At 36.3% G+C, this 72,089-nt stretch overlaps 3 protein-coding genes and 1 long non-coding RNA gene across 4 annotated transcripts; 3 read left to right on the top strand and 1 right to left on the bottom strand.

Moving 5' to 3' along the window:
• Window positions 1-21,600: 21,600 nt before the first annotated feature.
• LOC113295679 lies at window positions 21,601-23,574 on the top strand. Its single transcript, XM_026544005.1, has 4 exons — window positions 21,601-22,399; window positions 22,513-23,134; window positions 23,240-23,439; window positions 23,543-23,574. Exons 1-4 carry the CDS (start codon window positions 21,601-21,603, stop codon window positions 23,572-23,574), a joined length of 1,653 nt encoding a protein of 550 aa, XP_026399790.1.
• An 86-nt stretch (window positions 23,575-23,660) lies between these two features.
• LOC113293348 lies at window positions 23,661-24,336 on the top strand. Its single transcript, XR_003332247.1, has 2 exons — window positions 23,661-23,867; window positions 24,054-24,336. It is a non-coding gene; the product is annotated as an uncharacterized LOC113293348 (long non-coding RNA).
• A 13,007-nt stretch (window positions 24,337-37,343) lies between these two features.
• On the top strand, window positions 37,344-39,792 carry LOC113299163. The gene is made up of 3 exons (XM_026548133.1): window positions 37,344-37,638; window positions 38,999-39,150; window positions 39,452-39,792. Exons 1-3 carry the CDS (start codon window positions 37,569-37,571, stop codon window positions 39,467-39,469), a joined length of 240 nt encoding a protein of 79 aa, XP_026403918.1. The 5' UTR covers window positions 37,344-37,568; the 3' UTR covers window positions 39,470-39,792.
• An 82-nt stretch (window positions 39,793-39,874) lies between these two features.
• LOC113295680 (probable F-box protein At5g36000) lies at window positions 39,875-45,005 on the bottom strand. The gene is made up of 6 exons (XM_026544006.1): window positions 44,977-45,005; window positions 44,812-44,831; window positions 44,091-44,140; window positions 40,895-41,015; window positions 40,144-40,251; window positions 39,875-39,963 (listed from the first exon to the last, which is right to left on the bottom strand). Exons 1-6 carry the CDS (start codon window positions 45,003-45,005, stop codon window positions 39,875-39,877), a joined length of 417 nt encoding a protein of 138 aa, XP_026399791.1.
• Window positions 45,006-72,089: the final 27,084 nt, after the last annotated feature.

Raw genomic sequence — 72,089 nt, forward strand, 5'->3', positions numbered from 1 at the left:
GGAAACAACCATGGACTGCGAGGAGGTGCATCTCTAGCCATTGATCCAGAGCAAGCTGAAGCGCATTCTCTCCTAGAAGCGGTACAATGGGCTCACAGTAAGGGGTGGCGAAAAATTCACTTGGAAGGAGATTGTCAGAATGTTATAGCAGCTGTGAATGGGAAGGCTACAGAAGTTAAATGGACAACATATAATTTAATCCATGATGCATTAGTTATATTAAGTTATTTTGATTCTTGGGTTTGCACTTATGCCCATAGGGATGCAACATATTGCAGACTCTATAGCAAGAACTCAAACAATTTGCTTTTGTTGGTTTAATAATCTGTCTGTATGGATCAATCTTCTGATTCAACAGGATATAAACAATATATAAGCTTGCTTATCAATATATTTATTCTTTCCTATCAAAAAAAAATATTGTATGATTAGAAGAATACGTTTCCTACATAGGTGCCACTAATAATTCATACGTTTCCTCCCTAAACCAAGAATAATACAGGATACAACCCAGGTTAAAAATTTTAAGGAAAATATTATTCGAAATAGGAAAGTAATTTTTTCTATGACCTTTTCTCGAGTTGGTTAGAGATAGGAAACTAAATTTCGAAAATTTTGGGAAACAATTTTATCATAATTGTCTACGATATATTCTCTCATAAAATAAAGGAAACAACCATATTAGTCACACATCAAAAATTTGGAAATAAAAAAAGAAAGACACCAAAAATCTTTTGTTTGGTGTGCGATGAAAATGAATTTTACTGGGCGGGATGATTTCAAAAGGAAAATCAATTCCCGCCTGATGGTTTGGTTAAACTCCAAAAAGAAAAAGAAAGATGAGTTCGATCAACTTTTTCAGTTTTATTACTCGATTCATTCTCTCTTTGAAATCATAATTTTGCTACTATCTCTAATCTTTACAAGGAACCTACCTCTTCAGAATCGATCTTTGTTGTTGGTATTATTTCTACAACCGAATATTAAATTGATGTTAGATTTTTTATTCGATCTCATGGAATCAGATGTTAGATCTTATAGGTTTACTAGTTAAAGCATGCTTAGGGTTTTTATTCTATTACTTCTTATATGTTTACTAGTTAAAGCATGATTAGGGTTTTTACTCTATTTTTACTATCTCTAATCTTTACAAGGAACCTTTTCAGACTCGATCTTTGTTGTTGGTATTATTTATACAACCCATTATCGAATGAATATTAAACTGATGTTAGATTTTTTGTTCGATCTCATGGAATCAGATGTTAGATCTTATATGTTTACTAGTTAAAGCGTGACTAGGGTTTTTATTCGGCTGTATCAAAGAACAAGTTAATGATGATGAGAGGTGATTTTATTTTGTTACAACAATACTGTTTTAGGCTTAAGTTACATGCATGAACTATTATAAGATTTAGGTAAGGATCTTTCTTTCATGCTACTTAGTTAGGCTTTACTAGTTAGTTAGGTTTTACAAAACTTAACGATGTTAATTGTTTTCTAGGGTTTTTGTTATTGTTTGGGTTTGATTTAGATATAACTCTACTTTGATGGACGATGTTGTGTCAATCATATATATATATAAGGCTTCTCAAGATTTAATCATTTGAGTCTCTGTTACTTGGCGAGCCTGTAACGTCTGCATTTTAAGTTGCCACTTTTAATGATACCATGTTGCTAGTTGGCCAATTTGACTATCATCTTCAAGCTAAAAATGGATAATCATTATGGGGTGCTTTAGTACTCTTGGCTTTTGTAACAAAAAGTTATATAAGACCGTTTAACCGGTACCTTTCGCTTTGTGATAACACAATATTCCTGAGGATATTTTGTGTGTTGCAGTGATGTTTTAGCCTCAAGTTACATGCATGAATGAGTTCATGTTTGTTTTCTTTTCATACAATAGAAAAGAGGTGTAACACATGTAGCCTATCCTGTTAGGTTTAGCTAATATTTTCCAAAATAAGCTCAAATTATTAACTGAGATGCACGTACCTACACAGCTTTTGTCATGGCAGAAGATGATTACAACGTGCCCCCAGAGGAGGACCAATGGGATGATGAAGTGGATTCTGATGGTGGCCATAGAATTGAATTCAGTAGTTACCTAGGCTATTTGGCCCGTGATATGGTTGGCATAAAACATTTATGTTGGAAGGAAGTCCCTGCAACAACAAAACAAAATATGTGGGAGGAAATTCTGGTATGCATATGCGGTTATCAATTCGTCGTTTTTGTTGTCGAACTGTGAGTCTGTGATGAACATAAATTAGTTGTTATTGCAGTTTCATTAGGAGGTGCCCCATGAATATAAGCAAGCGGTCATGAAGCGTCTAGTTGTTCAGCTGCGGGATTTCAGAAGGAAATTATACAATAATCATGTAAAACCCTTTCTGGAAAGACCGGACAAACTAAAAAATTTCCCCAGAAAGTACGAAACGGTAATGGACCAAGAAGACTGGGACGAATACCTTAAGTACGTACTAGAATCGCCTATATTTAAGGTATGGAATACACATTGCTTTTTCTAATTTGTGTTTCGTTCTTATTTTCTATCCCAGCATACTAATGAAATTATTTTCATTTCCTCTGCAAGAAAAATTTGGAGAAGGGAACAGAGGCAATATCACAATCCAAGTTCCCACATTACTCGGGATTAAAACTAAAATTAGTAAGTTTGTTGTCTTAAACCAGTTACATGATCTTAAACCATATGTCTAAAATATGATATCAACTATATGAATCACGGATGCTAGGGTATATTTTGGAGAACCTTGTATATTTGTTACCTATTCAATTCATCAGTGTCTTCGCATTCATGGTCTAAGAAGCAGTCTCCTAATCTTATGCAGAACTCTACTAGTAATTCCCAACCAAATCCTTCAATATCTCTAGAGAAGTCGTGCACATCTATGGCAGAACCTATGGCTAAGACATCTAACGGAGTATTTTTTTTATTATTATTTTTCTTCGTAAATCTATATTGCTAATCCTAGCATCTTCTTTTTATATGATGTTCATATGTCGTATCTCCGCAGAAAGCAAAATACGACTTTTGGAATGGATCTAGGGGAAACGTCGTTGATAGAGGCAGTATTTTTCCTAAGGTGCCTAACCAGAAAATACATCTACAAGAGCTTCCTGAACATTGTTATGCTGCCAATATTCTGGAGGTCATAGATCCATCATTCGTGTTAACGGAACCAAGTGGTGAGTTTAAGTTATTAGGGAAAGCAAAAGATGATATTGTGGCATGGCCGAAAGATAATTGTTCCATCTCTGATGACAAGGTTAGTTTCTTAGCTCTTTTGATTTGTTAATCAAGTATATAAATTGTTTTACGTAAATCAATCGTGTATTCAGTTTGATTAAAGAATAAGTACGAGATAGAAATATATTAACACCTAATGGAACATGAATGCCAGTGTAAATTATAAAACTGATATTTGGTTACGGATTTTATTATGGGCGTCAGCTGTGAAAAATTTTGCGGCCTTCAGTGAAGTTTGCTTTATCACATTGTTGGAAAAACAACTTTTGTCTGTCTCTTGTTGAGAATTCATATGACATACGAATAATTCATATGACAGACGAATTCACCTTGGATTTAGAATATATATATATATATATATAATACATTTAATCTCTTTCTACAGGAAACTCCACAACATGGAAAACCTCATAAGCAACCAGAACCAGTTTTAGATTTTGAGAAGAAATTGGACAGTGATAAACTGAATGAGGAGCACCTAGCAGTCAATCCACATTCGGGGAGTCATGCATGCAGCCTCTGAAAAGCTTTCTCAGAAGACTAAAAAGGCGCAAAGAAAGTTATATGCACCAACTGTGCAGAAGGCATACCAACTTTCAGATGGGCAACAGAGGAAGACAAGGTTTGGCGCGTCGAGAATGTCACAACCTGATCCATTTCATGCAGAGACACCACCATCAAAAAAGTTGAAGAAAAACTGATGATTTTTGGATAAATGCTCTTTAAATTTTTTTTTTGCAAACTGTTAAACCAAAGCTCAACATTTTTTATTGTGTTATTAATAATGATATGAATTTTTGGCATATATGAATTTCAGATTTAACCAAAATTTATAAAGTATATAAGAGAATTTGGATAGTGCCAGGTGGATGGTTTAGATGCGCGATATCTGAACGGCTTAGAGGCGTCACACGCGTAATATACACGCTTCGAGATTAATTGGCGTGGCTAAACATTACATAAAGACACATTAAGCAGATATAAATTGGCGTGGCTAAATATCATATAAAGACACGCTATATGGCGTGTCTATAGGTTCTCCGATGAAAATCTCCCAACGTTACATGTGTACGGTCAACGTTACATCTGAACGGTCAATATTGTATCATCTTAAACGAGATCCAATGGTACCTAATACAGCCACGTGGATGAAGGTAATTGTAAATTGGTGTGGAAAAATATCACATGCATTGCTATCTCAAGCATGTTTGTCAATATTAGTGATCAAAACTATATGTCTTGATTTCTAATATTCTTATGACTAAGTCTCGGTCTAGGATAGTTAGGAATAGTTGAGCTCCAGACTCCATGGAGATTATCTTGCAAAGACGAAGAACTACTCAAGGAACCAGTGGAACTTCATCCGACCAAAAGGTATATGGAGACGAAGAACTCATCTTGTCCCTCAAAAGTCTATCTACTGTATCTCCTACTCTTGAGACAAAAGTCGTATAAATATGATAGTTTTCATACATACACATTTGTTATTTCGAGCCGAGTTTACTCGCCTATCTTTTTCTCGAAATATGTGTTGGTAAGCTTTTGCTTTAACCATCTTCATCTTTACCCATGACGAAAGTCATGATGACGTTTCAATCTTGAAAATAGCTTTGATGACGATAATCGATTCTTTATGTCTAACGACTGTTATAACATTATAGAAGAATGTTTCAACGATTGAAATGTAGAGTTGAGAATATGTAACCACCTATGGATGTAAGCATATAGTGTGTTCGCAAATTAGTGTATAAATCCATGTGCCGGAAACCAAGTGTGTGCATATGTATGCATGCAGTATTGGTGAAGGAAACAGGTTGGGTACGAGTACCCGTACGCGTACTGGCGGAAATTCACGTCCGTGAAATTCTGCTGAGTTTGAAGTTTACGAACTCAAAAAACCAGTCACCATCAGTACGCGTACCCGTACGCATACTGGCAGAACTTTTTCACCCGAAAAAGTCTGCTGAGTTTGGAAACTAAAACCAACTCAAAATCCGGTAGCTAAGGTACGCATACCCCTACGCGTACCCAAGCTAGTTACTTCTCAAATCGGTAGTTCATGGACTTAAACAATAAATTATAAGGAATGCAATCTTTGCAAACCGTGGGTATATTGTTCATGAATTGATTCAAACGAATCAAATCGATTTTGTTTCAATTGTGTCTATGTATAAAGACCTAAGCAATTGAACAACTCTTGAACTAGTTCTTTTGAGTCATTTGAACTAGTTATGAGAAAGGTGACTGCGGTTAATATGAAAGCACTCATATGGCTAACCATTGGTCAACTATTTGTGAATCCACCAATGTACACGTTTAGGTACGATTACTCAAACCTAAATGAATACATTTCATTTGTGTGTGACAAGCTAAGTTTCGATCTAATGGTTGTAAGATAGCTTGGATAAACAGGTTTTTCATCTAACGCTAATTATTGAATGCTTTGTAACCAAGGTAACTTAGATTGCAAACCCTGATTTGAAAACTATATAAGGAGACGTCTAGCAACTGTGCAAAAATAATCCCCACACCTCCTGTGTGATACTAGTTGGTTTGCTAGAGTCGATTCTCCTTTAATCGTAGGTTTATTCTCGAGACCCTATCGATTAACGACTGAAAGACTTTATTGAGATTGTGAAGCCAGACGAAACTACTTATCTTGTAGTTGAGCGATCAAATCTTGCCATTTTCTATCGTACGAGTTCAATTGAATAATTGACTTGGGATTATATCTCCGATAGGGCAAGATAAAAAGAAATCACAAACATCTTCGTCTCATCGTTTGTGATTCTTCAATATCTAGTTTTGCTACCATACGATTTAGATTATTGTGAGGTGATTGATAATACTAGGTTGTTCATCGGGAATATAAGTCCGGTTTATCAATTGGTTCTTGTTCACTTTGATTTTTATCAAAAGACAGAACAAAACTTTTAGGTTTATCTGTGGGAGACAGATGTATCTATCCTTGTAGACATTTCTGTGTGATACAGATTTGTTTACTAAAGTCTTCGACTTTGGGTCGTAGCAACTCTTGGTTGTGGGTGAGATCAGCTAAGGGAATCAAGTACGTAGTATCCTGCTGGGATCAGAGACGTTAGGAGCGCAACTATACCTTGAATCAGTGTGAGATTGATTAGGGTTCAACTACAGTCCAGACCGAAGTTAGTTTGTAGTAGGATAGTGTCTGTAGCGGCTTAATACAGTGTGGTGTTCAATATGGACTAGGTCCCGGGGTTTTTCTGCATTTGTGGTTTCCTCGTTAACAAAATTTCTGGTGTCTGTGTTATTTCTATTCCGCATTATATTTTGTTATATAATTGAAATATCACAGGTTGTGCGTTTGTATCGATCAATTGTGAAATCCAACCTTTGGTTGTTGATTGGAAATTGATTGATCCTTGGATATTGGTCTTTGGTACCATCCAAGTTTATTATCCTTGTATTTGATAAAGACTCGCAGATTTCTATTTGCTTGAGTAAAATCAAATCAAGAGAGAGATATTAACTCCTCGATATACTTTTCTCTAGATTGAGTCTGACTGTCTAGTTGATTCTCTAGAAAGTATATTGGATTTAGTCCATACAGATTGTTAATCGAAATATTGGGTGAGTTTGTTAGACCCCCGCATTTTCAATTGGTATCAGAGCAGGCAAACACGTTCAAGACCTCAAAAGTCTGTGTTTGTAGCGATCTGACTCTATGGACAGAGGTGCTATCTCTATTAACGTACCACCAATCCTCGATGGATCTAATTAATTATGGTGGAAAATTTCTATGTGAGCGTTTCTTCAAGCGCGTGATTTTCAATTATGGGTATATGTTGTTAATGGCTATGATGCTCTCGTTGTTGCAGTAGGTAACGTTAATGTTCCAAAAAATATTGGCGAATACGATGCTGCTGAGATACTTGCTGCAAAGCAAAACTCCGACGGTTTGAATGCCATCATACACGCCATTACCCCAAATCTTCAGCATCATGTGTCAAATTGCACTAGGTCTAAATATGCGTGGGATATCGTAGAAACCGTATTCGAAGGAAATACCAGTGAAAAGGAAGCTAGGCTTCAAAACCTTAATTCCGTGTGGAAAAACCTTCGTATCACAAAGTGTCTGAAATTGTTAATGCATCTTTTGCATTGGGTAAGACTATTCCTGAAAAGGACATTGTGATGAAAATTCTCAGATCGCTGCCACCTAGATACGATTCTAACAAGCATGCCATTGTTGAGGGAAATAACCTTGATATACTTTCCAGAAACTCTCTGATAGGAAAGTTAAAAATTCTTGATCTCGACACTAGCAGAACAATTGCGTTCAATGTTGTGACCAAGACAAGTGTATCCTCTCACTTGTCTTGGGCTGATGAATGTTGATCCAATCATGTTGATCGTGATAAATCACTGATAATCAGAAAGGTCAAGGATTTGATAAAAAGGAAGGATAGATGTGATGAATATCCATCCTCAGTTTTTGCTTCAGATGATTCAATTGAAAAATATTTTTTCTCCTCTTCAACTTCTGATTCAGAACTTGAGTATGACACAAATTTTCTTGATCTCTTGAATAAAGAGATTCTTCAAGAGAACCTTCATTTAAAGGCTTCCTTGAAGCAAGTAGAATCATCGCTCCTGGCGAAAAATATTGAGATAGAGCGTCTTAATAATAAGTTCGTCAAAACCATGTCTTTAAAGGAAGAAGAGATTGATACTCTCAAATATGAACTGCAAAGGTTATCTGGAAGCTCTGACAAAATTGCAGCAATGTTATTTGGTCAGAGATCCTTTGGAAACACTAATGGTTTAGGATTCAAAAGCAAAACTCAAAGCTCAAAGTTTTCCTTTCCAACTAATCAAGGAACAACGATTATTGGTTGTTGTGCTAAACAGAAAAACTCACATAAAGACGAAAAATCCTCATTGATTTGTTCTTTTTGTGGACATTCAAAGCATGATCAGAACTCTTGTTGGAGATTCAGAAGGAGCAATAAGAAAATCACCATACTTCAAGAGAACATGAAGAAAATGAGTTTAGGTCCTGAAAACCAAGCTCTTTTAAAGAAATTGAGATCTAGACGAGGTAAGAAATCCGTTTACACAACAAACAGTGATAAGCCACGAAAAAATAAGAGGTGTGAGCATAAAGCTCACTCAGTCACCAACTAATGATGGTGACGTTTGCATCCTCATTTTTAGCTTGGGAAAGATGAGGATTGGACTAAAAATGGCTCAAGTCGTTGTGATTGCAAAACTTTTTATATTTGTTAAGAAAATATTCTTCTAAAAAGATGGAAAGGGAATAACAAATCTTAAAAGACTTATTCAATGTCTTTTTAGGGTTTTTGAGTTCATAAATCCGTGTATTATTTCTTTATCCTTCCATTCTCATTCTTTGTCATAAGATACAGTCTCATGGATCCTGTAACTAGAAGGATCACAAAAAGAGATGCAGTTAAAGCAGTTAATGTGCGTCTTTGTGAAGGAATCTCTTCTTCAAGGATAAAGAAACCAAATGGAGAAGGTTCTTCCTCTAACTGTCTCTTATCTGTTTGTCAGTATGATAATAATTTTAGAGGCATGGTGAAAGATTTCATCAACAAGAGAAATGATTTAAAATCTAAAATCGTTTCCTCTTTGGAAAAGATAACTCACTATGAACTAATTTTGTCTCTAACCAAGAACACCTTGTGTGAACTAAAAAGAGAACTTAGTGAGTTAACTGACATTTCTGAAGATCTAGAGGAATTGAATGATCCTATAATCAATAGTTTCTTCAATAATGAGAAGGAATTCTCAGTAGATGCTCTGAGAAATCTCTATAATGTCTAGAAAGTCTTCTTATGAGAATTTATTTCTTATATTTTAGGAAGAATAACTAGAGTTTGGAATAGCCATTACTGTGAGTACACATACCTATGTCCATTGTTTTTCATCTTTATTTTTTAGGTTTATTTATTTAAAATTCTAAAAAATTGTTTGGAAGATGATTTTTGCAGTATTAATCTTTATGGTTTTATATATTGCAATATGTTATGGGATATGTCTGTTTGCATCCGTGAATTATTATTGTCACATATGATGTCAAAAGTTATCTCTTTTATATGTCGATATGCGATTATTGATACAAGATCGATGAACTTTTGACAAACAAAAGTTAAGCCTATTATGTCAATTATTGATGGGAGATAGGTTAAAATCTTTTGTTTACAAGGATTATGTCTATTGTATGTCATTGTGCAAATAGTGATGGAAAATAGAATGAATCCTTATATATGCTGCAGTATTGATCATTCCCTGATCCATATTTTATGTGTATATTGCAATGCTTCATAAGTTTTTCTTGTGTTGAGTATAAGACGATTGAGTTAATCATTCTTTTATGGTAAACTTAGTCGTAGCTTTGTAAGCTCTCTTATGTCGAGCATTTTCAACTAGATTAATCATAGATTCGTTTGTGGTTATTTTGGTTGTGTATTACGATTAAATTAATCATGGGTTCTCTTGTGGTTAGTTTAATTGAGAATTTTGGATATAGAAAATCATTTCTTTATGGTTTTTGGTGTCCAATAAAATCCTTCTTTTCTTGTAAAAGAAATGTCGCTCTTGTTGTTCTCTTGGGAATGACATCAAATGGGGGAGAGTTCTTTTGAACTTGTGCTTAATTTCCATATCTTTGTGGGGAGTGCGGTTGTGGAATTATTTAGGGGTTATCTTGTATCTTTATAAACTAGAATGCATTTAGCCTCGGCTTTATGATTGCATCTAAAAAAGTTGATATGTACTTTTCTTTGGTCTTGAAGCGTCTTCGTGGAAATTTCATTAGGATCCCGTTTTCGTACCTTTGCCAATTTTATTGACAAAAAGGGGGAGAATTAATGTGTAGTTCACACTACAAATACATATGATTTACGTGCTTTACGGGTCATTATGTAAGGGGGAGTGGTTTTCATGCTGAGACGAAAGTATTGAATAAGGGGGAGTGATACATATCACCATAGTATTGTTGTCGAAGTTGTGATATGAGAACTTTGATGTTGTGTAATAATACTATGACACTGTATAACAATGATCGAGAGCTTTTGTTTTCTCATTGTTATGTCTACGGAACTTCAACAACTATGATGCTGAATTGAACATCTATGGAATCATGGGAGTACTTGGAAAAGACGAAGTTTTCAAGTAACGTTGAAGCACCAAGGAGATCAAGCATGTGGACGAGAAGCTACAAAGTTTTATTTATTTTGTAATCCATATGTATTGATAGTTTTGTCACTAAAATTAACAAAGAGGGAGATTATTAGAGCATTGCTCGGTCGAACTCGCATGCGTTGTTATCTCAAGCATGTTTGTCAATATTAGTGATGAAAACTATATGTCTTGATTTCTAGTATACTTATGACTAAGTCTCGGTCTAGGATAGTTAGGAATAGTTGAGCTCCAGACTCCATGGCGATTATCTTGCAAAGATGAAGAACTACTCAAGGAACCAGTGGAACTTCATCCGACCACAAGGTATGAGGATACTTGAACTCATCTTGTCACTCAAAAGTCTATCTACTCTATCTCCTACTCTTGAGACAAAAGTCATATAAGTATGATAGTTTTCATACATACACATTTGCTATTTCGAGCCGAGTTTACTCGCCTATCTTTTTCTCGAAATACATGTTGGTAAGCTTTTGCTTTAACCATCTTCATCTTTACCCCTGAAGAAAGTCATGATGACGTTTCAATCTTGAAAATAGCTTTAATGACGATAGTCGATTCTTTATGTCTAACGACTGTTATAACATTATAGAAGAATGTTTCAACGATTGAAATGTAGAGTTGAGAATATGTAACCACCTATGGATGTAAGCATATAGTGTGTTCGCACATTAGTGTATAAATCCATGTGCGGAAACCAAGTGCGTGCATATGTGCGCATGCGGTATTGGTGAAGGAGACAGGTTGGGTACGCGTACTGGCAGAAATTCACGTCCGTGAAATTCTGCTGAGTTTGAAGTTTACGAACTCAAAAAACCAGTCACCGTAGGTACGCGTACTGGCGGAATTTTTTCACCCGAAAAAGTCTGTTGAGTTTGGAAACTAAAGCCAACTCAAAATCCGGTAGCTAATCCCGTATGCGTACCCAGGCTAGTTATTTCTCAAATCGGTAGTTGATGGACTTAAAACAATAAATTATAAGGAATGCAATCTTTGCAAACCGTGGGTATATTGTTCATGAATTGATTCAAATGAATCAAACCGATTTTGTTTCAATTGTGTCTATGTATAAAGACCAAAGCAATTGAACAACTCTTGAACTAGTTCTTTTGAGTCATTTGAACTAGTTATGAGAAAGGTGAATACGGTTAATATGAAAGAACTCATATGGCTAACCATTGGTTAACTGTTTGTGAATCCACCAATGTACACGTTTAGGTACAGTTACTCAAACCTAAATGAATACATTTCATTTTTCATTTGTATGTGACAAGCTAAGTTTCGATCTAACGGTTGACATATATTAGCTTGGATAAATCAAGTTTTTCATTTAACGGTGATTATTTAATGCTTTGTTACCAAGGTAAAACTATATAAGGAGAGGTCTAGAAACTGTGCAAAACTAATCCCCACACCTCTTATGTGATACTAGTTGGTTTGTTAGAGTCGATTCTCCTTTAATCCTAGGTTTCTTCTCGAGACCCTGTCGATTAACGACTGAAAGACTTCATTGGGATTGTGAAGCCAGACGAAACTATTTCTCTTATAGTTGAGCGATCTGATCTTGCCATTTTCTATCGTATGAGTTCAATTGAATAATTGACTTGAGATTATATCTCCGATAGGGCAAGATAAAAAGAAATCACAAACATCTTCGTATCATCGTTTGTGATTCCAAAATATTTATTTTCGCTACCATACGATTTAGATTATTGTGAGGTGATTGATAATACTAGGCTGTTCTTCGGGAATATAAGTCCGGTTTATCAATTGGTTCTTGTTCACCTTGATATTTATCAAAAGACAGAACAAAACTTTTAGGTTTATCTGTGGGAGACAGATTTATCTATCCTTGTAGACTTTTCTGTGTGATACAAATTTGTTTACTAAAGTCTTTGACTTTGGGTCGTAGCAACTCTTGGTTGTGGGTGAGATCAGCTAAGGGAATCAAGTGCGTAGTATCCTGCTGGTATCAGAGACGTAAGGAGCGCAACTGTACCTTGAATAAGTGTGAGATTGATTAGGGTTCAACTACAGTCCAGACCGAAGTTAGTTTGTAGTAGGCTAGTGTCTATAGCGGCTTAATACAGCGTGGTGTTCAATCTGGACTAGGTCCCGGGGTTTTTTTGCATTTGCGGTTTCCTCGTTAACAAAATTTCTGGTGTCTGTGTTATTTCTATTCCGCATTATATTTTGTTATATAATTGAAATATCACAGGTTGTGCGTTTGTATCGATCAATTGTGAAATCCAACCTCTGGTTGTTGATTGGAAATTGATTGATCCTTGGATATTGGTCTTTGGTACCATCCAAGTTTATTATCCTTGTATTTGATAAAGACTCGCAGATTTCTATTTGCTTGAGTAAAATCAAATCAAGAGAGAGATATTAACTCCTCGATATAATTTTTTATAGATTGAGTCTGACTGTCTAGTTGATTCTATAGAAAGTATATTGGAGTTAGTCCATACAGATTCCTAACCGAAATATTGGGTGAGGTTGTTAGACCCCAGCATTTTCAATTACTGTTTCTATCAAAACCTCAAACATAGATAGAGAAAGTATGAGTATAGAAGAAAATAAATCTCCTAAAGATGTTAATTAGTCATATAAAAACCGAGATATCATGTGCTCAGTTTCATGTGCTTCCTCACCTTTAAAAAGATTGATCACCTAGGTGAGAATGCACATTATAACACAACTTGGTTGTGTTAAGTTGAGCCTTGTCTTGTTCGTCACAAGTCACTAAGACAGACTCATCATTCTTGACCTCTTTCTTGGTTTGTTTTCTCTTATTCCATCTCTAGTTTTTCTTATTTGACTTGTGATGAAGAGTGTCATTATCACAAAGTCCGCTAGTACAAGAGATTTCAGACATGATGTCTTTCTTTAGTCTTTCAAGAAAACTCTTGTAATTATTGTCACCAACAATTAACAGCTGAGAGTCATTCTTTTGACTAACTTTTGGTCCCTTCTTGGCTATGGAGGACTTCGGGACCCATTTAGAGTTCGATTTCGCAGGAGCAGCTTTCTCCTTCATACCATTAGGATCATTGTCCTTTTTAATATTTTGCGAAACACCCTTTCTCCAATTTGGAACATCAGATCTTGTTTTTGCATTTAAAAAGTCATCTCTCTTTCTATAACTGGGTCTTTTATGAAATGACCTTGTCGAGTGATATGCAAAATTTGAACTATCATTATAATAATTCTTTTTCCTAAACTTAGGACAATACCGATCTGAGTTCCTTTGGGGAGCAATCTTAGCCAATTCATTTGATACAAAAGAAAGAGTATCTTTTATCTTACGAATATTGCATCTCCATTCCACATGCCCTTTATTACCACAATAACGACAATGTTTAGTAACATACGAGGTGTGAGTTTTAATGTTACCTTTTTGTGGATCCTCTTGCATTCGAGCTCGGCGATTTTTCTTCCTCCTCTTCTTCTTCTTATCTTTATTCAACTTTGTTGCTTCCTTGACATCTTTGATTGTCGTACTTGAAGAGAATGATTGAACATGATTTTTAGGCTTGACTGGTTTTATTTCTTTACAAGAAATACGAACATTTTTTGCATCAGTGGAAGCCTCGGGTTTAGAAGAATTTTTAGCTTTAACAAATTTTACCTCTTTGCTAATATTTGAAGCATCTATTCCCTTATAGCCCAATCTCGTGTATCACGATGATTTCTACTTGCTTCTAACATTGAGGTTAAATTGTTTGAGCTAGCATTGAACTTTTTAAGGTCCAAATTTTCTTCTTCTAACATCTTGATTTTATCAAGAGCACTAGCTAGATCAGCCTCAAGGCGTTTTTCTCGGGAGAGATATTCACCTTCTTTCTCTTCAAAACTCTTTCGTTGAGAGTTAATCCTCGCATCATAATCAGCAAGTTTCTCTTCCAACAAATGTACTTTTTCAAGAGTAGCATCACGATCTTTCTCTAAAAGTTCCGCTCGAGAAAGACTAACACTTGTTTTTTCCTCAAGATTCTATATATATATATTTAGAATCAGTTTTCTTTGCTTCCTCAAGGTAATTGTTAAGCCTTTCTTTCATAGAATGAATCTCTAATGAAGCTTCTCTTTTTAGAGAATCAAATTTAGACTTTGAGGAGTCAAGACCAATGACAAGTTGATTAATCATAGCTTGCAGACAATTTATATCGTCTAGATGCTTCTTTTCTCTTTCTAAAGCAAGAATTAGTTCAGTTGAACATGAGAGAAATTTTTCGCTTAATTCATTTTGATGAAATGTTTCTATATTCGATGAATCAATATTTTTCTCGTCATCAAGAAGAGTTATTTCAGAGTCTGAATCATTGATTACGCATACAGGACTTAGCTTAATCTCGTCTTGAGAACATTCATAATTATTCTCAGAAGAGCAAGTAGAACTTGACGAAGAAGCCCCTTTTAAACATATCTTAAAATCAAAACTTTCAACGTTTCGCGATACGTTAACTGAGTCTTTCTTTAGTTTTCGCTCTCGCTTAACTTTACTTTGACTCATGTCTTATAGGTTGGATCGCATCAAACACAGATTGTTAGATCTTTTCGTGTTTGCCTGCTGTGAGACCAATTGAAAAGGCGAGGGTACCCAAATATACCTCAAGTTAAAACTTTTCCTTCCTATAAGTCCTTTCTCCGAAAGTGATTGTCTATGGACTGAGTCGAGATAATACAACTAATCGGTTCGCACTTCGTGTGATCGTCTACGGATACGAGATCGAGACAATACAACAATGAAGTATGTTTACTTGATACAAAGGTTTGGACTTAACCAAACACAATAGGATTGCTTATCAAGTAAATAGGAATTAACATTTGTGTAATTTACTTTAATTATAATAAAACAATTATAATGCGGAAAATAAAAGTAAATGACACAACAAGATTTTGTTAACGAGGAAAACCGCAAATGGAGAAAAACTCCGGGACCTTGTCCAGAATTGAATACTCTCAAGATTAAGCCGCTATACAAAATAAACCAACTTCGTATAGTTGAGGCAAATCAACTAAACCTATAGTTCACCTAGTTCCGTTTGTATTCCCACGCCTCCAACTTATGAATAAGTCACGTACTTGGAACAATTCCTTTGGTTCGTATTCCAAACAGTAAAGGAACAACAAATCTGTTTGGTATCAACTCTCTTCAACCAAGTGATATGAGTCAGACAAAGGCTCTTCTGTTTATCTTAACATAAACTCCTTCATCAGGTTCTTAGATCTATCTTATGTTCAATTACCCAAAGTAATCATAAGATTTTGCAATCAATACCTTTAATCCCAAGGAACCGTATTGTTGCCGATCTACTCAACTATTCTATCCAATCTACCACAAGGATAAACCGATTATAGTGAGATCCACTTTTTACCAAAACAAGTATTGTGCACACCAAAGATTTATATAACCAAGTCAGAAATCTTCTATATCTTCTTTGTCTTCAAATCTTCTTAGATCTTCAATAAACACCTGCACGCAACTACTTGAATCTCTTGTGATCAATCACACACAGAACGGAGTCTGTTAACAATGGATTATCACAATATCGTCTTTAGAACTAACAACAGTCTAAAGATCTCTGTCGAAACTTCGAACTAGTTTGAGTGAATCTTATATCAGAAGAGAAGATTCTCAAGCATAAACAAACTATAGGTGCAATAAAAGTTCAACCACCGTTAGTCAATCAAATCAATCGAAAGCAAAAGATAAAACGCAATTATCTAGTTTCCCACCTGATAAGCACGTAAGTGCTACATTTTATACCCATATTTATATTAGCTAGGACTCAATAGTTTGGCTAACAATAATATTTTAGTGCTTTTGTAGAAAGTACAGACGAATTTGATCATCTGGAGGAAAACGAAGCTAAATTACCAGCTAAACGGCGTTTGCGACTAAAATCATCCATGTCATTATTCGCTGCACCAAAAGAGCTGAATCAATTATGGGCTGGTCATGTATTCTCGTTTGGCACCACTTAACCATGACACTGCCGGAACAAGGACTCGGAGAACAAAGAATTCCCAACATCAATCACGTGAGCTGCACAAGGATAGTGGATGACGTGGTGTCATTTCCACCGCATTTCAATTTCATTATATCAATACTTCAGTGCACTTTCTTTTTGGTTTCGTTTCATCATCTTTCATCTGAGATGGTGAAGAATGAAGATGACGATCAATCAAGCTACAGAGCTAATGAAATTTCAGAGGGAAGTGGAGATGGATCTGTATACAATGGTTCAGTTACAATCAGTGGTGGTGTTGGTGAATGGTGGGTGCAGTGTATTGTTATTTCTCCAGACGTAACTGAAGATGGACCAGAGAGCAGTCAAGTTGGGGAACTGGATTTTGTGCCGGAATAGAGATGGCAGTGACCGTACTTGACATGGAAATGGGTTTGACATAGATCGATTAGACAAGAAGATGAAATTGAGTTCAGTTAGGCGTTAAATGAGTTGGTTTTAAGCAAGTCCGTGCAGGCAGCAGAGAAGGTGAATGTTCGATGGTGTTTGCAGTCAGTTGTGGCTGTACAGATCGTAGACGATATCGATTCAATAGAGGGGCAGAGATCATTAAGCCTTGGACAGAGTTTTGGGGAGTTTCTGGACTTGTTTCAAGCCGGAAGACCAGCTGACTTGTTGTTGCTGCTGCCGTTAATTGCGTGGATGAACGGACAGGATTATGATCTTGTTGCGAGTTGAATTGAACAAGGAAATGGTAGAATTACAGTGAGAAGCAATGGCGGTGATCAGAGACGAATTCAAAGTAGTGTTGTAGCTGGTGTTTGAATTGAGCAAGTGGTTGAATGGAGTTACAGCTGACGAGATGCATGCGAGTGAAGATGAAGACGCAGGAGAAGACGGAGGAGTTTTGTGTTAGCTGCATTCCTTTTCGTATTGTGTTATTTGGCCGAGATGAAGAGGAAGGTGCTGATACGATGAGGTGATGAGCTGAGCTTGTGCAACCGCGCATGGCAAGAGTAAACGAACAGAGATGGGGTACTTGGCCTGAATAGTCGCTGGAGTGGTTTACATGAGATGGACCAGTTGACCGGAGAATGGAAGAGTACGTAAGATGCTGTTGCCGGACGTGGATAGGAAATGGATTTAGGTGCTGTTGAATCGGCTAGAGAACTGATGCCATGGTCCAGGTGTTGGTTGGATATGAACTGAGTAGTGAGATGGTCAGACAAGTTGCATCTGGTCGGTTAACGAACTGAGTATGGAAAGTAGGTGTTGCAGTTGGAGTTTGGAAGGAGCTGAAGAATTAGTAAGTCGGAGCTGGTAATGGACCCGAATGGACTGGGCCTTGGCAGATACAATGTTTGCTAGGTTTTGGTCGCAGCAACACTGAGAGGGAGAGATATAAGACCAGGGACTGAAAACAGAAAAGGGGAGTCGGCCTCTGGAGCCGAAACTGGGAGAACTCAACAGAGACGGGAAAGAAGACGACGGCTAGGGGCGGCTACAGATCCGTGAAGGGAGAAGGGTTTCCGTTTGGGGTTTGGGTTCTTTGGTTTCCCCAACTCCATTTCGATTGATAGTGATTCTCTTTGATTTATTTATGACTTTTGAAAAAGCCATGTGTTGCTAGATTTTTGTACCTGGGGTCTATGGTAGAAACCACTTGGAGTTTTAGACTATTTTGAATTGAATAAAAATTGAGCAAAAGACTATTATGAATTGAATAGATTAATTCTTGAATATTGTTTATTGATTTATTTATGATATGTGTTGTTGCTTCACCGGTTCTGCATAATACAGTAAACCATGTGCTTAATTTTTATGATTGCAAATATATTCGTCTACTTATTTGATATTTCATACTGGGTTAAATCTTTTGATGGGATATGCTTAGAATAGCCGGGTATTATTTGTGAACCTATAATTAGTTTCTTATAACTTTCTCGCTAACGCAATTTGATGGTGCATGCTTTGGTTCAATTTTTTGATATGCCATGCTTAGGGTGTCCCACTGATATTTGCGATTCTAATACGCATAATAGGTGATGTCGATAGAACGAACGATAAATAATTCATGGATTATATTTCATTTCAGTAATTGAGTAGAAGTTGTGGTGGATACTATAAACCCTGGTTACCGACTTTTCCATTGGATTCGTTTAGTTTGTTTAATTTATTTTCTTTGTTTTTACAATTCTAAAAATATCAAAAACATCTTTTGTTGGTTAATCGATTAAGAACATTGGTTACAGTATTTCCACCGCTCCTTGTGGGAACGACCCGTACTTGCCTCTGTCTACTAGTTGGACATCGTGCGATTGCGGTTATTATAATAGGCATCTCCGGATCCTATCAATTTTTGGCGCCGCTGCCGGGGAGCGGTTGTGGAATATTGTAATTAGTATTTTTTTTATTTTGTAAATACTTAGGTGTTTATTAAAAAACAAATTGTACAATATTTTTATTTTTTAGGATTTTTTTTCCTTTTGACTTGTTTTGTGCTTCAGAATTTTATTTCAGGAGCGTTTTTGAGAACGATGAGTGTTTTGCGCGAGACGTCGTCTATGACGCTTGGGGAATACATGTATGGGTCACGGTATAAGGAAGTTCTTGCTTATAATCGTCTCAGGTATGGAACTTGGAATCCACGTAATTTCGGTATGAGTGGTTATTCAGATGAGTATCAACCCCAATACCATGAGGGTGAAAAGGAACTTGATACTAGAAGTGATTTTAGGAATTATGAGACCGATACAATATCTGAATCTATTGTATCTTACACAACTCATGATCTAACTGATTATTTGTCTATTCAAAAGGACGAGAGTTGTGTTAGAGATGCCATTTATTCAGATAATGATGATTTAGAAGAACTATTTATACAGAAGATACTATTGTTGAGTCTGATGACTTAGAGACAGTAGACGTGCATAATGAGATATTGTCTAATCATTCAAATAATGAGTTTCCTATAAGTCACTTAGTTGCAGATAGTGATGAGGCGATTATTCATGATAATGTTTCTCCATTACCCTCTTGTTTTTCTGACCCATCTTGTGATTTTCTGATTGTTGATGTGGAGGCAATTAGTACTGATCAGGTAACTACTGATTTTGAACCAATCTCAGTTTGTTTAGCCCACTTTGTAGATTCCGATGATCCTATGCTTATTGACATCGTCAATGCATTGCGGTCTCCAATGGATAATCAAGGTAACTCAACAACGGAAGTTATTTCCGCGGACTTAGAACCAAATTTAGGAGTTGCTGATTTTGATAAACTTGAACCATTAGATACAAGTTTAAACCATTGTGTTGAGTTTGATAAATCGGTACCTTTTTGCATTGTCAATACATTGCTTCCTATGATCTCTAGTGAAGATAATGTGTCGACCGGATGTATTTCAGCTGATTTAGAACCTGATTTAGAGTGTGCTTCTCTAATAGAAACTAATATGGATTATATGTCGGTTGTCCATGTGAGTGATTTACTTATCTCGACTAAGGATTGTTTTCTATTAGGAATGGACTTACACATCTTTTTGGAGATTTATAGTGTTTGCAGGTTCATATTCGTAGCTGAACTCATTTGTTGGATTGATCCCCAACTTTTCAGACTTTATATATATGCTTTGCAGGGATACAAAGATTATGCTTTATGGGAGTCAACCCATACGATTTGGATTCATGGGAGTCAACCCATCAGATTTGTTTTCTTTCCTATATCTTTTAATTGTTTGCTTAAATTTCCCATCTTAATTTCTACGTTGGATGACTCAATTACATTGAGAACAATGTAATGTTTAAGTGTGGGGGCGTGGCTCTTTCATTAGGAATTTTGATAAAAAAAAATTGAATGAATGACAAGAGTTTAGCGGGTCTACATAACAAAAAAAAAATCAGCTGTGTAGCGGGTCTTAAGAAAAAATTATTATATGACTTTTCGGGTTATGACCAACTGTTCAGTGGGTCTTTCTGTCTAGCTGTTTAGCAGACATCACTCGATCTTGGTGTTTAACAGATACGTCTCGCTGTTTAGCAGACAACACACTTCATATCCAGCTGTGTAGCGGACATATTCTTTGTTTTGCTCGAGGACTAGCAAAATATAAGTGTGGGGGTGTTGATAAGCACGTAAGTGCTACATTTTATACCCATATTTATATTAGTTAGGACTCAATAGTTTGGCTAACAACAATATTTTAGTGCTTATGTAGAAAGTACAGACGAATTTGATCATCCGGAGGAAAACGAAGCTAAATTACCAGCTAAACGGCGTTTGCGACTAAAATCATCCATGTCATTATTCGCTGCACCAAAAGAGCTGAATCAATTATGGGCTGGTCATGTATTCTCGTTTGGCACCACTTAACCATGACACTGCCGCTGGGAAGCACAGACACATCAGATTCGTTTCCGTGTCCGTGTCGGACGCACTATGGACACATGACGTGGCCACGACGCCCACACGACGCGTGTCGGACGCATCAAAATCCGTGTCCTCACTTGACGCACGTTGGACGCACATTGGACACACATCGGACACACTCGGACGCACGTCGGACGCATATGTTACCCTATATCTTAAATTCCAAAAAAAAAATTTTTTTTATCAAAACTCATCTCTCTCTCTCGTCTATCTTCTACTCTCAGAACTCAGAAGAATACCCCTTCCCACAGTCTCCCTCACCTTTACTCTTCTCTTCTCAGATCTAAGTTGATCATCCGAAAATCAACTTATTTAGTTTTTTACAATCATTTGCTAGTTGTTATGGCTTTATCTCTTAGTTGTTTACATTGAATTTGAAGGTATGTTCTCTTTCTTTTACTCTCCCTTCTTCCTTCTGATTTGCATGATTTTGTTGAGTTATTGATTTTTTGTTCTATTTTCAATCTATTGTGAATTTGGGTTGTTACTGTATTTGGTGAATTTGGGTTTTGTTTTGATTTTAGTGGTGGGGATCATGTGTATTGTCTACTGTGTAGGTTTTAGGGTTTTTTTTGGGGCCTTTGGGGGCATTTTTGGTCGTTCATTGAATTTGAGCTTTATATATAATACTTATAATTTATCTTTTAATTTTCTGCTTGTAATGATTTTATGCTTGTATTTTGATGGCTATCATCTCTTTAATTTTGATGCAGATAGCCAGATATGAACGAAGAGGTTTTAAGCACTACTCCGCTATGGAGATATGTGACTAAGAAGGATAAAGTTAAAGGTGGTGGTAATTGGAATTTTGTATGTAACCACTGTCAAGTTCCATATTCGGGTTCATATTCAAGAGTGAAAGCACATTTGTTAAAGATTCCAGGCTCTGGAATTAGAATATGTCCAAAGGTCAGAGAACATAAACTTCAGGAAATGAAACAATTGAGTGATGAAGCTGAGGCCAGAGCAAAAGCATCTAAGTTTAAAAGTGTGCCTCTGCTAACATGTGGATCAGGTAGTGGTTCTTCTTTTGCGTCAAATTCTTCATCACTTGTTGAAGATCCTAGGAAGAAGAAAAGAGGGGTTGAGAGCCCAATAGAGAAATTGTATAATGCTGCCAGACGTGAAGAAATGGATAGCATAATTGCACGGTTGTTTTATGCAGCTGGCTTGCCGTTCCATCTTGCTAGGTGTCCATATTATAAAGTTGCATTTAATTTGGCTACATCAGATAGTAAAAGCATTCAAGGTTATATTCCGCCGGGTTATAATAAACTAAGAACAACTCTTTTACGGAAGGAAAGAGAACATGTTGAGAAAGAGCTAGAACCAATTAAGAGCACTTGGAAAGAAAAAGGTGTGAGTATTGTGACCGATGGATGGACCGACGAACAACGAAGACCCCTCATGAAATTTATGGCTGTTTCAGAGGCTGGTGCAATGTTTATTAAAGCAGTCAACACTCAAGGGTCAGTGAAGGACAAAGAGTACATTTCTAAGTTGATCATGAGACAATACGGAAGTTGGGGCATCAGAATGTTGTGCAAGTAATCACGGACAATGCACCAGTTTGTAAGAGTGCAGGGCTACTTGTAGAAGGTCAGTTTAAACACATTTTTTGGACTCCATGTGTAGTCCACACACTAAACCTTGCTTTAAAGAATATATGTCATCCGAGAGATATTCGAACTAATGTTTTAGTATATGAAGGGTGTGCTTGGATTAGTGAAATTATTGCTGAGGTGGTACTGATCAGAAACTTCATCACTAAACATTCCATGAGATTAGCCATGTTTAATGAACATGTGGAGTTAAAATTATTCACACTTGCAGAGACACGTTTTGCCTCTAGTATTATAATGCTTCAAAGATTTAAAGATGTGAAGCAAGGACTCCGTAACTTGGTAATTTGCAATCAATGGTCATCATATAAAGATGATGATCCTAATCAAGCATTGTTTATAAAAGAGAAGTTGTTGGATGATGATTGGTGGAACACTTTGCAGTATGTTATTGATTTTACAAAACCTATCATAGAAATGCTTAGATTATGCGACACAGACGAGCCTTGTCTTCACTTGGTTTATGAAAGGTGGGATCGAATGATAGATGAGGTAAAGAGCATTATACATCGCCACGAGGGCTTACAAGAATATGATATTTCACCATTTCATATGGTGGTGGACGGGATTTTAACAGATCGTTGGAGTAAAAGTAGCACACCGCTTCACTCTTTGGCACATTCATTGAACCCAAGGTATGTATGACAGTGTAAAATATGCAATCGCTTATTTATATTTTCTGGTCAGTTGAGTTAAATGTTAAAAAAATTTATACTAAAATCATAATTGAAACAACATAGGTATTATAGTCGTCAGTGGCTTGATGAACGTCCAGGGCGTGTTCCACCACATAGAGATCTTTTGATTGCAGGTCAAAGATTGAAGTGTTTCGAGAGGTATTACGATGCGGATGAGTTAAGAGAAGTTAACATTGAGTATGCTAAGTTTTCATCTTGCCGTGAAGAATTTGCAAATGCAAATACCATAAATGATAGATGGAGTATGAATCCTTATGTGTGGTGGGTTACTTATGGGGTGTATGCTCCTTTACTTCAGCAAAAAGCACTCATGTTGCTTGGCCAACCTTGTTCATCTTCTTGTAGTGAGAGAAACTGGAGTACGTATAGTTTCATAAATTCTGTGAAGAGAAATAAAATTACTCCACAAAGAGGTGAAGATTTGGTATTTGTTCATACTAATCTTCGTCTCTTATCAAGAAGCCCAGAATACTTGCTAGGGGATACAAGAATGTGGGACATTGGAGGTGATTCTTTTGATACTATGGAGGGTACTGTTGGTGTACTTGAAGTTGCTGATCTTTCTCTTAATGAGCCAGAGATGGAACGCATGATATTGGATGATAATGAAGCTAATGTGGAGGAGCTATACCCCCTGGTTTGACTGTTGACGTTATTTTTTGGTGACCAGGTAACTGTCCATCTCCTTGATCTGTTTTATTCTAAAATTTTAGTTACTATCATGCCAATTCTTTGTTTTATGATGTGAATTCCCCCTGAAATTTGTGTTTAAACTGACCTTCTACAAGTAGCCCTGCACTCTTACAAACTCTGGCAACTTTCATTTATGCCAATTCTTTGTTTTAAATTTCTACAGCTGGATCCTGGATGTAGCGGCATTCACATCATACTTGGAGGATCCTTGTTTTTTGGGCTAGTATTTGGTTCATGAAGTTGCGCTGTTGCGGGAAGGACTTCACTCCCCTTTGCGAAGCCTTCTAATTTTTTGTTGATATGTATATATATAGACTAGTAAATGTCGCGGAAAGGACTTTACTCCCTTTTGCAAAGCCTTCTAATTTTTTGTTGATATGTATATATAGACTAGTAAATGTCTATATAACCTTTTGTTGATAATGGATATCTATGTTCTCCTGGAAGGCTGGAACATTTAGACAGGTAAATGCTTAATCTTTTATGTTAGGAATGGGGACAAACATATATAATTTAATGAAAATATTTATATATATACGTGTCCGTATCCTAGTATTTTGAGAAATTGCCGGTCCTCGTGTCCGTGTCGTGTCGTGTCCGTGTCCGTGTCGTGTGTCGGTGCTTCCCAGCACTGCCGGAACAAGAACTCGGAGAACGAAGAATTCCCAACCTCAATCACGTGAGCTGCACAAGGATAGTGGATGACGTGGTGTCATTTCCGCCACATTTCAATTTCATTATATCAATACTTCAGTGCACTTTCTTTTTGGTTTCGTTTCATCATCTTTCATCTGAGATGGTGAAGAACGAAGATGACGATCAATCAAGCTACAGAGCTAATGAAATTTCAGAGGGAAGTGGAGATGGATCTGTATACAAGGGTTCAGTTACAATCCGTGGTGGTGTTGGTGAATGGTGGGTGCAGTGTATTGTTATTTCTCCAGACGTAATTGAAGATGGACCAGAGAGCAGTCAAGTTGGGGAACTGGATTTTGTGCCGGAATAGAGATGGCAGTGACCGTACTTGACATGGAAATGGGTTTGACATAGATCGATTAAACAAGAAGATGAAATTGAGTTCAGTTAGGCGTTAAATGAGTTGGTTTTAAGCAAGTCCGTGCAGGCAGCAGAGAAGGTGAATTTTCGATGGTGTTTGCAGTCAGTTGTGGCTGTACAGATCGTAGACGATATCGATTCAATAGAGGGGTAGAGATGATTAAGCCTTGGACAGAGTTTTGGGGAGTTTCTGGACTTGTTTGAAGCCGGAAGACCAGCTGACTTGTTGTTGCTGCTGCCGTTAATTGCGTGGATGAACGGACAGGATTATGAGCTTGTTGCGAGTTGAATTGAACAAGGAAATGGTAGAATAACAGTGAGAAGCAATGGCGGTGATCAGAGACAAATTCAAAGTAGTGTTGTAGCTGGTGTTTGAATTGAGCAAGTGGTTGAATGAAGTTACAGCTGACGAGATGCCTGCTAGTGGAGATGAAGACGCAGGAGAAGACGGAGGAGTTTTTTGTTAGCTGCATTCCTTTTCGTATTGTGTTATTTGGCCGAGATGAAGAGGAAGGTGCTGATACGATGAGGTGATGAGTTGAGCTTGTGCAACCGCGCATGGAAAGAGTAAACGAACAGAGATGGGGTACTTGGCCTGAATAGTCGCTGGAGTGGTTTACATGAGATGGACCAGTTGACCGGAGAATGGAAGAGTACGTAAGATGCTGTTGCCGGACGTGGATAGGAAATGGATTTAGGTGTTGTTGAATCGGCTAGAGAACTGATGCCATGGTCCAGGTGTTGGTTGGATATGAACTGAGTAGTGAGATGGTCAGAGAAGTTGCATCTGGTCGGTTAACGGACTGAGTATGGAAAGTAGGTGTTGCAGTTGGAGTTTGGAAGGAGATGAAGAATTAGTAAGCCGGAGCTGGTAATGGACCCGAATGGACTGGGCCTTGGCAGATACAATGTTTGCTAGGTTTTGGTCGCGGCAACACTGAGAGGGAGAGATATAAGACCAGGGACTGAAAACAGAAAAGGGGAGTCGGCCTCTGAAGCCGAAACTGGGAGAACTCAACAGAGACGGGAAAGAAGACGACGGCCAGGGGCGGCTACAGATCGGTGAAGGGAGAAGGATTTCTGTTTGGGGTTTGGGTTCTTTCGTTTTCCCAACTTCATTTCGATTGATAGTGATTCTCTTTGATTTATTTATGGCTTTTGAGAAAGTCATGTGTTGCTAGATTTTTGTACCTAGGATTTATGGTAGAAACCACTTGGAGTTTTAGGCTATTTTGAATTGATTAAAAATTAAGCAAAAGACTTTTATGAATTGAATAGATTAATTCTTGTTTATTCATTTATTGATGATATGTGCTGTTGCTTCACCGGTTCTGCATAATACAGTAACCATGTGCTTAATTTTTATGATTGCAAATATATTCGTCTACTTATTTGATATTTCATGCTGGGTTAAATATTTTGATGGGATGTGCTTAGAATAGCCGTGTATTATTTGTGAACCTATAATTAGTTTCGTATAACTTTCTCGCTAATGCAATTTGATGGTGCATGCTTTGGTTCAATCTTTTGATGTGCCATGCTTAGGGTGTCCCAATGATATTTGCGATTCTAATACGCATAATAGGTGATGTCGATAGAACGAATGATAAATAATTCATGGATTATATTTCATTTCAGTAATTGAGTAGAAGTTGTGGTGGATATTATAAACCCTGGTTACCGACTTTTCCATTGGATTCGTTTAGTTTGTTTAATTTATTTTCTTTGTTTTTACAATTATAAAAATATCAAAAACATCTTTTGTTGGTTAATCGATTAAGAATATTGGTTACAGTATTTCCACCGCTCCTTGTGGGAACGACCCGTACTTGCCTCTGTCTACTAGTTGGACACCGTGCGATTGTGGTTATTATAATAGGCATCTCCGGATCCTATCAACGGTACTCGTAGAGCTTCTCAAACCCAAAGAAGTCTTTAAATTGAGCAGTCGTAAGAGATTTCGCCTAATTAGGTTACTCTCCTCTCCGAATAGGCGGCTTCACCAGTAACAGTATAACAGAGGAAGTTTACTGTCACAAAGGATTAGTTTGCTAGAAATGCAAACTTCAAGTATTTATAGGCAAGGAAGTTTGGACACCAAGGAATTTCCAAAACCGAAAATATTCTCAAGATATTCAATAATAATTTCCATATTCGGTTTTCATAATTCCTGAGAATGCTCTGTCCAAAAATATTGATCGAAAATCTCTTTGGAAAATCTTTAACTAGCAAATGCACATTACTAATTCTTATTTTCCATATATAATTAAAAACCTTAATTAAAAGATTCTTAACTTATTTAATTTCGATCCTGGAATTTACTTCCTTCTTAGCCGTTAAGGAATATCTTTGAACAATAAAAGATACGCATTACTGCATGTGTTCAAAGTGTGTCGACATCCTTACTTTGTAAGTCCTCTTTCATACTTACACACTTGAAGCCGATTTACCACGCTTCCAAACAAGTTTAGAATAGGTTCATCTGACTTTCAAGAGTTATGCGATTGATTAAGAACTCTCAATCACAAATCATGGGTTTAACGGTTCTACCAAAACAAGTTTCGGTTCTACCTCCATGTGAGTATTGTGCATAGTCACACTAGCTTCCAAAAATTCGTTTGACTAGGTACTAGGATCTGTTCCCCACATATATATGGTATCTAACTCATATGTGTTGCACATGTCCATAGGATCGGTTCCCCTTTCTGCTATAAACCTTGTTGCACCCCATACAAGGATCGATTCCCCTTTGTGATGTGTTTCACCTCTTACTAGGATCGGTTCCCCTTTACCCAGTGTTAGGTCTTACAAACTACACAAACTCGATCATACCATCATGTGATTACTTAAGATCGGTTTCACTAATAAAAGTCATACCAATACAAAAGTCAGGCCTCATGTGAATAGTTTTACCAAGAAAATAAACAAGTAATGAGTGGTTATACTAATCACACATATTGGTCGTTCATAAGATATGCAATGAAGAATAATCTCAATAACGCCTGGCGATTTCCTTTTCGATTCACAAACAAATTTCATGAACTTACTTCCTTAAAACACATGTAAAAACATTGTTTCCTAGGATGAAATCCTCACCTCATACCCATACATAATCACGATAGCATTCAAACGATTATGTCGATGTTTTATCTACAAAGTTTAATGGTTAAGCAATAAACCTCGTATTGTATTCCTTAATACTATGTCTATCTAGAGTGTTCATGCTTCACAGTTTTGTTTTCAATATGCACGACTTGAAAGATACGTTAGGGAATGAAACAGTTCAAGTCAAATATCACTAACCTCAAGTGGAAGGATGATGTTGTGGTTGTAGATCCTTACTTCTTCACTTCTTCAAGTCTTCGCAATACTTGTAATGTCTCAAATCCTAATACTTTCAAGCTAACCTATACGAAGTTGACTCTAGTACGTTTAATCAAGCGTCTCTTAAATGAGTTTTGGTTTACTAAAATATAACAACCAAACTTGACATACCAACGCTTGGTGGGTTCAACCGAGCTGCGCTCTAACATTATCATTCGAAAATAGTCTGGAACAGTGATTTGTGTCATTAATGTTATTGGGAATGTTTCGAATTGATTTATATAGAAATATAGAACTACTGTAAATCTGGGTACATGACAGTATGCATACCAGTTTCACATACTAGGAAAACTGTTATAGGTCCAGAGCCGCAGTACACGTACTATAGTTCGGCAACAACTTTTTGGTACGCATACCCGGTATCCATACCATAAAAAGTATGTTGCTCGTGAACTAGGAATGGTACGCATACCAAGTATGCATACTGTAAAGGAACTGTTAGTTTTGAAACCGGTGTGGTATCCATACCCGGTACGCAAACCAGAAAAGTTATGTGAGTTCCTGAACTCGTTTTTGTCTTAAGGGTACATGTTAGAGCACTGATCGGTCGAACTCGCAAGCGTTGCTATCTCAAGATTGTTTTCAAGTTTAGTTTCCAAAATTATTGAAAAAGTGGGGGTACAACAACCACACCCAATATTTCGCTTAGCAATCTATATGGACGAACTCTAATATACTTTCTAGAGAATCAACTAGATAGTCAGACTCAATCTAGATAAAAAGTATATCAAAGAGTTTATATCTCAATCTCTCGATTTGATATATACTCAAGCAAATAGAAATCTGTGAGTCTTTATCAAATACTAGAGAGATAACTCGGATGGTACCAAAGACCAATATCATAGTGTCAATCAATTTAAATCAACAACCAAAAGGTCGGATATTCTAATTGATTGAACAACGCACAACCTGTGATATTTCAATTATATAACAAAATATAATGCGGAAAAGAAATAACACAGACACCAGAATTTTGTTAACGAGGAAACTGCAAATGCAGAAAAACCCCGGGACCTAGTCTAGATTGAACACACACTGTATTAAGCCGCTACAAACACTAGCCCACTCCAAATTAACTTCGGTCTGGACTGTAGTTGAACCCCAATCAATCTCACACTGATCCAAGGTACAATTATGCTCCTACGTCTCTGATCCCAGCAGAATGCTACGTACTTGATTCCCTTAGTTAATCTCACCCACAACTAAGAGTTGCTACGACCCAAAGTCGAAGACTTTAATAAACAAATCTGTATCACACGGAAAAGTCTATATGAATAGATAAATACGTCTCCCAAGAATATACCTGCGAGTTTTGTTCCGTATTTTGATAAATCAAGGTGAACATGAACCAATTGATAAACCAGACTTATATTCCCGAAGAACAGACTAGTATTATCAATCACCTCACAATAATCTTAATCGACGAAGCGAAAAAAGATATTGCGGAATCACAAATGATGAGACGAAGTTTTTGTGATTTCTTTTATATCTTTCCTATCGGAGATATCAATCTCAAGCCAATTATTACAATTGTACTCGTACGATAGAAACAACAAGATCAGATCACACAACTACAAGAAAGTAGTATCGGCATGGCTTCACAATCCCAATGAAGTCTTTCAGTCGTTAACCTGGTTTATAAGAAGAAACCAAAGGTTAAAGGAGAATCGACTCTAGATTAGAACAACTAGTATCACACAGAAGGTGTGGGGATTAGGTTTCCCAGTTGCTAGAGTTCTCCCTTATATAGTCTTTCAAATCAGGGTTTGCAATCAATGTTAGCTTGGTAACAAAGCATTCAATATTCACCGTTAGATGAAAACCTGATTATATTCAAGCTAATATCTTTCAACCGTTAGATCGAAAACTAGCTTGTTGCACACAAATGAAATGCACGTTTCTAGGCTTGTGTAACCGTACCCAAACTTGTACATTTGTTGGTTCAACAATAGTCAACCAAATGGTTAGCCATATGATCACTTTCATATCAACCATATTCTTCTTCACCATAACTAGTTCAAGTGACTCAAATGAACTAGTTAGAGAGTTGTTCAATTGCAAGGAAATCTTATGTAACTACACAAGACACGATTGAAGCAAAAACGCTTTGACTCACTCGAATCGGTTTATGAACTATAAAGCCACGGTTTGCAATTTGCATTCCTTAGTTTATATAAGAATAAGTTCACAAACATCGTTTTTAGATATAACCTACTCAAATTCGCGGACTGGGTTCACAGACTTAAGTTCCCGGACGGAGTTCACAAACTCCAGCAGAATTTCTCGGGATGAGAACTTCCGCCAGTTCGCGGACTGAGTTCGCGGACTTGGCTCACGCCACCATTCCGGTTCTCTTGATCAACAAAGTTCGCAAACTTCGGTTCAAGGAATAAGGACTTATACATATATGTGTTTCCACAACAATGCTTATATCCTCCAATGGTTATATAATCTAAACTCTCATTTCAATCATCGAAACATTCTTAGAGGACGTTGATATTCTACAGTTGTTATTCACAAACTATTTTTCGTCAAAGTAAGCAATTTTCAAAGTGATTGAAACTTGTCATGATTTTCATCACTAATTAAAGATGAACTTGGCTAAAGCGAAAGCTTACCGACACATATTTCGAGAAATAGATAGGCGAGATAAACTCGGCTCGAAATAGCAAATGTGTATAATCTAAGTCTATATAGCAAAACGACTTTTGTCTCAAGTTAGGAGATAAATAGACTTTTGAGTGATAGATAAGTTCAAGTCTCCACATACCTTTTAGTCGATGAAGATCCACGGGTTCCTTGAGTAGTCCTTGATGATTGCCATGGAGTTCTTGAGCTCAACTATACTTTCTATCCTAGTCCGAGACCTTAGCTATAGTAGACTAGAAATCAAGACTTATAGTTTTGATCACTAACATTGACAAACATGCTTGAGATAGCAACACATGCGAGTTCGACCGAGCAATGCTCTAACAACTATAAGTATTGATTTCTAGTCTACTCATAGCTAAGTCTCGGACTAGGATAGAAAGTGTAGTTGAGCTCTAGACTCCATGGCGATCATCATACAAAGACGAAGAACTACTCAAGGAACTGGTGAAACTTCATTGACTAAAAGGTATGTGGAGACTTGAACTTATCTATCACTCAAAAGTCTATCTACTCTATCTCCTATCTTGAGACAAAAGTCGTATTGATATATAGACCATGATTATACGCATTTGCTATTTCGAGCCGAGTTTATCTCGCCTATCTATTTCTCGAAATATGTGTTGGTAAGCTTTCGCTTTGGCCAAGTTCATCTTTACTAGTGACGAAAGTCATATTAGTTTCAGTTACTTGAAAATCGCTTTGACGAAAAATAGATTGTGAACAACAACTATATAACGTCCTCTAAGAATGTTTCAATGATTGGAATCAGAGTTTAGAATATAACCTTGAAAGTATATAAACATTGTGTGATAACTCATACGTGTGTAAGTCCTTATTCCTTGAACCAAAGATGCGTACTTTGCTGCTCAGGAAAACCGGAACTGAATTCGGCGTACCAGTACGCGTACTTTCGGAAGTTCACATCCCGTGAATTTTTGCTGGAGTTTGTGAACTGAAAACAAACTTATTCCGGGTACTTAAGTCCGCGTACCAGTATGCGTACTTAAGTGGATTAGTTTCTAAAAACGATTATTCGTGAGCATAAACTTATATAAACTAAGAAATGCATACTTGCAAACCGTGGCTATAAAGTTCATGAATTGATTCGAGTGAATCAAATCGTTTTTGCTTTGATTGTGTCTTATATACTTCTATGAGATCTAAGCAATTGAACAACTCTCTAACTAGTTCTCTTGAGTCATTTGAACTAGTTATGGTTGATACGAAAGTGCTCATATAGCTAACCATTTGGTTGACTAATGTTGAACCAACTAAGTGTACATGTTTGGTTACGGTTACACAAACCTAAATAAACGTGTATTTCATTTTTGTGTAATAAGCTAAGTTCGATCTAACGGTCGAAAGATATTAGCTTGAATCTAATCGGGTTTTCATTTAACGATGAATATTGAATGCTTTGTTACCAAGGTAACTTAGATTGCAAACCCTGATTTGAAGACTATATAAAGGAGAACTCTAGCAACTTGGAAACCTAATCCCCGCACCTCCTGTATGATACTAGTTGTATAAGCTAGAGTCGATTCTCCTTTAACCTTAGGTTTCTACCGAGACCCTGTAGGTTAACGACTTGAAGACTTCATTGGGATTGTAAAGCCAGACCCAACTATTTTCTTTGTAGTTGCATGATCTGATCTTGCTGTTTCTATCGTGTTTGAGTACAATCGTAAGATTGGCTTGAGATTGATTTCTCCGATAGGCAAGATATAAAAGAAGTCAAAAACATATTCGTCTCATCATTTGTGATTCTGCAAAATCTTCTTACACTAGTCGATTAAGATTATTGTGAGGTGATTGATAATTCTAGGATGTTCTTCGGGAACATAAGTACGGGTTATCAATTGGTTCCAGTTCACCTTGATTTATCAAAAGACGGAAAAAAAACTTTTAGATATTTCCGTGGGAGACAGATTTATCTATTATCGTAGACTTTTCTGTGTGATACAGATTTGTTTATTAAAGTCTTCGACTTTGGGTCGTAGCAACTCTTAGTTGTGGGTGAGATCAGCTAAGGGAATCAAGTGCGTAGTATCCTGCTGGGATCAGAGACGTAAGGAGCGCAACTGTACCTTGGATCAGTGTGTGATTGATTAGGGTTCAACTACATTCCATACCGAAGTTAGTTTGTAGTAGGCTAGTGTTTGTAGCGGCTTAATACAGTGTGTGTTCAATCTGGACTAGGTCCCGGGGTTTTTCTGCATTTGCGGTTTCCTCGTTAACAAAATTTCTGATGTCTATGTTATTTCTTTTCCGCATTATATTTGGTTATATAATTGAAATATCCCAGGTTGTGCGTTGAATCGATCAATTGGGAAATCCAACCTTCGGTTGTTGATTGAAATTGATTGATCCTTGAACATTGGTCTTTGGTACCGTTCAAGTGATTTCTCTTGTATTCAATTAGACTCGCAGATTTCTATTTGCTTGAGTAAGTATTGAATCGAGAAAGTGAGATATAACTCTTTGATATACTTTTATTAAGATTGAGTTTGACTGTCTAGTTGATTCTCTTAAAAGTATATTGGAGTTTGTCCATAAAGATTTTAAGCGAAATATTGGGTGTGGTTGTTAGACCCCCGCTTTTTCAGTACACATATCCCATACATGTACCATGACAAAACTATTTCCTGAAAATATAATGTGACATGGGGGCGTCTGAATAAACAATGATTTATTACACTCCCCCTGAAGATATTGTGTCTAAGCTAATTGTCTCGTAAAACCTTGTCATGAAAACCTAAATGGGCAAAACCTAATCGAAGGAAAAAACGTACAATTGTGACTAAGAACCGAGCAAGACATGCATATGTTGCCTCATTAAAACCTTGACAAAGAAAACCCAGTAAGACAAAACTCGGCGAAGGAAAAGACTACAACTTGATAGTCCAGTAAAATACCTTTTATGATGATGTCCCCCCTACCAAGTATTTCAGTTAATTCTTGGCTTTATAATATTTGAGTCGAGACTTCCCAATTTTGATGAACGAATTCCTGGAGTGCAGAAGATCATTGTGCTTTCATGAAGATGTCTGCTAGTTGATGAAGTTTTCTTTTATGTTGCACAAACAATATTGTCCTCGATAAATACTTTTCCAGAGTCTATGTTCTTGTTCAACTCATTGAGAACTTGTGCGATGCATTAATGTTAACTTCTCATGATGATTTGATGAAGTCATTGATGGAGTTTCCTCGACAAAAGAGCTAAGATGCAAATATATTACTGTAAGTGAAGAAAACAATATTTTTGGTCATACCTTATGTGGTTTAAAAGAATACCCAAACTTCTAAGATATTGTTATGTTGATTTGGTCTAACAAAATGACCTAATTAATGGTGGGAATCCACCAAATAACCAAAATTCATGCAACTCCCCCTTGGATAACCACCATGTTGAATTGAATTGTCCCACTAAAACCTTGCCAGTAAAACCCAATGGGAAAAAATTTGGACGAAGGAAAAAGAGCAAAAATATCAACATTATGAATTTTTTTTTGAATGTCAACAAGATGTTGCCTCGTCAAAACCTTATCAAGAAACCACATGGGACAAAACATGAAACGAAGGGAAAAGAGTACAACATTTGACGTATTTATGGATGCTAACCAAACTATATGAGTTTTACACGAAATAAGCATTGAAATAATAACTTTAGTTTATCTCAAAGACGAGTTTATACTAGCATAATTCTATCTAAAGACAAAAAATAGAATTTATGCTGCAAAAGCGTGGCTTTTGATGTTTTTAAGGACTCCTAAAAAGGCTTATAAAGTTGATATCATTAACTAATTAATCCAGATTTTTGGTTTCGTACCACATTTCTGAATACACATAAAGTATTATTAAACCCGATATAATCGAGTCAGGTAGCTGCCTAAATATAATTTGAATCCTATAAGGATTACAAATTGAATATATGTTCTTCGACCACATACGAGTTGTTCAAGGAATACTACGCTGAATGCATAGTATAAGGAGAATGATTATTGAATCAATCTTAGGGTTTGAAATAAAATAAAACACTCAAATCGTTTGTACAACAAACATATTTCTGGTGTAACACATTTACGACTACACCAACCTGTAATTAATAGGCTTCGTAATTTTAAAGGTGTTAGTCTTGGATCCAAAATTACGTCAATCAAGAAATTAATCCAATCCAAATTGGATTGTGTTCCAACCAACCACGTATGTCGATATTCATTTGCAGAGGGGTTAACAGCCACCATCACTTATTATTTCAATAGCTTCTATAAATGAATATTCAACAATAATTGGCTTACCATGAGCCCAAACAGTTCTAAAGTTTCTGCATATCTTGCAAAATTTAATCAATTGCTGGTACCAGCTCCCGCGGACAATATAATCTCTTCATATTGAAGTGAGAAGATATTATATTTGAGAATGTGAATTTAGACTCAATTGGAGCACTACCTGTAGCCTCTTATAAAGCGCCACTTGTTTGCTAGATGTGATTCAATTTCGTGCTGATAACGTGTTCTGAAACTAGAAAACAGAAAAGAAGAGACACAAAGTAGAAGAAGAGAGAATTCTCATTTTGTGTGTAAGATACAAGAGATTAGGCCTCTATTTATATACTCCCTCCGTCCAAAATTAGATGAGCTAGTTGTAGTTTGCACAATTTTTAAGGCAAGGAGAAAAGGGGAGTATGTTTAAGTATTTTTTTTTTACAATTATACCCTTATGGATAATAACTAGTAAAATTTAGAAATGATTTATCTCTTAAACTATACCATGGTTTTTCGTAAACTTTATACCGTTGAAAAGCATTTTAAAACACTTATGTAACGAATATAAACATGACTATCAAATTATACATATTTCTTATACTAACAATAATCAATTAAAAGGGTAGTTTTAGAAATATCCCCTTGATTAGAGAGATAGCTCATCTATTTTTGGGACAAAATTTAAAACCAACTAGCTCATCTAATTTGGGACGGAAGCAGTAGATAGAAAAATCCCTAATGTTAGACACGGGGGAGTCTTAGTAAATAAGCAATGATTTATAACAAAAATCACAGTATTTAGGAAAAATTACCATATTTTTTTTTCAAAAATAAAATTTATATCATGTTTTACTATTGGATAACCACGTTTATTTGTTGCAACATTTTCGTCAAAAACAATACCGATATACTCCGTACGTCTAAGAATAAAAATTGCTCTTATTTATGTGGAATGACAGAAAAATAAAAAAGGACACTAATTCACTGTTCTTTTGTTTAAAAAAATAATAAAATTACATGCTTTTAAAAATAAAATACAACTCAATCAAAATCAGGTTCCTTCGAGAAGTTGATTGGAAGTGTCGCTACAGGCTGAGCTTTAACCCTTTTTTTGTTTCATATCATCACGATCTGTTAATTTTATATTTCAACTACTGTACATGATCAGCACTCGACTTTTATAAAGGAAACATGCTTCGAGTATGTATCTTTTTCTTTAAATTTTATCATTGGTCTAATTTTGATCAATGTTCTTTTAATTTCACTGTAATTATGATTGTAATTTTATATCTCAAATAACAACGGACACCTAGCTCAGCTGATCATCCTCGTTTCCCAAAGTTTTATGTGCTCCAGAAGATCCGAGGTTCGAGCCCCCACTGGTGTAATATTGCAGGAATTAACATGGAAGATAGAGTTAGCTTGCCCCCCTTGTGACACAATCTCAGCCCTCATCCTCTTCGGCTCCCTTGGCTAGGTTACCCATGAGGCTCGTTGGTAGGCTAGCATATCAACCTGTTCAATTAATGTAGTAGTGTGTTGTTAGAACTTAGCTTGTTAGGCTTCCAACTAGTTAATCTAATATTCTTTGTCCAATAATAAAAATTAAAATTCGTTGAATTATTAATTTTATGGAATTATAATCAAGATTAGTTTTATTTAATTATAAGATTTGTATTTGAACATTAGATATTAGAAATTTTTGTTTTAAATTTTATGATTGGTTTAATTTTTGTGATAAAATCGTGATAAAATTATATATTGATGTAATTTAATTTTAATTTATTTATACTTTTGATATATATTTTTGTTTATTTAATATTATTACATTAACTAATTGGAAACCTAATAAACTAAGTTCCAACGGCGTACCATATTACATAAGTTGAAACAAGTTAAAATATTATATTATACTAGTATTTTAGTCGATTTTGTCATATATTTTTGGTAATAATTTGTGATTTTACAAAATTTAGTTATTCTAGGTAAAAATAAATTCCTGATAAATATATTTTAAGGTTAACGATACTTTCTTCATTTTATTGCCAAAATTTTAGGTTCCTACCAAAAAAATAACGGAGGGGTTGCAATCAAAGAAACGAGAATTAACCACAAGTAAATGAGAGCCCTAAAAACTGTGTTATTATATAGAGATTAGATTATTATTTCATGATTTTTCTTTTCCCCTTATTCAGTCCTCGATTGTCCTCAAATGCAGCAGCCCAAGTAATAGGTTTCTGAAAAAACAACACAGATTGAGAGACAGACACAGACACTCGGTGAGACAAATCAGAACACAGAAAGAGAGATAAAAGAGAGAGATGGGTGGAGCACAGTTGCTTAAGAGGATTCCTCTTATCAAATTCCCTCAAAGACATCCAAAACTTTCTGGTTGGTTTCAATCGAATCTCACTCTTTTGATATCTTTGCGTTTAATTTTCTCTCTTTTATTTATTTATTATTTTATTCCTGTAATATGCAGTTGATATTGAAAATTAGGGAAGTCCATTCCTTTCTCTTGAACAAGTCCTGTGATGTTTTTAGTGTTGGAAAATTCTAAATATTTTGGCAAAAAAAAAAAGAAAGAAGAAGTTTGACTGAATGTGGTGTGAAGGGGTTATGTTGTGAATCGTGAATATGAATCAGTGTGTTTCTGGAGTCTTAATCCAGTTTCCAAATCTGGGTTTGATCTGGATTCTCTTCCCTTAGATGAATTTCTGCTTTAAAGTCGAGGGTTATAATGAGAGGTCACATAGTGTTGAAGAATCCAACAGCAAATAAATTGTGTAGGTACTGCTTGTATGATCTAGAATATGGACGTAGAAACAGACGGAGGTGGGATGGAGCACTAATGAAGGGAAACCATCTTAAGTGTTCTCCATTTGTATAGCCTTTGTGGAAGAGAGATAGAGATAGAGACTTGATAATCAAAAAAAATAAAATACTCTATCTAAATGCGTGTTTGTGTAGAGTACACGAGATTCTGACGCTAATGATCAACATGAGTTTACGATTGAGAGCTTTTTATTCTTTAGCTACTATGATGAAATAATTATTAATTTAAAGAAGGATTTGGGATTTGGTTTTATATATCGTCTTAGTGAGTAAACATGGATGCTTGTTTATAAATAACCTGTATAACTTAGTGACACAGACAGTCAAGTGCAATATCAGATAGGTTACATAGATTATCTTGGGGTTTCTCAATTGCAATTTCACATTGAGTAGTTGTTGTTCAGGCAACTCTGTAGTTGTCGATAACCTCAAAATAGGATTCATCCTATTGTCTGGATCACATATTACCTGATATGCTCATTGGATAGAATAGCCAGTATCACTAAACTCTGTACAATTTCGTTTATAAGTAATTTTATGAAGTCTATTATGGTAATTGCTTGAAGGTTAATATCCTAGAAACTTGGCATTTTATCTAATTTTGGTTCCTAAACTTTTTCCTGCCAAACATATTTGACGCATAAAGAGTGAAACGCATGGTGTTATTCACGCTAGTTTCATTTCTATCGATTATCAAACACTGTCTTTATGTTAAGTGCCACTTTCCTGTACAGCTTTTATTTTATGAAGCTTAATCACCATACTAAACAATGTTGAAGTACATTCTCATAGTGACAGGGTATAACCTGCTTTTGTTCTGCACTATATAGAGATATGAATGGATGCAGTACTTGCAATATGTTTATAAGACTATTGGAGTATTGAAATTTCTGAACCTGACATGTTTAATAAATAGGTTCTGCAACAGAGACTCAAGCAGTACCGAAACCTGTTGAAGCTCCTCAGACACTGTTTTCTATGTCTTCTACCAACTCCTCTGTTGGAGGGAAAGCTTCTGAGCAGCCAAAACGAACACCAATTACGGACAAAGAGATGGAAGCTATTTTGGTATGTGAACTATTACATGAGATGGCTATTTTTACATTACATGAACTATTATGATATCTATATTTCTGCTACACTAGATGGCTATTTTTAAATCATGTATAACCGTTGTTTTGTAAATCCGTTTTTAACCCTATTCTTAGATTTCTTTCCCGCACTAATATATTCAGAACTGCGACTCAATTCGAAAGCAATTTGTACTTGTCTTTGTACTTGTCTTGTCAAGTATGTTTTTTTGGTTGTTTATTGGAAGATCGATTATGGTTATTTATTTTTGTGTTTTGTGAATGTTGTTATTTGGCAGTTGGGTGGGATCTTCTGATCATTTTGTTCAGTTGGATAGGATCTTCTGATCATTTTGTTTGACGACAAGAGACATGAACTGTAGGTATGTTGGTCGTACAATTCTCTCTTTGCTTCCATAATGAAGTTTTTTGTATTACCAAAAATATTACTATAAAAGATGGAATATCTTGGAATTTTAACAATAAAATGAAGAACCGAGAACTGAAATGTTGATCTCTGATCTGAGTACATGATTTAACTACCTGCATATGGGTATTATTTTTGTAAGTTTATTTTATCATTTAACGAATACTTCTGTTATCCTCCAACAAATGGAATAGATGCTATCTGTGTGTGTGATGTGTGTGGATAGATCTAAAAATCTTAAGTTAAATATGAAATATTGTGCTCTTGCTTTTTGAGGGGATTAAAGGAGTATAATCTAAAGGAGTTGTTGAGAGATTCTAATGGAAACAACTTCACTATCATCTTCTTCTCCAGCTCTCATTGCATGGTATCTAACATGACGTCCTGCAATGAAACCCAGTACTTAAAGTTATAAAAAGTTAAACATTTAGATAAGATTCATAAGAAAAAACTAGACATTTAGGGGAACACATGGTTAAATTATGATGGTTATCTGTTTGGCAACTCATGCTGATAAATGTGGGGGATGGTAGTTAGAGCTATATTAAGGAGCTCCTTGTTTACCGTCATTTTGCTGAAGATTGGTGTTGACAGCTACTCGATGACAAGCAACTCGAGCCTTTGGTTGCCAATCACTAGGTTTTGCTGCCCATTTCTTCAAATTCGACACTTCTGCTTCATCAAATTCAAAAGATTGTGTCAAGCAATAAATGACTGAAAAAGTACTTCTTCACAATAATGCTTCCTTTTTTCTTTTGCATATCATATAGAAAAGTTGGACAGACTTGATGCCTGTATAACTCAAAATAGAATGCGATCCCTCAACAGTGAAGTGCTGATTTTAGCCTACTGCTGTCAATAGAGTACTCTAGGTTTGGTTAAGTTTTCTGGAGCTAGAAACTACTCCAGCACTAGTTTCAGTTCTCTATTGACAGCAGTAGGCTAAAGTCAGCACTAGTTTCAGTTCTGTTTCTCAGACGGAAGGATAACTGGTTCACATTCTGTTGTTCTTTATGGGATTTTGATGTTTATTTCTTAGATGATGGTTTAGTATATGCGTATAAATGTAAAATGGCTTATAATATAAATAGGTACACGTATTTTTAAGCTAGTCTATTCTGACTATGCTCAAGTATTAGTTTTCTTAGGTATTAAGGTTTGCAAACTGGAACTGGTTATAATAATTGTACCAGTTCGTACACAGGTGGAGTCAAATTTGGGACTGGTGGCACAAGTTTTGGTTCAGTTTGCATGCATGGTTGAAGAAGGCTAATATATAGTTTCAGTTAGTTGATAACAACATGTTTTGTGTTACCTGCAGTTGCCCGGTCCTCTAGGTGCATAATGTGGAAAATGGCCCCTGTTGCTCCATCAGAGTGTGTCCTGATTTGATAAGATCCAATCTCTTTGTAGTCCCAGCTACCACTTTTGTATCCCTCGGTTAAAAACTGTAGGATCGAGCAAGAGAGAGGAGAGCACAAACGCGGAAGCAAAAAAGACTACATTGATAATCAATTCGGGTGTACAATTCACAAACTTGACGATCACTCAAAGTAAACTTTCCTTACAAAGATAAAACTCTAAACAAAGACATTTTCCTAACATCAACCAAACTCTAAATGGAACTCTTCTAGAACTCTCTAGAACCAAACAACTTGCTTCACAAGTTTACTTCACGTCCAAACCAAACACGCCATGTCAACTTCATCTAGTTTCTTCCAGAATATGGTGTCAACTTCTACTAGTTTCTTTTCTCAGACAGCATCAACTCCTTCCATTAAAATCTTCACCAATATTTTGGTTTAACTTCCAACATCCTCAGTTAAACCAAGATATCATTCAACAAGAATTCCGTAACCCTCTTTTACTCCTCAACTTCTTCCGTTAATCGACGTCAATGCGTCCTTGTCTTTTCTCATTTTCTATTCCTCTTCTTTCATTGATAAACATTAACATACAACACTATTAAAAATTACTAATAGTGGCAATAACACGTTCTTATCTTTTCTCATCTTCAAAGATACCACCAACAAACCCTTACTCCTTGATACTCAATTATAGCATATCCCAATTTCATGATCCTACTGGAATTCCGTCATCATTATCCAATCAACAAACTCAATTCAAAAAACTGCAACACCAACTGCAACTCAGCTAACAAACCAATCTTCTTCTTTTGCTTTAACAACAATCATCAAACACTCACTTCGTACTGCTATCATACCATATCAACCATCACAAACTTCTTTTCACGTTCTTCTTCATCGCTATTGCCATGATCCATCTAACCTGATTTTCTGTTATTTTCCGGCATCATTGGCATCCTTTCTCCACAACTCATGGGATTTTAACCCACTATTGTTGTTCTTCTACAACTCATGAGATTTCCACCTAGTATTGTTGTCTTCTACAACTCATGGGATTTTCACCCACTATTGTTGTCTTCACTTCTCAAATTCCACATTGGAATCACACTAGGATTGCTTCACTTCTCTAAACCACAACTCATAAGTATTATAACCTCCTCTTGTTGTCTTCTCACACATCAACCTTGGCGATTCTTTCTCTTACCTCTCTTCTGTTTACTACCTTGTTGTTGTTTCTTCTTTTCTTCACACTTCTTTGTTTTTCAAGATTCTCTCACAATCTTTCTCTTGTTACGCTTCTGCCACAAGCTATAACCTTTCTTTACACTTTGTCAGGTATTCCAAGTTTCTGCCACAAACTCTTCAACCGCACTTTTGACACCAACATGTTTGAGCTTAAACTCCAACATGCTACCATCCTCCCTTAAGCTCAAACATATCCACCCAACATTCCTTTTCATTCCAAGTCTCTGAATTCAATCAACTTAATCAAACTGTACCAGTCCTTCCTGACTGCAATACCTTTGATCCTCCATCAAACTGTACCAGTCCTCATGACTGCAATACCAGCTTTGATCCTCCATACTCATCGATTTCAAATTCATGACTTAACCCTTTGATTCAACCTCTCACCCAAAGCTTCTTTACCGTCTAAAATCAACCAATGCTCTGCCACAACAACCCTTGCTTACTACCTCAACAATCATCAAATCTGCTTTCTGCAACGCCTCTGCCAGAAAATTATCACACTTCTCCATTGTGACACTTTCTTCTGTTACGCTTCTGTAACCATTCTCCTGTAACTATGATTGTTCTTTGTAACACCTACCACTTACTGTTACTATCTTTTAATAACACTTTTTTTTTCCTTGAGCTTCTCCAAAACCGACTGGAAACCAACAACAACATATCCTCCATTGTCGATAATCAATCAGCTCGAGAAAATCTTCTCAACCAGTACTCTTCGAAAAAATCATTAGTAGTAACCCAAATTCCTTGAGCCAAAAACATCATCACCAGCTTATGATTAACCCCATCACTAACAGTAGTGATCTCTGCTAATCAACGAGGAAAAATATCACCTCCTCCCTGGCAAACCATTCTTCTCCTTCAACTATCCATCAACCCATCTCCAACTTTCCATGATAATGGCAGCAACCTCCATCATGAGCTCCGGAATCTCTGCATCTTCATCGTCGTTCTTTCTACAGTCACCAATCATTATCATATCACAGCAGCATCATCGTTCAAAAAACACCGACAACACCTCTCTGAATCCCAGTTCTCGTTAAACCCATCTTTTCTTCAGAGACTTCTTATTCAGGCCCTAACCGATGATAAACAATACCCTTTTATCTCGTGTTTATAGTTCGCCTGAACCTTGCACACAACTTGGTTTCAGAAACCCTTATTAGTTATCACCAGTTTGCTCCAAACTTCAGAACCACATTCACCTTCTTTTCTTCGAACCCTAACCCATCTTTTGTTTTTCACGGGATCCGACTTTACCAAGTCCATCTAACCATTCCTTAGTACTGTCGAGAAACCCTCAACAACAAACATCATCTTCTCCTTGTAAACACAATCCACTAGACTACTTTTTTGTCTTGTAACTTCCTTGATAGGCACTAGGACTCGGAACATCAACAACTCTTGTTTATAATTCTACACAAGTCATTGATCAGCAAATCAACGACAATAACCATCAGAACCACATAACTTCTTCTTCCCTTCCTCCCCCCTTGGTCTGATACCATATGTAGGATCGAGCAAGAGAGAGGAGAGCACAAACACGGAAGCAAAAAAGACTACATTGATAATCAATTCGAGTGTACAATTCCCATGGCTCAATAGCCTACTTATAGTTTCACAAACTTGACGATCACTCAAAGTAAACTTTCCTAACAAAGATAAAACTCTAAACAAAGACACTTTCCTAACATAAACCAAACTCTAAATAGAACTCTTCTAGATACAAACAACTTGCTTCACAAGTTTACTTCACGTCCAAACCAAACACGCCATGTCAACTTCATCTAGTTGCTTCCAGAATATGGCGTCAACTTCTACTAGTTTCTTCTCTCAGACAACAACAACTTCAACTAGCTGCTTCCATTAATAACTTCACCAATATCTTGGTTTAACTTCCAACAAAAACAACTCTATGTGCTTGACATCTAGTGTCTGCATTGTCCCTGTAAAAACATCAAAAAAATGATGATTGAAGACCCATTACAAAATTTGATGAGACTCCTCTAGTCGTTAAATAGTTGATAGTTCAAAGTGATAAAACTAAAAGCGGCGATAAGTTTATGTCAACTTAATAAAGAGGCTAAATAGGCACTTGTGAAGTTCATTTTTTCTTCATTATTTCACACCTATCTGAAAATAGGAAAGAAGGATGAGGTACAACCATTGACAATGATATCCTTGATTACATGAAATGAAATTTCAAATATTCTCTGATCAAACGAGTAAATATATGAAAACCAAGAAGAAGAAAGGTTACCCTGCTATTCAGATACCAGTTTAATATTATTTTCTCTTGCAATTCTTGGAAGCAAGGTAGTTTCTCAGTCAGGAGTCCAGCCGATGAGACGAAGAAGAAAGCACCGATTCTCATCCAATCTAACCCATTCAACAATTTTAACTCAGCAATGGAAAAATGGATAAGTGTAATATCCCAAACTCTCTGTATGTTAAACCTTCTAGGTCACATTAAATATCCCAATGGCAAAATAACTTGATAATTGTCTCCTTACTGAAAGCTTTTCCAAAATATCCAAAATCCAAGTTGCTGAAATTGGTTAGTACTTCAAGTAAGCCCTTATTAAGGAAAATGGAAGAGTAAGGAATTTCTAGTTACCAATGTGCTTCTCTTGTTGCCTGAACATACAACAAAGATCATTATAATATTATTTTTCTCTCTTTCTAGGATTTTGATTAAACTACAGCTTTGAGATAGCGATATACACAGATAAAGGGAATTTCGATATGTTTTGAGAAATTATGTGAAGTTGAATCAATTTACCAAATGCTGAAGCGTAGATTTTGATCCATTTAAAAGAGACTTGTTGGCGAAACCAAGGAACTTGAAGATCATGTAGACAAGCGAATTTCCATACACTGTCTTCTCCCATAATTAGGTGAAACTAATGACAAGATGATCCAAGCATCCGTCTAAATACTTTGCTATCTCGGTCAAAATATCCTCTTCAAACCTGTTAAGAAAATTGAACAATAGAGTTAATCAGAAATTGAAACAGTGGTGACCAAAGAAGTTCAATAGGTCCGATAGAAGAGGGATGATTGTTGGAATTTTGAATAAAAATATGATTTAGTTAGTGTGAATGGATATGTCCACTCATTTAAATCTTTTCACCTTTTCAATATGTAGTGTCTTATCCCAAGGGATGTGACTCTCCACTAAGGGATGTGTGACTCTTCATGAAAGGATTTCTCTAAGAGTCACCTCTAAACCTTATAAACCCCACTCATTCTCCATTGCACTTATGCATTTTAGAGTAAAAAACTAGTACTAGAAAAATTGTAGTTTGCATGTTGTCTTCAAGAGTTAAAGAACAGTTTGTGCTATATCCATTCACGTTCGATGTTTGGTCCCTCGAGTGCTGCGAGAACAACCAAAGGTATTGTTGAATGCTGGAGACATAAGCGATACAGTGTAACAACATAAAGTACATGACATTAAATGTCTTAATTAAAGAGACTACTCATCTCGATACACCCAAGTAAGTTTTGTTTAATGTATTTTTGGATTGATCATTTCTTTATATTCTTCTTCTTTTCTTGTTTTGGTTTTCGTCAACCAAGTGTATTACAAGTTGTTACAAAGAGATGTAACGAATCGATGAATATAATACACGAGTCGTAGGTAACGGAGATATCTTTATCCAACAATCTTAAGACATTTAAGTGGTCATTAATCATCGTTATTGATTTAATTACGTTGGATAATGATTTTTGTTGGGTTTACTCCTTATGGACCTAGCATTCAGGTGTCTCCTTAACCAATGAGAGGAGCTAACTAGAAGTAGCCTAGTCAGGTTTGGTGTTTTGTTTACAAAACATCCAGGAGGTTCCTTCTCTCCTCAACTCCTTATGTCGTGAAAATAAGGAAGAAAGAGAGGCAGTGAGAGTGAGTGAAGAAAAAGGAGAAACCACCATTATTCTTGGTGAGATTTGAGTTGATCTTGAAGAGGAAGAAGAAGGGTTCTTATCTAAGGGTCTGTTTGGTTGTTGTGGTGAAGATTGAGCTATCAATTTCCACATCTCTGCAAAGAGGAGAAATCTAGGATTTGTTCAAACCCTAGTAGTAAGTATCTCAATCACCTGCTATTGTTTGTGAATCTTATCAATTGATAAATGAATTGTTTATCCATCCTTAGGGGAGAGTGTAATTTAGGAAAATAGTTATCCAAGTGCTATATGCACCTTGAAGTTGTTGTTATCCCCAATTTGGGAGGATTGTGCGTAACCCATTGTTTGATTATAGTGGAAGATATGCCCGTGGTTTTTACCCTTCACCTTGGAGGGTTTTGTCCATGTAACTTCCGATGTTGTGTGATTGCTTCTCATATTGTCGTAGTTGTGTTACATTTGTGTTTCATTACTTGTGTAGGTTTTGTATTGCTCATAGCGGCTCAGATTTGTAAGTCTCCCCCAACAAGTGGTATCCGAGCTTTTGGGTTGAGCTAATCTTGTGCAATTACGGAAGCTAGCACTATTAATAGAATGGTCAATTTGACCGATGATAACTATGTGATATGGAAGGCGAAGATGGAAGACTGATTATATTGTAAAGATCTATATGTTCCGATAGAGAGTAAAAGAGTGAAGCCTGAGAGGACATATGAAGAAGAATGGCGTGTTACTAACTCTAAAGTAGTTGGTTTTATTCGTCAATGGATTGATGATGATATTTTTCATCATGTGGCTAGTGAGAAACTAGCATATTCTTTGTGGACCAAGTTAGAGGCAATATATGATCAATAGTCTCCTTGTGTAAAAGCTCTTTTATTCAAAAGGCTAGGAAAGTTGTGCTACAAGGAAGTAAGTTCAATGGCGCAGCATTTAAATGAAATGAAGGGTATCATGAATCAGCTTACATCTATGGAGCTAACAATTCTTGAAGAGATTCAAGCTTATTTGTCGCTAAATACTTTAGCAGACAGTTGCGAGCCATTGAGGATATCTCTTAGTTATTCTGCTTCAGACAGGAAGTTGAACATGACTGTTGCAACAAATAGTTTTCTGAATGAAGAAGTTAGAAGAAGGTCAAAAGACTTGTCTCATTCAGAAGCTCTTGTTACAGAGAATCAGTGTAGAACGAAAGATAGAAGACAAGTTGGTTGTAGCAAGTCAATGAGTAAATCAAAGTCTAGAAAGGACGTTGAATGTTGGAACTGTCGTATGAGAGGTCATTATTCAAATGAATGCAGGAAGCCGAAGTAAGAACAGAAGAAAGGGAAAGGAATTGATAAACAAGACAATGATGTTGCAGCTGTTGCAACTGATGTCATTTTATTCTCAGATTGTAATGATGTTTGTGTGAGTTCTGCAGGTTCTGATTCAGAGTGGATAGCTGATTCAGGTGCATCTTATCATGCTACTCCTCATGAAGATGTATTTACCTCCTACAAGGTTGGTGACTTTGGGTCAGTCAGAATGGGAAAAATGGTGTTGCGAAGATTGTAGGAATGAGTGATGTGAAGGTTGAGATCAGTGTTGGAAGCACATTGGTTCTAAGAAATGTGCGACATGTACCATATCTTCGTTTGAATCTAATGTCACCTGGAGTGTTAGATGATGAAGGGTACAAAAATCACTTAGGTGATGGAAAATGTAAGCTAAGAAAGGGCTCCACGGTTATTGCAAGAGGCAAGAAGTGTGGCACATTGTAAAAAGCACAAGTGAAGGTGTTGAAAGGTGAGTTGAATGTCGTTGACAAAAATTCAACCTCCAAGCTGTGGCATAGAAGACTTGTTCATCTCAGTGAGAAGAGAATTCAAATCCTCACCAAAAGACAAGTTTTTCCAAATGCCAAAGGTATGCAATTGGGTAGGTACCCTCATTGTTTAGTTGGTAAACAAGCTAGAGTTTATTTTCATAAAGCTCTACCCAAGCGCAATTCTGGTATTATTGATCTTGTTCATTATGATGTGTGTGGACCTTTAAAGGTCAAAACACTTGGTGGTGCTGTTTAATTTGTTACTTTTGTAGATGATGCTTCAAGGAAGGTTTGGTCATATGCAATCAAGACCAAAGATGATGTTGTTCTTGTGTTCAAGATGTTTCACAACATGGTGGAAAGAGAAACATGTAGAAACTTGAAGTGTCTTCGTTCTGACAACGGGGGAGAGTACATTGGACCACTTTAAGTGTATTGCAAATGCATGGGTATACGTCATAAGCAATCAGTACCGAAGACTCTACAACATAATGGTATTGCATAGAGGATGAACCGCACTATTCTTGAGAGAATCAGGTGCATGTTATCTCATTCCAAGTTGCATAAGCATTTCCGGGTTGAAGCAATGAATACTGTTGTGTACTTGATCAATCGATCTCCTTCAAGACCGCTAGATGGAGAAGTAGCATAGAAGGTATGGAGAGATAAAGAACCTACTTATGATCACTTGAGAGTGTTTGGTTGCGGGGCATTTGTTGTTAGAGCACTGCTCGGTCGAACTCGCAGGCGTTGCTATCTCAAGCTTGTTGTCAAGTTTAGTTTCCAAAACTGTAAGTCTTGATTTCTAGTCTACTTATAGCTAAGTCTCAGATTAGGATAGAAAGTGTAGTTGAGCATTAGACTTCACGGCGTTCATCGATTGAAGACGAAAAACTACTAAGGGGAGCTTGTGGAACTTCATCAACAAAAGGTATGTGGATACTTGAACTCATCTATCACTCAAAAGTCTATCTACTTTATCTCCTATTTGAGACAAAAGTCGTATAGATATATAGACTTCAATTATACACATTTGATATTTCGAGCTGAGTTTAACTCGCTTACATATTTCTCGAAATATGTGTTGGTAAGCCTTCGCTTTAACCAAGTTCATCTTATATTCTTGACGAAAGTCAAAAGATGATCATGTGAAAATCGCCTGGTAACATCTTACATGATTTGTGTGAGACAGTCATTTGATGCAGAATCGAAATGTTTCGTATTGATCATTCGATCACTTGAAAATTGCTTTGAAGCTAATAGTTTGTGTGAGACAGCTACTGTCGTCTTCCCGAGAATGTTTCAATGATTGAAATGGAGTTTATAACACTTAACCATGATTGGGTAAAGCATAGTATGCGTACTTGCATATATGTAATCCAAGTCCGGGAACCATAGTATGCATATCCTTATGCGTACTGGTTGGTTTAGTGAAAGTCTGGAACCTTGTATGCATACCGGTATGCGTACTGGGGTGAGGTTCAGGTCCGAGAATTTCTGCTGAGTTTGGAAGGTATGCGTACTCGTTCGCATACTGGCGAACCCAAACTAAGTCCGATTACTTAGGTATGCGTACCCGTTTGCATGATTTGTGTGAGACAATCTGTTAGAGCATAGCTCGATCGACCTCGCATGCGTTGCTATGTCAAGCATGTTTGTCAATATTAGTGATCAAAACTATGAGTCTTTATTTCTAGTCTACATAGCTAAGTCTCGGACTAGGATAAAAAAGTGTAGTTGAGCTCAAGGACTTCATGGCGATTCATCATACAACGACGAAGATCTATTCAAGGAACCGTGGAACTTCATCAACAAAAAGGTACGTGGAGACTTGAACTTATCTATCACTCAAAAGTCTATCTCCTATTTCTTATGAGATAAAAAGTCGTATGCTATATAGACTGGATCATACACATTTGACATTTCGAGCTGAGTATTCACTACTTATATTTTTCTCGAAATCGTGTGTTGGTAAAGCGTTTCGCTTTGATCAATTTTATCTTCACCTAGTGACGAAAGTCATGAAAAGTTTCAATTACTTTGAGAATTGCTCTGACGTGAAATGGTCTGTGAATAATGGCTATATAACGTCTTCTGAGAATGTCTCAATGATTGGAATGAGAGTTTAGATTACGCAACCATGTATTCCTTAATCCGAAGTTTTTGAACTTTGCTGATTGAGAGAAACCGGAGGAATTGGCTTTGCCAAGTCCGCGAACCCAGTCTGCGAACTCAGTCCGCGAACTGACGGAAGTTCTCTTACCGAGAATTTCTGCTGGGATTTTCCAAAAACTCGTTTGCATGTTTAGTCCGTGAACTGGCGGAAGTCTCTTTGCCGAGATTTTCTGCTGAGTTTGGAAAACTCTGCCGGTCGCCTTAAGTCCGCGAACTTGTTTGTGAGTTTAAGTGGTTATGATCTAAAGATGTGCTCTGAACATGAAACTTAAATTTCTAAGGAATGCTTTATGCAAACCGTGGCTATAAAGTTCATGAGCCGATTCATCGAATCGAATCATCTTTGTTTCAATTGTGTCTTGTGTACATAAGATCTCATAGCAATTGAACAACTCTCTAACTAGTTCATTTGAGTCAATTGAACTAGTTATGGTGAAGAAGAACTAGGTTAATATGAAATGCTCATATGGTTAACCTTTTGGGTTTCTATGTTGAACCAACATACATGTACACGTTTGGGCATGGTTTTCACAAACCCAGTAAACGTCTACCTAAGTGTGTGTGACAAGCTAAGTTTTCGATCTAACGGTTGAGAAATATTAGCTTGAATCTAAATCAGGTTTTCATCTAACGGTGAATATGGATTGCTTTGTAACTAAGGCAAAACCCTGATTTGAAGACTATATATAGGAGTCATCTAGCATTGGGAAAAACTAATCCCCACACGTCTGTGTGATACTAGTGTGATCGCTAGAGTCAATTATCCTTTAACCTTTGGTTTTCTTCTCTAAAACCAGGTTAACGACTTAAAGACTTCATTGGGATTGTGAAGCCAGACCGATACTACTTTTATCGTAGTTGTGTGATCTGATCTTGCATCTTCTATCGTACGAGTACAATCTTTGATTGTCTTGAGATCGTGAGAGTTCTCCGATAGGTAAGATAAAGAAGTCACAAAAATCTTCGTCTCACTGTTTGTGATTCCTCGACAAACCGCTTGTGTAGTCAAGAAGGATTGTTGAGAGGTGATTGATTAATCTAGGCTGTTCTTCGGGAATATAATACCGGATTATCAATTGGTTCCTGTTCACCTTGATTTCATATCTTAAGACGGAACAAAAACCTAGGATTTTTCTGTGGGAGACAGATTTATCTTTTGATAGACTTTTCTGTGTGAGACAGATTCGTTTATTATCAAGTCTGCGATTTTGGGTTGCAGCAACTCTTGGTTGTGAGTGGGATCATCTAATGGAATCAAGTGCGCAGTATCCTGCTGGGATCAGAGGCGTAGGAGTACAACTGTACCTTGAATTAGTGGGAGACTGATTGGGGTTCAAATATAGTCCAGTCCGAAGTTAGCTTGGAGTAGGCTAGTGTCTGTATCGGCTTAATACAGTGTGTATTCAATCTGGACTAGGTACCGGGGTTTTTCTGCATTTGCGGTTTCCTTGTTAACAAAATTTCTGGTGTATGTGTTATTTCTTTTCCGCATTATATTTTTATATAATTGAAATAATACAGGTTGTGCGTTAAAGATCATCAATTGGAAATCCAACCTTTGGTTGTTGATTGATATTGATTGATCCTTGGACATTGGTCTTTGGTACCGTCCAAGGTATCTCTCTTTGATAAAGACTCGAAGATTTCCATTTGCTTGAGTAAAGATCAAATCGAGAGATTGAGATATAAACTCTTTGATATATCTTTTTATTGATTGATTCTAACTGTCTAGCTGATTCTCATAAAAAGTATATTGGAGTTTGTCCATACAGATTGCTAAGCGAAATATTGGGTGGTGTTGTTAGACCCCTGTTTTTTCAACTGGTATCAGAGCAGGCAAACACGTTAAAGACCTTATAAGTTTTGTTTGTAGCGATCTGATTATGGACGAGTCTATCTCTAATAACGTACCAGTTCAGAAATTACCAGATGATTCTAAAAGCTTGGATTCACCTGAGAGAACTGTCTCATCTAAGTCAATATCCAAACATTATCTTGATGTAAAAATTGTTGATTGGGAAACTCTCCTAGAAGAACAGTTGGATGAACTTTCTGATGAAGGTGATTCAGATATTGATAGAGATGTTGATGAGGAAGTCTTAGAGTATGTTAAGTTTTTGGATTCGTGGAATATGAAGAAGATTACAACTTCTCATGTCACACCTCTTCTGACTCCTCTCTGTCGAGAAAACAAGAAATTGAGAAGATGTTACGCAGGTGTTTATTTTTCGAATCGTTCTACCGAATAGATCCTCAAGGATTCTGAGGAAAACCTACGTATGAAGTTACTTGAATGTGATAATCTTTATCAAAAGTATTTTTTGTTGGAAGAGAAACTTGCAGAATCTGAAGCAAGGTTTAACTTCCATAAAACAAGTTTTGACGACAGAGAAAGCGCTTATCTCACTCGAGAAAAATGCCTTGAGGATGATTTAGATGTTGCTCTTGATAAAATCAAGATGTTGGAAGATGACTTGAAAAAGTTCAATACTAGTTCAAGCAAATTAAACACTATGCTAGGAGCAAGTAAAAATCATCGTGATACACAAGGATTGGGCTATAAGGGAATAGATGCTCCAAGTACTAGAAAAGAGGTAAAATTTGTCAACACTAGTGATTCTTCTCAAGAAAAGGTTTCCACTGATGGAAAAAGTGAAATACCTTCTCCGGCAGTTAAGGTTCAAAAGAGCAAAGTTTATCAACCTCCAAAGTTAACACACACGGATCGAGTTAAGAACATTCCTTATGTTTGCCACTATTGCGGAAATAAAGGTCACCTGGAAAGGAGATGTCGTTTCCGTATAAGGAATGAGAAACTTCATGATGTTCTTGTTTGGGCATCACAAGAAGTTGTGAAACCAAGATCATACGTTAAGACTGATCCTCTTAACGTTACAGGTTGTAATTGTCCAACCTTTAGGCAAAGGAATCAGTGCTATGATAGACCTAGATTTGCCTATAAACGTCGTACGAATCCTTTTCATAATCGTAATGGTTATCAAAAGGATAACTTCGTAAAGACGAAGACAAGATCCGATGCTCCCAATTGGAGAAAGACTAACTTGCAAAAGAATAGTCAATCCAATTCTCTTCCAAGAATTCTAGAAGAGAGTGATGGGAAGAAGGTTCCGACTGTTCCTAAACGCACTCAGAAGTGGATACCGAAGAAAGACAATGATGTTTTGAGTGTGAAAAGGAATGATCTTCCAGAAAACTCCATGACTATGGAAAAGGCAGTATCCATGATGTTGGAACTTAACAAGTTTTTTGGAAAAATGGAATTGGATGTGAAAGGTTCTAAAAGTGATCTCTTTCATGATAATCCAAAGGTCACTTGTGGTGAGCAAGACTTTGTTCACCCCAACGCAACTTGATTGTGTTGGAAGTGCATCCTCACCAAGGAATGCCCTGCTTTGTATACGGTGAGGGAAGCACAAGAATTGGGGCACACAGATTATGTTCGGTAAGGCGGTAGAATTCGATTGGATTCATCTAAAAAGGTATGTCTATAAACTTGAGCAAGATTTGTACTTTTATTTGCTTAGAATACTTATAATAATCTTGCTTATCGTTCATTTCTACCTAACTTGATCTGTGTTTAAGGTTCTTAAATGTTTAGGTTTGAAAATAATAGTTCGGGATGTTTGGACTACATGGTACACATACCAAGTATGCATAACAACATTCAAAATCAAAATCCAGGGGTTTAAGTTCGCAAACCCGTATGCATACTTGACGTCGATATTCGGTAAACTTGTTTTGGCCGTAACTTCTTCGTCCGAACTCGGATTTACCTCATTCTTTTTGCATTCTCTTCCTTATTGAATTCCTTCAAAATGGAGATGAGAATTGTTGAATTTGGATGAGTTAATATTGGTCTTTGTCCCGTCTCTTCTTTTTAGTGTTTACTCCGTTTCGTTGCACTTGTTCTATTCTCTTGGACTTGGGCACTGGAATTCTTGGATAAATCCTATTCTAAGCTATTTTGTGGCCGTTACAAGAGTGATGTTGGTGAATCACAAAGAAAGAAGTTCGAGAATGGGTAGTAGTTCACATTGCTATATATTCTTGAGTGTTCACAATCATCTCATGTGAATTATGGTGCATAGTCGTCAATGACTTTGTATGTTCTTCTTTGTTAAGGAAATCTTTTAATACGCTTTTGGTAACCACTCTTGGTATAAATACATGCGAAAAAGATTGATTCTACCTGCTAAGGGCAAAGATTGTTATTGCAGTATTAATCTTTATGATTTTGTGATGTTGCAATTGTTTATGGGATATGTATTGTTTGCATCCATGAACTTGAAGGTCCCATATATTGTCAAAAGTAAAGTCGTTCATAAATTGGTATTCGTATTGATGAAAGGACGAATGGACTTTTGACAAATACAAAAGTTATGCCTGCAGTCATTTATTTGACGAAAAATAGGGTAAAATCTTTTGTGTGACAAGGATAAAGTCTATTATGCCGTTATGCAAATAGTGATGGAAAAATAGAATAGATCCTTGTATGTATTCCACAGTAATGATCATCACTGATCCATATCTTATGTATTACTGTGAGGCTCTGTAATGTGTCTTATGTCGAGCACGATACAACTAAGTTGATTATTTTGTGATTAACTTTGTTGGTTGTTCCGTAAGGTACTTTATGTCGAGCATTTTTGAACTAAATTAATCATCTTGGTTGGTTATTTAGTTATTTGCTCCGAAAGTCTTCTTTTGTCGAGCAACACTTTTGACAATTAAATTGATTACTTATGTGATTAGTTTGGTTGTGTTTTCCAATTAGATTAATTATAGGTTCTCTTGTAATTAGTCTAGTTTAGTTTTCATATATTCCACAAGTCTTTGTGTTGAGTATATGAATGGATATACTAATCATGCTCTATTGGTTAATGTAGTCGTATATTCCGTAAGGTTTTCCTTATGTTGAGTATGTGAACGATTAAGTTAGTCATCTCCGTATGATTACCTTAGTCGTAGCTCCGTAAGTTTACTTATGTTGAGCACAATCAATTAAATTGATCACTTTTGTGGTTTGATTTAGTTGCATATTCCAATTAAATTAATCTGCGTTTTTTTGTAATTAATTTGATTGAGTTTTGGATATAGAAAATCATTCATATGGTTTTTGGTGTCCAATTAAAAATCCTTCTTTTCTTTCGAAATCAAGGTCGCTCTTGTTTTTCTTTCGGGAATGACATCAAATGGGGGAGAGTTCTTTTGAACTTGTGCTTAATGGTAATATCTTGCGGGGTGTGTGGTTGTGGAATTTTATAGGGGTTATCTTGTATCTTAAAACTCCTTGATGAATGCATTTAGTTTCGGCTTTATGATTGCATCTAAATTAAGTTGGTATGTATTTTTTTTCTTTTAGTCTATGAAATGTCTCTTGTGGAAATTTCATTATGATCCCGTTCATTTACCTTTGCCAATTTTATTGACAAAAAGGGGAAGAAATAATGTAGTTCACACTACAAATAATATGGTTTTCGGATCATTGTGTAAGGGGGAGTGGTTTCCATGATCAAGATGGAGTATTGACTAAGGGGTAGTGATACATATCACCATAATATTATTGTTAAAGTCGTGATGCAATTGGACTTTGATGTTACACAATGATACTATGTCACTGTATAATAATGATCGAGAATCTCGATTTCTCTCATTGTTATAGCTACGGATCTTCAACAACGGTGGTGCTAAACTTATAACCTTTGGGATCATTGGAGTACTTGGAAGGACGAAGATTTCAAGGAACGTTGAAGATTAGACTATGGAATAGGAGCCACTATGTATTAATAGTTTTGTCATTAAAATTGACAAAGGGGGAGATTGTTAGAGCATAGATCGGTCGACCTCGCATGCGTTGCTATATCAAGCATGTTTGTCAATGTTAATGATCAAAACTATGAGTCTTGATTTCTAGTCTACATAGCTAAGTCTCGGACAAGGATAGAAAAGTATAGTTGAGCTCAAGGACTTCATGGCGATTCATCATACAACGACGAAGATCTACTCAAGGAACCGTGGAACTTCATCAACAAAAAGGTATGTGGAGACTTGAACTTATCTATCACTCAAAAGTCTATCTATTGTATCTCCTACTTCTTATGAGACAAAAAGCCATATGCTATATAGAATGGATCATACACATTTGACATTTCGAGCTGAGTATTCACTACTTATCTTTTTATCGAAATCGTGTGTTGGTAAAGCGTTTCGCTTTGATCAAGTTTATCTTCACCTAGTGACGAAAGTCATGAAAAGTTTCAATTACTTTGAGAATTGCTCTGACGTGAAACGGTCTGTGAATAACGGCTATATAACGTCCTCTGAGAATGTCTCAATGATTGGAATGAGAGTTTAGATTACATAACCATGTATTCCTTAATCCGAAGTTTTTTTCGAACTTTGTTGATTGAGAGAAACCGGAGGAATTGGCTTTTCCAAGTCCGCGAACTCAGTTCGCGAAATGACGGAAGTTCTTTTACCGATAATTTCTGCTGGGATTTTCCAAAAACTCGTTTGCGTGTTTTTTCCGCGAACTGGCGAAAGTCTCTTTGCCGAGATTTTCTGCTGAGTTTGGAAAACTCTGCCGGTTGCCTTAAGTCCGCGAACTTGTTTGTGAGTTTAAGTGGTTATGATCTAAAGATGTGCTCTGAACATGAAACTTAAATTTCTAAGGAGTGCTTTATGCAAATCGTGGCTATAAAGTTCATGAGCCGATTCATCGAATCGAATCATCTTTTTCTCAATTGTGTCTTGTGTACATAAGATCTCATAGCAATTGAACAACTCTCTAACTAGTTCATTTGAGTCAATTGAACTAGTTATGGTGAAGAAGAACTAGAATATGAAATGCTCATATGGTTAACCTTTTGGGTTACTATGTTGAACCAACATACACGTACACGTTTGGGCATGTTTTCATAAACCCAGTAAACGTCTACCCAAGTGTGTGTTACAAGCTAAGTTTTCGATCTAACGTTTGAGAAATATTAGCTTGAATCTAAATCATGTTTTCATCTAACGGTGAATATGGATTGCTTTGTAACTAAGGTAAAACCCTGATTTGAAGACTATATATAGGAGACATCTAGCATTGGGAAAAACTAATCCCCACACGTCTGTGTGATACTAGTGCGCTCGCTAGAGTTGATTCTCCTTTAACCTTTGGTTTTCTTCTCTAAAACCAGGTTAACGACTTAAAGACTTCATTGGGATTATGAAGCCAGACCGATACTACTTTTATCGTAGTTGTGTGATATGATCTTGCATCTTCTATCGTACGAGTACAATCTTTGATTGGATTGAGATCGTGAGAGTTCTCCGATAGGAAAGATAAAGAAGTCACAAACATCTTCGTCTCACTGTTTGTGATTCCTCGACAAACCGCTTGTGTAGTCAAGAAGGATTGTTGAGAGGTGATTGATTAATCTAGGATGTTCTTCGGGAATATAAGACCAGATTATCAATTGGTTCCTATTCACCTTGATTTCATATCTTAAGACGGAACAAAAACCTAGGGTTTTTCTGTGGGAGACAGATATATCCTTTGATAGACTTTTCTGTGTGAGACAGATTTGTTTATTATCAAGTCTGCGATTTCGGGTTGCATCAACTCTTGGTTGTGGGTGAGATCAGCTAAGGGAATCAAGTGCGCAGTATCCTGCTGGGATCAGAGGCGTAGGAGTACAACTGTACCTTGAATTAGTGGGAGACTGATTGGGGTTCAACTATAGTCCAGTCCGAAGTTAGCTTGGAGTAGGCTAGTGTCTGTATCGGCTTAATACAGTGTGTATTCAATCTGGACTAGGTCCCGGAGTTTTTCTGCATTGCGGTTTCCTCGTTAACAAAATTTCTGGTGTCTGTGTTATTTCTTTTCCGCATTATATTTTTATATAATTGAAATAATACAGGTTGTGCGTTAAAGATCATCAATTGGAAATCCAACCTTTGGTTGTTGATTGATATTGATTGATCCTTGGACATTGGTCTTTGGTACCGTCCAAGTTATCTCTCTTTGATAAAGACTCGCAGATTTCCATTTGCTTGAGTAAAGGTCAAACCGAGAGATTGAGATATAAACTCTTTGATATATCTTTTTATTGATTGAGTCTAACTGTTTAGTTGATTCTCATAAAAAATATATTGGAGTTTTTCCATACAGATTTCGAAGAGAAATATTGGGTGGTGTTTTTTAGTCCCCCGATTTTTCACAATCTCCCCCTTTGTCGATTTTAGTGACAAAACTATTAATACATATGGATTACAAAATAAATAAAAACTTTGTAGCTTCTCGTCCACATGCTTGATCTCCTTGGTGCTTCAACATTACTTGAAAACTTCGTCTTTTCCAAGTACTCCCATGATTCCATAGATGTTCAGTTCAGCATCATTGTTGTTGAAGATCCGTAGCCATAACAATGAGAAAACAAAAGCTCTCGATCATTGTTATACAATGTCATAGTATTATTACACAGTATCAAAGTTCAATTGTATCACAACTTCGACAACAATACTATGGTGATATGTATCACTCCCCCTTAGTCAATACTTTCATCTCAACACGAAAACCACTCCCCCTTACATAATGATCTGAAAACCATATGTATTTGTAGTGTGAACTATACATTAATTCTCTCCCTTTTTGTCAATAAAATTGGCAAAAGTACGAAGACGGGATCCTAAAGAAATTTTCACGGAGATGCTTCAAGACCAAAGAAAAGTACATATCAACTTTGTTTAGATGCAATCATATAGACGAAGCTAGATGCATTCATCAAGGAGTTTATAAAGATACAAGAAAACTCCTAAAATATTCCACAGCCACACTCCCCACAAAGATATGGAAATTAAGCGCAAGTTCAAAAGAACTGTCCCCATTTGATGTCATTCCCGAAAGAACAACAAGAGCGACCTTACTTTCACAAAAGAAAAGAAGGATTTCATTGGACGCCAAAAATCACAAAGGAAATGATTTTGTATCCAAAATTTTCAATTAAATTAATCACAAGAGAACCCATGATTAATTTAATCGGAATACACAACCAAGTTAACCAAAAACGAATTCATGATTAGTTTAGTTGGAAATGCTCACATAAGAATACTTATGGAGCCTCACAATATATATACATAAAATATGGATCAAGGAAGATCAATATTACGGAATGGACAAAGATTCATTCTATTCTCATCACTATTTGCATAACGACATATAATATACATAATCTTTGTAATAAAAAATTCATCCTATCTTCCATCAATTATTTGCATAACGACGTAATAGGTTCAATTTTTGATTGTCAAAAGTTCATCGATCTTTTATCAATACATGTATATCGACATATGAAGGAGATAACTTTTGACATCGTATGGGACAATCATAGTTCACGGATGCAAACATCATATCCCATAACATATTGCAATATATAAAACCATAAAGATTAATACTGCAAACATAATCTTCCAAATCAACTTTAGAATTTAAATAAATAAATCTAAAAACATTGCAAGATGAAAACGTTGGACATAGCTATGTGTACTCACAATAATGGCTATTCCAAACTCTAGTTATCTTTCTTAAACAAAACAAGAGTAAAAATTCTTTTAAGAAGTTTCCTAGATAAAAAAAAGAAGAAGAAAATCAATTTTCTTTGATGATTTCATACCTCTGAAATGGTCCATCATAAAAGGTATCACTGATATCCTTGATTTTCTTGACTGTAGAGATACCATGTTCATGAGTTAAAACATTAGTTTTTCGGTCAACGATGCGAGCAAGGTGCCTGGCTTTGACGCAATCAAGGATGACTTTCTTCTGGTTCCTTATCAAGATGTTTTGATTATCAAGGATTTTTGCTTGTCCATCAATAAGCTGGTTTATCTGCAATTGAAGGTTAGCAAGTTCGTTTTTAACCTCATTCTGAACGAGAATTAAATCCTTGACAGATTCTCCTATCCAAGAGTTATACTCTTTTCTTTCAAGCATCTTTTTCAAAAACAGATCTTGAACAGAATCACATCCGTTGGGGTCTTCTTCCATCTCAAGGTTCATCTCTTGAGGTTCAACAGAGGTTTTAAAAAAAAAAACTTTTTCTGAAAAGAGGATAAACACATACAAGACTATATATATTATCAACCAAGAGAGGAACACCCTTGATGGGAACCCTAGAGTTTCCTAAAGAAGATATAGACGTTCGTGGACCCGAAACGGATACCAGAAGATCAAGAAGAACACATATTATTTTCAAAATGTCTCTTTCAACCAAGGCTCAATATCTGACCATTTTAGGTAGAGCAATAGAGTTACATTAGATACAGAGAGAACGAAAAAAAAAATCTCAACCTGTAAAACAGACATCAAACTTATAGAACAGATGGTAATCGACCGAAGACTTGAGCATCTCACAAACAATCATCCTTGCAACTCTCAAGTTACACACAAGGATAAGAATACCTATAGTTAGGTAGTAGGATGAGATATAATCTCACCATGAGTATTGAGAGCCGATTTGGGGATACCATCTGGCAGTTTGACCTTTGTATTTCTTACCTCTCTTTGACTGTTTTCATCTCCAGAGAAATTTCTTATAGCCCTTTTCGAGAGTCCATTAAATGGAACTTTCTGATAACCAAGTCTAGGACATCTAGAGATTGGTTCTAGAGGATTAACTAAGATAGGTATCCACCTTCTAGACTTAGATCTACCAGTATTATTCTCATAGACTCTGGGAAATTGTGTTTTTGTGGTGTAGTTTTCACCATGAGAAAAAACACGATCCCTGTAAAGATTTTGAAATGAGTGATCATTAAAAATCCGTTTACGAGAATTCTGGTTTTCTGTAGGAGTGAAATCCATTGTTGATGCCGTCAGATGATTAACTCGCTTGACGGTAAATAGAAGAAGATTTTGAAGATCGGAGATCTATTTCTTCCTGGCTAAACAATGTTTAGCCACATGTTTCCTTTTCCCACAAAAGGAACAAGTTCGTGGAAGAGAATTGTTGAAAGATATCTGTTTCGAACTCATATCCCGCTTGGAAGCCTGCCGTTTATGTAAACAATTTTTAACAGGGACTTCCTATGGTGAGTTTTTCTTCATGTCGGGTAACTTACTCTGAGGATCACCAAGTGACATGGAAGAATTTCTCATTACCACAGTGTTTTCCTTTGTCAAGGAGGTCGATTGTTTTTGGGCTAGGTGAAGAGATGCAGCGATATTCTATGTTTCAACACGAAGGTTGTTCAGATTAAATGAGTGTGTCTCAATCAAACGTTTTTCTCTAATTGTCCCATCTTTAACAATATTCTCAAGGATACTAATCTTTTCTTGTTGTAGTATAGTTTCCTGAGTGAGTCTTTTAATATTGTTAGAGAATGGCACAATGATTTTATAGAGTTCACGTTCTCGACCAAGAGACTTTTCAAATTCATTCAAGAGTTGAGCATGATTGCGGAAGTCAATCGTCTCAGTCGGTTTTTCTTTAATTCTAGTGATATTCCTTTCTTCTTCTGACATCCTGTCAATTGTCTCGTTTCTTTCTCGGGATTCGGAAGAATCAGATAAGGAGTTAACCTTTGAGGAAAGGCCAAGACACTTGACATAGTTAAAAGTATTGGAATACATAGACTATGCGTTTATGTGAGCTACCACTTTATCCACAGAATCAGATTGCTACAAACACAGACTTTTGAGGTCTTGAATGTGTTTGCCTGCTTTGATACCAATTGACGGGGGTCTAACAACCTCACCCAATATTTCGATTAGCAATATGTATGGACTAACTCTAATATACTTTTAAGAGAATCAACTTGACAGTCATACTCAATCTTAATAAAAAGTATATCAAGGAGTTAATATCTCAATCTCTTGATTTGATCTATACTCAAACAAATAGAAATTTGTGACTCTTTATCAAATATAAGAGATATAAACTTGGATGGTACCAAATACCAATATCCAAGGATCAATGAATTTCCAATCAACAACTAAAGGTTGGATTTCACAATTAATCGATACAACACACAACCTATGATATTTCAATTATATAACAAAATATAATGCGGAATAGAAATAACATAGACACCATAAGTTTTGTTAACGAGGAAACCGCAAATACATAAAAACCCCGAGACCTAGTCCAGATTGAACACCACATTGTATTAATCCGCTACAGACACTAGACTACTACAAACTAACTTTGGTCTGGACTGTAGTTGAACCCCAATCAATATCACACTGATCCAAGGTACAGTTTCTCTTCTTACGTCTCTGATCTCAGCAGGATGCTACACACTTGATTCCCTTAGCTGATTTCACTCACAACCAAGAGTTGCTACGAAAGTCGAAGACTTGAATAAACAAATCTGTATTGCACAGAAAAGTTTACGGTAATAGATAAATCTGTCTCCCACAGATAAACCTATGAGTTTTGTTCCGTCTTTTGATAAAATCAAGGTGAATAGGAACTAATCGATAACCCGGACTTATATTCCTGAATAACATCCTAGAATTATCAGTCACCTCACAATAATGTTAATTGTATGGTAGCAAAACAAGATATTACGGAATCACAAACGATGAGACGAAGATGTTTGTGATTTCTTTTTATCTTGCCCTATCGGAGATATAATCTCAAGCCAATCTTTCAATTGAACTCGTACGATAGAAAATGGCAAGATCAGATCGCTCAACTACAAGAGAAGTAGTTTCGTCTAGATTCACAATCCCAATGAAGTCTTTAAGTCATTAACCTACAGGGTCTCGAGAAGAAACCTAAGGTTAAAGGAGAATCGACTCTAGCAAAACCAACTAGTATCACACATGAGGTGTGGGGATTAGTTTTTCCAGTTGCTAGAATTCTCCTTTATATAGTTTTCAAATCAGGGTTTGCAATCAATGTTAGCTTAGTAACAAAGCATTCAATATTCACCGTTAGATGAAACCTAATTAGATACAAGCTAATATCTTTCAACCGTTAGATCGAAACTTACCTTGTCATACACAAATGAAATATATTTCATTTAGGTTTGAGTAACCGTACCTAAACGTGTACACTTAGTTGGTTCACAAATAGTTAACCAATTGTTAGCCATATGAGCACTTTCATATTAACCGTATTCATCCTCTTCTTCATAACTAGTTTTGAAAAAGCGGGGGTACAACAACCACACCCAATATTTCGCTTTGCAATCTGTATGGACAAACTCCAATATACTTTCAAGAGAATCAATAAGACTCAATCTTAATAAAGTATATCAAAGAGTTATATCCCTCTTTCTCAATTCAATTCTTACTCAAGCAAATAGAAATCTGCGAGTTTAATTGAATACAAGAGAAATCACATGAACGGTACCAAAGACAAATGTTCAAGGATCGATCAATTTCAATCAACAACCAAAGGTCGGATTTCTAATTGATTGATTCAAACGCATAACCTGTGATATTTCAATTATATAACAAAATATGCGAAATAGAAATAACACAGACACCGGAATTTTGTTAACGAGGAAACCGCAAATGCAGAAAAACCCCGAGACCTAGTCCAAATTGAACACCACACTGTATTAAGACGCTACAGATACTAGCCTAATACAAACTAACTTCGGTCTGGACTGTAGTTGAACCCCAATCAATCTCACACTAATTCAAGGTACAGTTGCGCTCCTTACGTCTCTGATCCCAGCAGGATACTACGCACTTGATTCCCTTAGATGATCTCACCCACAACTAAGAGTTGCTACGACCCAAAGTCGAGGACTTTAATAAACAAATCTGTATCACACAGAAAAGTCTACAGAATAGATAAATCTGTCTCCCAAAGATAAACCTACAATTTTTTGTTCCGTATATTGATAAATCAAGTTGAACATGAATTAATTGATAACCCGGACTTATATTCCCGAAGAACAGCCTAGTATTATCAATCACCTCACAATAATCTTAATCGACGCGGCGAAAGAAGATATTGTGGAATCACAAACGATGAGACGAAGATGTTTGTGACTACTTTTCTATCTTGCCTATCGGAGATAAAGATCTCAATCCAATCGTTACGATTGTACTCAACATGATAGAATCAACAAGATTAGATCACACAACTACGAGAAAGTAGTATCAGTCTGGTTTAAGAAGAAAACCTAAGGTTAAAGGAGAATCGACTCTAGATAATGCAACTAGTATCACACGGAAGGTGTGGGGATTAAGTTTCCTAGTTTCTAGACTTCTCCCTTATATAGTCTTTCAAATCAGGGTTTGCAATCAATGTTAGCTTGGTAACAAAGCATTCAATATTCACCGTTAGATGAAAACCTGATTAGATTCACGCTAATATCTTTCAACCGTTACATCGAAAACTTAGCTTGTTACGCACAAATAAAATGTACTATTTTGGGTTTATGTAACCGTACCCAAACATGAACATTTGTTGGTTCAACAATAGTTAACCAATGGTAAGCCATATGAGCACTTTCATATCAACCATGTTCTTCTTCACCATAACTAGTTCAAATGACTCAAATGAACTAGTTAGAGAGTTGTTCAATTGCAAGGAAATCTTATGTAACTACACTAGACACAATAGAAGCAAAAACGATTTGATTCACTCGAATCGGTTCATGAACTATATAGCCACGGTTTGCATTTAGCATTCCTTAGTTAATATAAATAAGTTCACAAACAATCGTTTTTAGATATAACCAACTCAAGTTCGCAAACTTAGTTCGCGGACTTAAGTTCCCGGAAGGAGTTCACAAACTCCAGCAGATATTCTCAGTTCGAGAACTTCCGCCAGTTCGCGGACTGAGTTCGCAGACTTAGCTCACACCAGTATTCCGGTTCTCTTGATCAACAAAGTTCGCAAACTTCGGTTCAAAAAAAAAAGGACTTATACATATATGTGTTACCACACAATGCTTATATCCATCATTGGTTATATAATCTAAACTCTCATTTCAATCATTGAAACATTCTCATAGGATGTTATATTGTTGTTATTCACAAACCATTTTTCGTCAGAGCAATTTTCAAAGTGATTGAAACATAACATGACTTTCGTCACTAGGTAAAGATGAACTTGGCTAAAGCAAAAGCTTACCAACACATATTTCGAGAAATAGATAGGCGAGATAAACTCGGCTCGGAATAGCAAATGTGTATAATCAAAGTCTATATAGCAAAACGACTTTTGTCTCAGAATAGGAGATAAAGTAGATAGACTTTTGAGTGACAGATAAGTTCAAGTCTCCACATACCTTTTAGTCGATCAAGATCCACCAGTTCCTTGAGTAGTCCTTAGTCTTATATGATGATTGCCATGTAGTTCTTGAGCTCAACTACACTTTCTATCCTAGTCCAAGACTTAGCTATAGTAAACTAGAAATCAAGACTTATAGTTTTGATCACTAACATTTACAAACATGCTTGAGATAGCAACGCATGCGAGTTTGACCGAGCAATGCTCTAACAATCTCCCCCTTTGTCAATTTTAGTGACAAAACTATCAATACATATGGAATAAAAAAATAAATGAAATAACTTTTGCAGCTCATATTCCACATGCCTAATCTTCAACATTACTCGAAATCTTCGTCACTTCCAAGTACTCCAATGATCCCAAAGGTTATAAGTTCAGCATCATCGTTGTTGAAAATCCGTAGCTATAACAACGAGAAAACAAGAGTTATCAATCATTGTTATACAATGTCATAGTATCATTATATAGTATCAAAGTTCAATTGCATCACAACTTTGACAACAATACTATGGTGATATGTATCACCCCCCTTAGTCAATACTCCATTATATAGTGTGAACCACATATTAATTCGCCCCCTTTTTGTCAATAAAATTGGCAAAGGTACGAAAACGGGATCCTAATGAAATTTCCGAAAGAGACATTTCATGACCAAAAGAAAGCACATATCATCTTATTTAGATGCAATCATATAGCCGAAACTAAATGCAATCATCAAGGAGTTTATAAAGATACAAGATAACCCCTATAATATTCCACAACCACACTCCCCACAAAGATTTGGCAATTAAGCACAAGTTCAATTAAGAACTCTCCCCCATAATATGTCATTCCCGAAAGAACAACAAGAGCGACCTTAATTTCAAAAGAAAAAAAGGATTTGTTTGGACATAACAAATCACATACAAGTATGAATTTGAATCCAAAAAACTCAATTAAACTAACCACAAGAGAACCCATGATTAATTTAATCGGATATGCTCAATATAAGTGAACTTATGCAGACTTTAAAGTAGACAATTAGATTAATCACTAGAGAACTCATAATTAATCTAATCGGAATACACAACCAAATTAACCATAAAATGTAATCAATTTAATTGGTCATGCTCGACATAAGAGAACTTATGGAGCAACAACTAAATAACCAAACGAGAATGATTAATTTAGTTGAACATGCTCGACATAAAGTACCTCACGGAGCAACAACTAAGCTAAGAATAACTCAGTCGAAAATGCTCAACATAAGACACCTTATGGAACAACACAGTATGTACATAAAAATTGTGGATCGGAGATCGACCTTATCCCGTGGAATAAGCAAGGATTCATTTTATTTTCCATCACCATTTGCACAATGACATACAATAGACATAATCCTTGAAAACAAAAGATTTTAACCCATCTTCCATCAATAATTGACATAATAGGCTTAACTTTTGTATTTGTCAAAAGTTCATTCCTTCTTTTATCAACACATGCATATCGACATATAAAGGACTTAACTTTTGACAAGGTATGGGAAAATCACAGTTCACAGACGCAAACACACATATCCCATAATAATTTGCAATTTATAAAACCATAAAGATTAATACTGCATCTTCCAAACAATTTTAGAATTTAAACCAATAAATCTAAAAACATGAAGATGAAAACGTTGGACATAGCTATGTGTAATCACAATAATGGCTATTCTAAACTCTAGTTATTCTTCTAAACAAAACAAGAAAATAAAAGATTTACTAGATGTTAAGACCTTTGAAGAATTCTTTATCGCCCCGAACTCCTTGTCGTCAACATCCATAAGGTTCATGAAGATAGGAGTTAATATCAATAAACCTTCTTGACTGATCTCGAACCAGGGCCTTCTGAATCTCATGAGTCTTAAACACAAAAGCCTTTATTTGATGAATCTCCTTTTGCATCTCCTTCAACACTTCAAGAACATCAGAAAACTTCTGAGAATTTGAAGGAACTGAAAAAGCGGGGGTCTAACAACACCACCCAATATTTCGCTTAGCAATCTGTATGGACTAACTCCGAAATACTTTGCCAGAGAATCAATTAGGCAGTCAGACTCAATCTAGATTAAAGTATCTCAAGGAGTTAATATCTCTCTCTTGATTTGATTTTTACTCAAGCTAAAAACAATAGCGAGTCTTTATCAAAAACAAAGAATAACTTGGACGGTACCAAAGACCAATATCCAAGGATCAATCAATATCAATCAAAAACCAAAGGTTGGATTTCCAATTGATGATCTTAACGCACAACCTGTATTATTTCAACTTTATAAAATATAATGCGGAAAATAAATAACACAGACTCCAGTTGTTAACGAGGAAACTGCAAATGTAGAAAACACCCGGGACCTAGTCCAGATTGAATACACATTGTATTAAGCCGTTACAGACACTAGCCTAATACAAGCTAACTTCGGAATGGACTATAGTTGAACCCCAATATGTCTCCCACTAATTCAAGGTACAGTTGTACTCCTACGCTTCTGATCCCAACAGGATACTGCGCACTTGATTCCCTTAGCTGATCTCACCCACAACTAAGAGTTGTTGCAACCCAAAATCGCAGACTTGATAATAAACAAATCTGTCTCACACTGAAAAGTCTATCAAAGGATAAATCTGTCTCCCACAGAAAAACCCTAGGTTTTGTTCCGTCTTAAGATATAAAATCAAGGTGAACAGGAACCAATTGATAATCCAGTCTTATATTCCCGAAGAACAGCCTAGATTAATCAATCACCTCTCAACAATCCTTCTTGTCTACACAAGCGGTTTTTCGTGGAATCACAAACAGTGAAACGAAGATGTTTGTGACTTCTTTCTCTTTCCTATCGGAGAACTCTCACCATCTCAAGCCAATCAATAGATTGTACTCGTACGATAGAAGATGCAAGATCAGATCACGCAACTACGATAAAAGTAGTATCGGTCTGGCTTCACAATCCCAATGAAGTCTTTAAGTCGTTAACCTGGTTTTGGAGAATAAAACCAAAGGTTAAAGGAGAATCGACTCTAGCGAGCGCACTAGTATCACACATACGTGTGGGGATTAGTTTTGCACAATGCTAGATGTCTCCTTTATATAGCCTTCAAATCAGGGTTTTGCCTTAGTTACAAAGCAATCCATATTCACCGTTAGATGAAAACCTGATTTAGATTCAAGCTAATATTTCTCAACCGTTAGATCGAAAACTTAGCTTGTCACACACACTTGGGTAGACGTTTACTGGGTTTGTGAAAACCATGCCCATACGTGTGTGTGTATGTTGGTTCAACATAGTAACCCAAAAGGTTAACCATATGAGCAATTCATATTAACCTAGTTCTTCTTCACCATAACTAGTTCAATTGACTCAAATGAACTAGTTAGAGAGTTGTTCAATTACTATGAGATCTTATGTAACTACACAGAACACAATTGAAACAAAGATGATTCGATTTGATGAATCGGCTCATGAAATTTATAGCCACGGTTTGCATAAATCATTCCTTAGTAATTTAAGTTTCATTTTCAGAGCACATATTTAGATCATAACCACTTAAGCTCACAAACAAGTTCGCGGACTTAATCCAACCGACAGAGTTTTCCAAACTCAACAGAAAATCTCGGCAAAGAGACTTCCGCCAGTTCGCGGACTAGGTTCGCGGACTAAACATGCAAACGAGTTTTGGAAAATCCCAGCAGAAATTCTCGGCAAGAGAAATTTCGTCAGATCGCGGACTTGGCAAAGCCAATTCCTCCGGTTTCTCTCAATCAACAAATTTCAAAAACTTCGGATTAAGGAATACATGGTTATGTAATCTAAACTCTCATTCCAATCATTGAGACATTCTCAGAGGACTTATATAGCTGTTATTCACAGAACGTTTCACGTCAGAGAAATTCTCTAAGTAATTGAAACTTTTCATGACTTTCGTCACTAGGTGAAGATAAATTTGATCAAAGCGAAACGCTTTACCAACACACGATTTCGAGAAAAAGATAAGTAGTGAATATTCAGCTCGAAATGTCAAATGTGTATGATCCAGTCTATATAGCATACGACTTTTTGTCTCATAAGAAGTAGGAGATTGAATAGATAGACTTTTGAGTGATAGATAAGTTCAAGTCTCCACATACCTTTTTGTTGATGAAGTTACGCGGTTCCTTGAGTAGATCTTCGTCGTTGTATGATGAATCTCCATGAAGTCGTTGAGCTCAACTACACTTTTCTATCCTAGTCCGATAATTATCTATAATAGACTAGAAATCAAGACTCATAGTTCTGATCACTAACATTGACAAACATGCTTGATATAGCAACGCATGCGAGGTCGACCGATCTATGATCTAACAATCTCCCCCTTTGTCAATTTTAGTGACAAAACTATTAATACATATGGAATACAAAAAAGATAAACTTTAGTGGCTCCTTTTCCATAGTCTAATCTTCAACGTTCCTTGAAATCTTCGTCCTTCCAAGTACTCCAATGATCCCAAAGGTTGTAAGTTTAGCACCACTGTTGTTGAAGATCCGTAGCTATAACAATGAGAGAAATCGAGATTCTCGATCATTATTATACAGTGTCATAGTATCATTATGTAACATCAAAGTCCAATTGCATCACGACTTTAACAACAATACTATGGTGATATGTATCACTCTCCCTTAGTCAATACTCCATCTCGATCATGGAAACCACTCCCCCTTACACAATGATCCGAAAACCATATGTATTTGTAGTGTGAACTACATTATTTCTCCCCCTTTTTGTCAATAAAATTGGCAAAGGTAAAAGAACGGGATCATAATGAAATTTCCACAAGAGACATCTCATAGACTAAAAGAAAAAAAAAATACATACCAACTTAATTTAGATGCAATCATAAAGCCGAAGCTAAATGCATTCATCAAGGAGTTTTAAGATACAAGATAACCCCTATAAAATTCCGCAGCCGCACACCCCGCAAGATATTACCATTAAGCACAAATTCAAAAGAACTCTCCCCCATTTGATGTCAGTCCCGAAATAACAACAAGAGAGACCTTAATTTCGAAAGAAAAGAAGGATTTTGAAGCACTAAAGAGATACTAAAAAGACAATAACGACAATCCTACAGAAACTGAACTGGAAAGTACCTACTGGAGTTTCAGACTCAATTGCCCAAAAGATAAGGATAAGTATAGGGGCAAGAGTCAATGAAACGTTTTAATGAACCAAAACAACACCAATAGACTGCCACAAGTGTTGAAACGTTGCAGTGTCTAAGGGTTTGGTGAGAATATCATCCAATTGTTGTTCGGAAGGCACAAACTCCATACTGATGATACCATTTTCATAAAGATCACGAATAAAATGGTACCTTATGTTAATGTTCTTTGTTCTTGAGTGCTCAACAGGATTCTCAGTAATTCGAATCACACTGGAGTTATCACAAAAGATCTTCATTATTCCAGTATCAATTCCATAATCAACAAGCATCTGTTTCATCCATAGGAGTTGAGTACAACATGATCCGGCAGCAATATATTCTGCTTCACATGTGGACAGGGATTGAGAGTTTTGCTTCTTGTTATGCCATGCTACAAGATTGAGACCTACATAGTAGAAGCCCCCTGATGTACTTTTCTGTCTTCTACACATCCTGCCCAATCATTATCAGAATAAGCAGAAAGGTCAGCATTAGTATCAAAAGTGTATGAGAGACCATACCCAACATTGTGATTTATGTATCGTATGATTCTCTTTGCAGCTGCAAGATGAGATTCTTTTGGATCCGCCTGAAACCTGGCACAACAACCAACACTGAAAGAAATGTCAGGTCTAGTAGCCGTAAGATACAAAAGGCTACCTATGATGGATCGATATAATTTTTGATCCACTTTTGCTCTTTTCTCATCCCTGTGCAATTTACCAGTAGTAGGCATAGGAGTCAACTTAGGAGACGACTTATCCAGACCAAATCTTGACACAATATTACGTGCATACTTCTCTTGGGATAAGTAAATACCCTCCTTATGTTGTTGAATCTGTAATCCTAAGAAGAATTTCAATTCACCATCATTGCTCATTTCAAATTCTTTAGCAAGAGAGACTTGGAAATCTTTTGCGAATTTTTCAGAAGTTGATCCATAGATGATATCATCTACATAGATTTGAGCAATGACCACATCTTTCCCACTCCATTTGGTAAAATGTTTTATCAGCTCCTCCTCTTGAAAAACCTTTTCTAATAAGAGAGGTAGTAAGTTTCTCAAACCAGGCTCTTGGTGCTTGCTTCAATCCATATAACGCCTTTTTGAGCTTTAGCACATGATCTGGGAAATCAGGGTTTTCGAACCCCTTAGGTTGAGCGACATAGACTTCCTCTTTTAAAATTCCTTTCAGGAACGCTGATTTTATGTCCATCTGAAACAACTTAATCTTGAGAAAGCAGGCATGGGCCAATAAAAGTCGAATGGACTCAAGACGTTCCACAAGAGCAAAGCTTTCGTCAAAATCGATTCCTTCAATCTGTTAATATCCTTGAGCGACAAGTCTAGCTTTATTTATGACAATTGTGCCATACTCATCAGACTTGTTCTTGAACATTCATTTGGTACCAACAATATTGACATTTGGAGGACAAGGTACACGTTCCCAGACATCTTGTCTTTCAAACTGATTTAACTCTTCATGCATTGCATTCACCCAAAAGGGATCTTTCAGAGCTTCATCAATATTCCTT

This window comes from Papaver somniferum, chromosome 7 (genome assembly GCF_003573695.1).
Source record: "Papaver somniferum cultivar HN1 chromosome 7, ASM357369v1, whole genome shotgun sequence".
Classification (NCBI taxonomy): domain Eukaryota; kingdom Viridiplantae; phylum Streptophyta; class Magnoliopsida; order Ranunculales; family Papaveraceae; genus Papaver; species Papaver somniferum.

Excerpts from the sequence above, each read along its gene's own strand:
- LOC113299163 (XM_026548133.1), top strand. The coding sequence starts at position 37,569 with ATGGGTGGAGCACAGTTGCTTAAGAGGATTCCTCTTATCAAATTCCCT. Across the intron at positions 37,639-38,998 it reads AAGACATCCAAAACTTTCTG|GTTCTGCAACAGAGACTCAA; the intron begins GTTGGTTTCAAT and ends TTTAATAAATAG.
- LOC113295680 (XM_026544006.1), bottom strand. The coding sequence starts at position 45,005 with ATGGATCAAAATCTACGCTTCAGCATTTG. Across the intron at positions 44,832-44,976 it reads AATCTACGCTTCAGCATTTG|GCAACAAGAGAAGCACATTG; the intron begins GTAAATTGATTC and ends TTGTATGTTCAG. Across the intron at positions 41,016-44,090 it reads TAGAGTTGTTTTTGTTGGAA|GGATACAAAAGTGGTAGCTG; the intron begins GTTAAACCAAGA and ends TTTTTAACCGAG.
- LOC113295679 (XM_026544005.1), top strand. The coding sequence starts at position 21,601 with ATGAACGAAGAGGTTTTAAGCACTACTCCGCTATGGAGATATGTGACT. Across the intron at positions 22,400-22,512 it reads GATCATGAGACAATACGGAA|TCCACACACTAAACCTTGCT; the intron begins GTTGGGGCATCA and ends CTCCATGTGTAG. Across the intron at positions 23,440-23,542 it reads TACCATAAATGATAGATGGA|TGAGAGAAACTGGAGTACGT; the intron begins GTATGAATCCTT and ends ATCTTCTTGTAG.